The sequence below is a fragment of the Pituophis catenifer genome, unplaced genomic scaffold (assembly GCF_029215685.1).
Source record: "Pituophis catenifer annectens isolate HBS135680 unplaced genomic scaffold, rPitCat1.0.hap2 SCAF_2, whole genome shotgun sequence".
In the NCBI taxonomy this organism is placed as follows: Eukaryota; Metazoa; Chordata; class Lepidosauria; order Squamata; family Colubridae; genus Pituophis; species Pituophis catenifer.
This window is the reverse complement of record NW_027256882.1, coordinates 273,918,561-273,990,649: the sequence shown is the minus strand read 5'-3', so window position 1 is coordinate 273,990,649 and position 72,089 is coordinate 273,918,561. Positions and strand designations below refer to the sequence as shown.

At 40.3% G+C, this 72,089-nt stretch overlaps 2 protein-coding genes across 2 annotated transcripts; one reads left to right on the top strand and one right to left on the bottom strand.

The window, feature by feature from the left end:
* Positions 1-10,023: 10,023 nt before the first annotated feature.
* Positions 10,024-27,125, top strand: PTGER4 (prostaglandin E receptor 4). The gene is made up of 2 exons (XM_070935924.1): positions 10,024-10,977; positions 26,251-27,125. Exons 1-2 carry the CDS (start codon positions 10,024-10,026, stop codon positions 26,833-26,835), a joined length of 1,539 nt encoding a protein of 512 aa, XP_070792025.1. The 3' UTR covers positions 26,836-27,125.
* A 4,127-nt stretch (positions 27,126-31,252) lies between these two features.
* TTC33 (tetratricopeptide repeat domain 33) lies at positions 31,253-70,655 on the bottom strand. Its single transcript, XM_070935923.1, has 5 exons — positions 70,599-70,655; positions 68,843-69,072; positions 47,829-47,910; positions 42,089-42,220; positions 31,253-34,085 (listed from the first exon to the last, which is right to left on the bottom strand). The coding sequence occupies exons 2-5, from the start codon at positions 69,061-69,063 to the stop codon at positions 33,738-33,740; spliced, it is 783 nt and encodes a 260-aa protein (XP_070792024.1). The 5' UTR covers positions 69,064-69,072; positions 70,599-70,655; the 3' UTR covers positions 31,253-33,737.
* Positions 70,656-72,089: the final 1,434 nt, after the last annotated feature.

Below are 72,089 nucleotides of genomic sequence, written 5' to 3'. Positions count from 1 at the left end.
AATCAATAAAACAGTAAAAAAAAAATGGACACCTTGGTGCTCTCTGAGCTTAGTTGTTCACCTGCAGATATTTAATTATCCTAACAAGGTAACATCTTCAGGATACTTCAGTGCAACCTAGAGCGATATTAAAATGTCTGCAAGCAAACAATTAAGCTCTGAGAACACAAATACTCCACAGTTCACCTCAGAGGTGAAATTCAGCAGGTTCTGACAGGTTCTGGAGAACCGGTAGCGGAAATTTTGAGTAGTTCGGAGAACCGGCAAATACCACCTCTGGCTGGTCCCAGAGTGGGGTGGGAATGGAGATTTTGCAATATCCTTCCCCTGGAGTGGGGTGGGAATGGAGATTTTGCAGTATCCTTCCCCTGCCACGTCCACCAAGCCACGCCCACCAAGCCACACCATGCCCACCAAGCCACGCCCACAGAACCTGTGGTAAAAAAAAATCGAATTCCACCACTGGTTCAACCCTGTGCTACATAGTCTCTTATATTTAAAAAAATAAAGATGGAGAGAGTGATGAAGCAACGGATTTCCCTTTCCTTCACTAAAGGCCAGATGAAGAACCATGTTCATGGCTTTTTTGAACAACAGAGTCCCATTGCTTAATTAAAGGAGCCCAAGAGCAAGACTGAATCAGCTAGGAAGGTACTATGAGGGAAAGGTGGTCCCTCAAGTAACCAGGCCCAAATCCAAGATCAACCAGGTTAACAGTATATTTAATATTTACAAACAAATGTTCCTATTGGAAATGACCTGCGAGAGATTTCCAGTTTAGTTTTCGCCCAGCATTCTCTTGTAAGATAGGTAACAGTAACAGAGTTGGAAGGGACTTTGGAGGTCATCTAGTCCAACCCCCTGCTCACAAAGGAGACCTAGGGATTCGAACCGCCGAACTGCCGACCTTTCTGATTGACAAGCTCAGCGCCTTAGCCACTGAGCCATTTAGACTTTAAATCTAGGTCAGAGCAAGCACGCATGGTATTCAATTCAGCTAGTGATATATGTCTTATGTTTATTTCATAAATATCAGCAAACTTCACTGGCTAAGAGATAGACAAAAGCAGGGTGTGTGAGAGAGGAACAGGTATAAGATACAAAAGATTTTTAAAAAGGACAAAGAACTTAAGGATGACAATTTACGCTCCAATTGTTCAAAGAGAATTCTGTGGAAACCTGGAGAGAACTTCACTGGATTCTACAAGGCACAAGGGAAGGGGAAAAAAACAAACCCCAACCCTTAGGCTAATGCAGTTCTTCCTTTATCCATGATAGGACGTCATCAGCATTTGTCATCATCTGTGTTAAGCTGCCTGTCCCTTGAGTCTCCCCACTGGCACAAGGACACAAGCCAAATTTCTGTCCGCCCCCAAATTCTGATCAATAGTTCTCTAGGCATTAAGCAGGCCATGACAGCTGAGGGAGCTAAAAGCTCTTAGGCGGTTAGAAATCTGGTGTGAGTTTCTGACTTGCTTAGTAGCACAAGAGCAATTCCAGGAAGTCCCTCCCTCTTCGTGTTCCAAGTTGCAGACTGGATTTGTGTACATGCATCCTGTGTGTCTTCACGAAGTCTGCTTAATCATCAAGGTGGCATCCAACGCACACCTTACTTAGGCATAAGTCCCACTGAGTTGCATCCCTATTGCCTTTAAAGGCTAAGGAACAGCTGAAGAGATTTCAACTAATTTTCATATTGCAAGTAACATTATCTCCTTTGAGTTTCTGAATAGAGTTTTAAAAGCAATATCTTGAAATTGACAGTCAATACAGGTATTCCTTGATTTATGACCACAACTGAGCCCCCAAATTCCAATGCCAAGTAAGACAGTTGTTAAGCTTTAAATTTTTCCCCCATTTTATGATCTTTCTTTCTTGCCACAGTTATTAAATGAATCGTGTGGTCCTTAAGTGAATCTGGCTTCCCCCATTGACTTTGCTTGTCAAAAACTGGCTGGGAAGGTTACAAAAGATAATCACATGACCCCAGGATGGTGCAACTGTCATAAATACATGCCAGTTGCCAAATGCCCAAATTTTGATCAAGTGACCATGTGGGCAGTGCAATGGTTGTAAGTTTGAAAACCAGTCTTAAGTCCCTTTTTTCGTGTCATCGTAACTATGAATGGTCACTCACTAAATGAACGGTTTTAAATTGAGGACTACCTGTATCTTTTATGCTGTTTGCAACAACCTACCTTTGTAGACAAAACCTCACAGCCATTAAAAAGCAAACATCTACAAGAAAGGTGATCTCTGCTGGACAAGTAGCATCAATTGTTCCAAATATTGAACGATGATCTAAGAAAAAGCAATTACACCCAGTCATTCAATGGTTTGGCTGAAGCATTAACTTCCCAAATAATTGTGAAATTCAAGTCTTGTACATTGGAAGTGTTACTTTTCAGGTGGGCAATAAAAACTTTATTTTTTGTTTTATTGCTAATTTTATTGCTAACATTGCTGATTTGCCACTCTTGATCAAGTGTTCTGAGATTTTTTTTAAAAAAAAGTAAGTTCCATGATTTGAAAAAAATGTCAACTCCTGATCTGCGTTATCTGTATATAAAGGAACTTTCCAGAGCTACTGGAAATAATAATGTGAACAATTAGCATAGACAGTCGAAGGGAAGGGCCTTGGTTAGTTGGTTAGTCCAACTTTAACCCTTTCATGTATACAATGGCAGCAGAATAGAGATGGAAAGTAGGATACTAGCTGATCCAGTAGTGAAATCCAAATTTTTTTACTACTGGTTCTGTGGGTGTGGCTTGGTGGGCATGGTGTTGCTTGGTAGGCGTGGCTTGGTGGGTGTGGCAGGGGAAGGATACTACAAAATCCCCATTCCCTCCCCACTCCAGGGGAAGGATATTGCAAAATCTCCATTCCCACCCCACTCTGGGGCCAGCCAGAGGTGGTATTTGCCGATTCTCCGAACTGCTCAAAATTTCCGCTACCGGTTCTCCAGAACCTGTCAGAACCTGCTGGATTTCACCCCTGAGGTGATCTCCCCTCAGTTCTGCACCATTAAAGAAACACTGTGGTGGAGTTAACTGCCCGCAAGGACTGCTAGAATTGCCTTCAGTAACTGATGCAGCCACATGGTATTATACTTTATGACCTCTATGCATAGTGAGATAAATTCCAGTGCCAATTACTGTTGTTAATACCTGTAGCAAATAGGACATTTGGCCGTTTCTCTGGAGAGGTAATGACACTTAATTAATTAATTACATTTAGAGTTGCCCAAGTCCATAAAATCAGGGACAGTTAATATTTCCCAATGAAGAGCTACTTTGGTGTAGGTGTTAAAATGCAGGATTAGAAACTAGGAAACCATAAATTCTAGGGTGATCTGGGGGCAGTCATTATTTCTCAGCTCACCTCACTTCACCTGGTTGTTGTAGAGAAAATAGGAGGCAGGAGCATTATTTACACTAAATCATTTTGTGCCCAATAAAGGTGGGATATAAATCAAATGATAACATAAATCTCCATGCATAAAGAAAACTAGCATGTCAGGGGGGGAAATCCAGTTTAGTGCTTATATTTGAAATTTCTTCATTAACGAACACTAAATTAAATGCTCTTTCTGTAGCAGCTAGAAACAGAGCAGCTAGATTGTAATATTATCACTTTATCCTCTTGCATCTTCTTTATAATCTGGGTATTGGTTTCATCTAGACACAGACAGGGTAAAGTTGGCTGCAGCCCACAGCTTTCTGTAATCATTGAAATGACTGTATCAAGTTCATATGATAGTGCCTATATTATTACTACAAATTATTTTAATGTTGGTCCCAGGGGAAAAAAAACATTGCATGGGAAAACAGCACACAGGTTAAAATGACATAGGATGATGGACAAAGAATCTCTTCTATTTGGCCATAAAAGAAAGCATGACTTTTAATTAATGAGTAACAAGGGAGAAGTATCTGTAGGCATTCGGTCTATGTTTCTTGGAAGAGTTTAAGGTATGTCCTGACAAGATTTTTTACTGTGCAATTGTCCAGTCTCACTCAAAGAATTTTATGAGAAGGTCAAGTTGTTGTCGTCTCCCATCTGTAATCCTCCTGGGTTTTCCCATCATTCCATTTGCTTTTCTGTTTTCTTACCATAATAAGGAAAGATGGAAAAGCATCTGAGCTGCACTATGTCCTTTGATTGACAGGGATGGGAACTCTCTGTCTGAAACCACTCTAGATCTATTCTCCAGATATCAAAGCACTTATTTAAAAATCACCTTGCTTAACCCATCTCCCTCCTCTACTTCCTTGCTGGCCTCCCTTCCTTTGTCTTCAGTCTCATTCATGTTTCTCTTTAAGAGAGGCTCAATCTGTATCTTCAGTTGACCTCCATGGTATAACCATGGTATAATCAAAGACAAATTCCTTGTGTGTCCAATCACACTTGGCCAATAAAGAATTCTATTCTGTTGTTCTGTTCTGTTCGTGATGGAATAGGTTAGTGGTCCATGTGACAGGCCCCTGGGGGGGGGGGAAAGCAATGTCATCACAGGGGATCCTCAAAGACTTGAAGAAATATTATGATATAAATCTTGAGTTAAGTCTTGGTAGTCCATGGCCACAAAAGGTATTTAAAATGGTGAAAAAAAGATTTGAGAATCGCTGGAATGGGCTATTTCCAAAAAGACACTTTTTAATGTGTTACTTTCTAAAAGGAGTATTTTCTTTCTACTATTTTTTTTAAAATGTTGTAGATGCTTTATTTGGAATGGATGTCTATGGAGATTCTCAGTCATCCAGGTCATGGTTCCCCTAAAGGTGCTTTTTTCAAGAGGCCACTGGACTTTCTGGTTTTTCTTTGAAGACGTTTGGCTTCTCATCCAAGAAGCTGAGAGCTGAAGAAGCTTCTTGGATGAGAAGTGAAACGTCTTCAAAGAAAAACCAGAAAGTCCAGTGGTCTCTTGAAAAAAGCACCTTTGGGATATTTGGAATGGATGTTTTATGTTTGTTTCTTTCTGCATTTCCTACAACAAATGGGGCTTATTCCCCGATTCTTGTCCAGATGTAATCACTCCTCTGAGTTTAAGATCTAAAGTTCTTTAAAGGCTCTACTGGCCTTGGACCTGATCCTCAGCCCCCACCCCATGGTGAACAACTGGATGAAACTGTTTTCTTCACTCACACTATGCTTGGGGTCACGCAACATGTTAAATATTAAATGTAGGTTTAACAACACATTACTACTAAGCAACCATATTATAGCTTAATATGGTAGTTTGATTCACAGAACATACTAAGACAAATCCTAGGTGCTCGCCGTTCGTTGAACTATCAACTGCCCAATCATTTGAAAATGCAAAGAAATTGCAAAATCTAGTAATAAACGTCACGGAGTTCAAAATGAGACTAAGATTAAAGAAGATCTTAACTATTGACAAGAGCAGGCATAACAATAAGTCTTAGAACTGACAATGAAGTAATTTTTTTTGAGAGAGAATTTTTTTTTTTTTTTTAAACCAAACGTACATAAAACCATCTTCAATTGCAAACAGCATGTCGGTTGGTTACAATTCTTTTTCACATCATTCACCAAATTCATAGCTTATAATTTACAGTTTACCTAGATTCTCATATCATCAACCTAATATATATCTATATATTGTTATCCTCATTAATCATTTATTTGAATATGACTATTTCTTCCCTCGTTATCATTCAAAGTATTCTAAAATTTGAGTTAATTTTTATTATAACATTTATTTCAATATCCTGAATCTATCCAATAATCATACATCTATATGTTATATTTCACATAGTTCTTCAATTCTTATATTGTAAAAAATCTCTACCATATTTCATTTCCATATTTTTTTATCTAACCATTGATAAAATAGGTCCCATATCTTATAGTATTGTTTATCTTCTTGTTCTCTAATTTCAAATGTCAATTTGCTCATTTCAGCACATTCCATTATTTTCTTAATAACTTCGTCCTGCGTTGGCATTTTCTCATTTTTCCAATTTTTAGCAAACACAATCCTAGCTGCTGTTAATACATTCACAATTAAATATCTCAATTTAATTATATATTTCAGGTATAATCCCCAATAAAAAAATCTCTGGTTTAAAATCTATGTTTTGTTTTGGGTTTTTTTTGTCATTTTTTCCAACCATGTGTGGATTTTAGTCCAGTATCTTTTGGCTTCTGACAATGAAGTTATTAAAGTGGTGAACAGCTTCACCTTTTGGGATCAATCATGAAAAGAAGGTCAAGCTGTCAAGAAAAATGCCACAGACCAGCATTTGGTAGAGCAACCACAAAAGTCTTAGGAAACATATTCAAACGTGATGAATATATCTCTTACCAACAAATATCAGAATAATGCAAGCCACAATATTCTCTATGACACTTTATGAAAGTGAAATCTAAACTTTAAAAAAGCACAAAAGGAACAGCACTGATACTTTTGAACTTTGGTGTTGGAGAAGACTTCTCTTCTGAGAATACTATGGACATCCAAGAAAACAAATACATAGCTTATTGGGTTTTCATACAGGGTTTTCACACAAGGCACAAATTATTCAACTCCAGACACATTATGCGAAGACCTGGCTCTCTGGAGAAGACCTTAATGTTGGGAAAGGGGGAAGGAAAGAGAAGACAACCAGCAGCAAGATGAATGGACTCAGTTGAAGGGGCAATGGACACATGGTTGGAAGATTTGAAAGGTTAAGGAGAAAATATAGTTGCTAACGGTGGCCACCGACTTGACAGCACATAATCAATCATACATTCTTTATACAGGTGAATCCTCGACTTACACCAGTTCATTTAGTGACCATATAAAGTCACAATGGCCCTGTGTGATCAACGTTTGCGACCCTCCAACAAGCAAAGTCAATGGGGAAGCCAGATTCACTTAGCAACAGTGTCACTAATTTAACAACTGCAGTGGTTCACTTAACAACCGTGGCAAGAAGGGTCTCAAAATGGGGCAAAACTCATTTAAACAAACATCTCACTTAGCAACAGAAGAGTTGGGATCAATTGTGGTCATACGTGGAGGACCACCTGTACTTTTAATGCAGTTTCTCTCAACCTCAACCACTTTTAAGATGTAGTAGACTTCAACTCCATGCTGGCTGGGAGTTGAAGTCTACACATCTTAAAAGTTGCCAAAGTTGAGAAACGCTGCTTTAATGCACACGGCTGCCAGGCATTTTGACACAGAAATGAGTTACATAACTAAATCGAGCAAGAATGATGCAATCTCTCTTACGCACTCCCCCCCCACTCGGCTTGAATTCCCATCCTCCTGGGAAACTACGGACTTCCAGGGTCCCGACCACTCAGGGCTCATCCTAGCCGCGGCTGCAAAACAGGGAGAAAACTCCCTTTGCCCCCAAAGTTAAGCCCCGCATTGCGCCCTTCAAAGCGTTCACTTTTGGGGCAAAGGGGTTTTTCTCCCTGCTTTGCAACCACGGCTGAATCAAACCTAAGTGATCGGGGGACCCTGGAAGTCCGTAGTTTCCCAAGAGGATCCCAAAAGGTGCTTTTTTTTCAAGAAGCAACTGGACTTTTTGGTTTTTCCTTGAAGACGTTTTGCTTCTCATCCAAGAAGCTCAAGAAGATTTGGATGAGAAGCGAAACATCTTCAAAGAAAAACCGGAAAGTCCAGTTGCCTCTTGCAAAAAAAAAAAAAAAAACACCTTTGGGACAATAAAATAGAATAACAGAGTTGGAAGGGACCTTAGAGGTTTTCGAGTCCAACCCCCTGCTTAGGCAGGAATCCCTACACCACTTCAGACAAATGGTTATCCAACATCTCCTTAAAAGCTTCCAGTGTTGGAGCATTCACAACTTCTGGAGGCAAGTTGTTCCACTGATTAATTGTTCTAACTGTCAGGAAATTTCTCCTTGTCCTGCCCTCCGGTGCTTTGGAGAATAGCTTGACTCCCTCTTCTTTGTGGCAACCCCTGAGATATTGGAGCACTGCTACCATGTCTCCCCTAGTCCTTCTTTTCATTAAACTAGACATGCCCAGTTCCGGCAACTGTTCTTCATATGTTTTAGCCCAGGGGTAAAATCCAGCAGGTTCTGACAGGTTCTGGAGAACCGGTAGCGGAAATTTTGAGCAGTTCGGAGAATCGGCAAGTACCACCTCTGGCTGGCCCCAGAGTGGGGTGGGAATGGAGATTTTGCAATATCCTTCCCCCAGGAGTTGAGAGGGAATGGGGATTTTGCTGTATCCTTCCCCTGGAGTGGGGAGGGAATGGGGATTTTGCAGTATCCTTCCCCTGGAATGGGGTGAGAATGGAGATTTTGCAATATCCTTCCCCCAGGAGTGGAGAGGGAATGGGGATTTTGCAGTATCCTTCCCCTGGAGTGGGGTGGGAATGGGGATTTTGCAGTATCCTTCCCCTGGAATGGGGTGAGAATGGAGATTTTGCAATATCCTTCCCACTGAAGTGTGGTGGGAATGGAGATTTTGCAGTATCCTTCCCCTGCCACACCCACCAAGCCACGCCCACAGAACAGGTAGTAAAAAAAAATTGGATTCCCCCACTGTTTTACCCTCCAGTCCCCTGATCATCTTTGTTGCTCAACCAGGAGATGGATGATTGAGACTCTCCATAGACATTCCCAAGAGGATAGGACTTCAAACTTGGGGGTGGTGGGGCGGGCGGAGTGTGCAAATCGCTGGGCCTGGTGGCTCAGCAGACTGATAGCATTGTGATTAACACCAGCTGTCTGCAATTACTGTAAATTCGAATCTCACCAGGCTCAAGGTTGACTCAGCCTTCCATCCTTTCTAAGGTAGGTAAATTGAGGAGCCAGATTGTGGGGGCAATAAACTGACTTTGTATAAAGTATGAAGGCTGTTGCTTAACGCATTGTAAGCCGCCCTGAGTCTCCGGAGAAGGGCGGCATATAAATAAAATAAAAAATAATAATAAAAAAATTCTTGGCTGGATGAAATACCCGCCTAACCATTGCGGACCGGGGTAAACTGCGAAAGCGGCCGCTCGGAGAAGGTTGAGCGAAACGTCACGCGCAGCCAGGACCCCCCCTCCCACTCCCCTCATCCCTCCACACACACCCCACCAGCCGCGCCCCTTCCCGGAGTGACAGCCACGCGCAACTCGCGCGCCCCGCTGGGTTGGAAGAAAGTCCTTTTCCGCGCAAAAGCGCCTTCCTTCCGAACCGCACCTCTCTCCCTTCTCCCCGCTGGACCAATGGGGAGGCGGGTGTGGGAGGAGCCCGGCGAGCCTCCCGGGCGGAGAAATTGGAAGGAGCGAAGTTGCAAACGCTCCGAAGAGAAGAGCGAGTAACGCGCCGCGCGCGGAGGAAGTAAGCGCGCGATTGGAGCGCGAAGACGAAGGGCTGAGTTGGGGGCATCCTCCGCATCCCCTCCCCGCCCCACGAGTGATCTCTGGGTCCCCCTCCGGTTAGTTTCCCAGCTCTTCTCCTATGGGGAGTCTCGAATGAGATGTATCGCTCTGGCTTCTGCTGCCAACGCCACCACCTCGCTGTGATCGGACCGCCGGAGAGGACGGAGGAGAGCGTGGCGGAGTCGCCGTCGCTTTTCGAAAAAGCGGGAAAAGCGCCTTTCGAAAGCCCGCGGGCGATCGGGTCCCACGAAACTTTCGGATCGGGGGTGGCTTTCGCGAAGCCCTGGGAAGAAAGGCATCTCGGTGACTCTGGTCTGCTCGTAAGATAAGAGGTCCTCGCTCCTGAATCTGAAAAACGAAGGGAAAACAAAACAAAAAAAAAGCTAGTTTTTCCACAGAAGACGGGTGGGAAGCCCTCCTGTGACAAAAAAAGAGGTCCGGTTTTTTTTATTTTTTAAACTGAAGAGGAGAAAGTTCAAACGACCCCAAGAATCAGGCAGGAAACCCCACCCGCAAGTCTCTTGACCTCATTCTGACCTGCAGAATTATTTTGGAGGAATTGGGGCTACTGTCTTCTCCCCACCGTCCTGAAATAAGAAGAACTCCCCAACTCTTTTTCCATCTCTTCTCTTCTCCCTCTGAAATGCAGGTTTTTCTCTTTCCCTTATGTTTGCCGCCTTCTTGTTTCCCTTCCTCTCTGAACTGAACTTTAGCACCCTTAGCCCTTGTAGTATATCCACGTCTCCTCCACCCTTTCTTGCTGGGTCTCCTCGGGGTTTTTTTGCCATGGCGTTGAACCCCACCATGCTCCCCGCTGCTACCAACAGCTCTTCCAATGGGACAGGTGGAATGCCGGAGAACAGCAAAGCCCTGACCATCCCCATGGTCATGTTCATTTTCGGAGTGGTGGGGAACCTCATAGCCATCGTGGTTCTTTGCAAGTCCAGGAAGGAGCAGAAGGAGACCACTTTCTACACGCTGGTCTGTGGATTGGCTGTCACCGACCTCTTGGGGACTTGCCTGGTCAGTCCGGTGACTATTGCTACGTATCTGAAACAGGAATGGCCTGGTGGGCAACCCCTGTGTGAATACAGCAGCTTCATCCTCCTCTTCTTTGGCCTGTCCGGACTCAGCATCATTTGCGCCATGTCCATAGAGCGGTACCTGGCCATCAACCATGCCTACTTCTACAACCATTACGTGGATAAGAAACTGGCGGCACTCACTCTTTTTGCAATCTACGTTTCCAATGTCCTCTTCTGTGCCATGCCAAACATGGGTTTGGGGAAGACAACGCTCCAGTACCCGAACACCTGGTGCTTCATAGACTGGCAGACCAACATATCCAGCCATGCTGCTTTCTCGTACATGTATGCCGGTTTCAGCTCCTTCCTCATTATGGTCACGGTGGTGTCCAACATCTTGGTGTGCATGGCCCTGATCCGCATGCACAGGCAATTTATGCGTCGCACTTCCCTGGGGACAGACCACGCCACGAACCGCCTGTCAGACTTTCGCCGGCGCAGGAGCTTCCGGCGCATGGCCGGCGCAGAAATCCAGATGGTCATCTTGCTCATTGCCACTTCCTTGGTCGTAGTGATTTGTTCCATTCCTCTAGTGGTGAGTAATTTGCTTATCCTTTTTCTTTCCAATATTATCATTAATTTCCTTGAGGGGAACATTGTGCTGCAACATGAAGTTCCCTCCTTTGCAGTTGTCACAACAAGTGATCTAAAAAATTTTTTAACCCAGCAAAAGCAAGGAGCCTATTCTACTTTAGTTCTTTTTCTTGACTTGATGCTAATATTTAACACAAAACACTAAGAAAGACTTTTGACCTGCTCTTTAGCTATTTACCCTATTCATAGGGATGAGAAGATCCCCAAAACACCTTCACTATTGCCAATCCCTTAAAGAAATTCCTTGTGGACAATTTTAGCCTCATGCAGGAAAACGGTTTATGCCATATACAAGCAATAGACACACAGAATAATTGTGGCACAGTTGACGTTAAAATCGTATACCTTCACTTTCTTCAAAAGTATCATGGTGCTTTCAGGGAGTTATTTTTCAGATGCATAGCTTTGTAGCTTTATATTCAATTTTTTTCCCCCCTATTTCATTGGGTGGTTGGATAGACTGAACGATTAAACAAACAAATTGCTTTCATGGGATGTTGTAGAATTACAGATTAAGGTGTGGCTTAAAGTAGAGCATATACTGAAATTGCAGAACATTTCAGTCAAAGGTTATGGAATTGCTTGCAGTTCAGTGTTCATAGCATTAGCATAAGGTTCCCAGATACACTTCAGCAAACAAATGTTAAAGTATCTTCAATTATTAGAGATAGGCTAAAAGATTGAACAGTCTGATAAAGACTGGTTCCTAAATTGCTTTTTTCCCTTAACTTTAAAAATAAATAAAGTTAGCAGTATTCTTTGTCAAGTAAAGCAAGGGTTTTTTTCCTGTGGCAATGATAGCACTGTGACAGTTGCATGCAGTTATTTATTGTTGCGTGGACAACTTTGATAACTGTTTTGTGCCTGGCTGTAGGCGTTCTCTTTTTCCCAGTTGACTCCAAGGAAGGGAGAAGGAGTAACAACAGTTGGGGGCTTAGTTAAGACTTGCCCCCTCTTGTAAACTTTCCAATAAAATGCAGCAAGCTCCTTTTCCTTGGCAGGGATATATTAAACAACTGACAAGGCATGCTTGCTATTATCCCCCCCCCCCTTTCATTCTGTAAGCTAAGTGGTCCTTTGGAGAGAAGCATGGAGAATACGGTTGGGTGTTGCAGAGTGGGCTTCTTGTAGGCAACAGACAATCTAAAATTGCTCCCTAACAAGAAGGTAGTAAAAGCAGAGAAACCCATGTCCAAGAGAGACTGGGCAAACCACAAGCTTGAGTTATTCAACTAAATGCTATAATTTTACTAGTTTGGCCAGTTTTGCTACATAACTAAAATAATCCAGGTATGAATACCTGGTCTGTGATACCAGTGCATTTTAAAAGTAGTCCAGGTCATGTTCTTCAGTGTGTAACTGTACACTTTTCCATTGGTGTTCCTTAACTGAGACTACAACATTTTGCTCCATGATCTTTGACTTAGTAGCACAATGAGTCCTGTTTTTAAGTGGTGAAGGTAAACATAAAGGGGTGGTTGGTAATTTCCTCACAAGAGATCTGGTAACAAGTTAAGGATAATTGTTTTCTTGTAGTGCTTGTTATCTTCTCACATGGAAATGGCCCAGATTGGGGGGTGGGGGATATGAAAAACAAGTCCCCTACCATTCAGAATTATCTTGCACAAGGAGAGTTCATATGTAGTAGTCTGGTAACGAAAAGAGGAAATTGTGCTTAATGAAGTGTGTGCTTCTGGAGGGGAAATACTGTAGCTAAAATTGGGCTCACTTCCTCCTTTCACACAAGTGTTGTGTTTTTTTTTTGTACCAATAATGTAATAATAATAACTCAGTCCCTCTGATATTGTTGCAATATGTACAAATATTGAGTTACCTGTTTCTTCCAACTATGCATTCTAAATATCAGTTCCTACTTTGTAAAAGCTAAATGATGGTGAATGGGCAATAGTGGAACCTCCCACACATTTTGACACGGTAGCTATTTTTGGATAAACTGCTTATAAAAGCTTTCTGGATGTAGTAAAATTAGAACTGAGCTAGACTACTTGTTTCTGTTTCAACTGTTTGCTTACTTTAGGAAAGGACTTAAATTTTCAGGACTTTTAAACATGGAGAAACAGTTATATTGTCACATCTATTTGCAGTGTAAAGTGGTCAAGTCTACTTATTCCTCAGAAAGGGTAAACACAAGATATCCCTTGAGTTGTGTTCCAACTTTGGGTGACTATATGGATACATTCATGCAACTTTTGTTCTTTCTCTTTTTCTTTCGTAATTTATATGGCCGCCTAACACACCCTTGCAATTATGGCTTGTGATTTCTTGCATTTGGGAATTTCGTTTTCTAAGCTAGTCTGCAGCCCTGGTGGTCTCTCATCCAATTACTGATTAGATCTTTATCTGCTTTGTTTTTTACAAGTTCAGAGAAGATGCTTGTTGCTACTTCCTGCTGTGACACACTCCTGGGGTGGGATCTTTTCAGATGGTGGCTAAGTAGTCCTTAAAGCATGATCATAAACTCATTTGCTAGTTAGCTTGGGGCAAGTGCCCATGGCTTCTGCTTTCCATAATAGATACCTCTAGAAGACTGGACTCATTCCTCTAAATTCTTCAACCAGGCGAAAAATGACACAAGAGATAGTTTCTGTTTCATGCCTTTCACATATTCTACAAATGAGGAGAGTCATTTCTCACAAACCTGTTCAGGATTTCATAGAATGCTGGATAGACGCTTCGGAGATTACCACAAAGGCAAACCAACATTTGTGAATCCTCTTAACTTTCAAGATATTGTGGTTAAGACACCCAAGGGAAGGAATTGGTGGCTAAGTGCCTCATAACTCTATTCACAGATACAACTAAAGTAGAAATCTCTCTAGCTAAAGAAGATGATAATGGATAAGACGACACTTGTAAGTTAGTGGTGTTTCATAATGCAGGAGATTTAAAAATACTTTAAATTAAATACAGTAAATGCTATGGGAACAGAAAGCTGGACTGGATGGATTTTTTATTTGTTCCAGTGGGGATCTTATTAAATCCATCTGAGGTTCAAACTGAAATAGAACATAAGAAATTATTGTCCAAATTGACTATTGGAAACAATAGCTGGATGCCAAGTTGGGACAAATAGTCTACATACATGCTTGCATCCCATTGAATACAGTTAAGTTTTTTTTTCAACATAAATATTTAGAGATGCTTACGTAATAACATGAGAATCAATTTATTGCTGATTATTTATTTTGAATTAAAAGTGTTGTATTGGGTATAATATTTATGTATCAAATGACATGTATCTACATGCTTTATCTTTACAGTGGCCCTGTGAAGAAGCTTAGAGTAGAAGAAAATGATTTGAACCACTCTGTTTATTACACAAATAAATGGCTATATCAGTGTAACTCTGACTTCAGTAGCGTCTGTGGGTAGTATTTTTTTATATGAAGATACATGTAGGCTGGTTCTGATACTACAGAGCAGTACTTGGAGGTGTATATGAAATTTTGCAGAATTTTGTATTGAAGGAAATATGTTGCCTTCAAATACCTGACAAAATTGTTTCAGTAAACAATATTTTTTTTAAAAAAAATAAAGGAACAGGAGGAGTGGAAAACAATGAATGTTATGTTCAGTGCCTTGCTATTAGAGAGGGTTAATTGACCATGAAAATAGTAAAATGATAAGTAAATTTAATTTGTAAAACCCTCTGGAACTCATCTTGGAAATTGGTATCCGTTCATTTCTTAATAATCTCAGCAATGAAATTAATCATATAGAAACAAACTATGTTGGGGAATTTGGAGAAAGTAAAAGGAGGAGGAAGCACATAGAAAAATAAAATGTGTTATTTCTACTTGTGAATTAAAACTGTCAGAGATTCATTGTCAGGATCCTTGTATGAATCCAACAGATATATTTCAGAGCTATATATAGGTTATTTTCCCCTTGGCTTTATGCTCACAATAACTTTTTGAGGTTGACTCAATGAATTATCTTGTTGAACAGGAATTTGAACCCTGATTTTATCAGTACACACACTTTATTTTGGAATAACACATTGGGGAACTGCAGTGGTGCTCCATGGGACATTAAGTACAGCAGAACCTCATATTAGACCTAACCACCTGCTTCCTACTCATAGACTGGGATCACTCAGTGACCTAAACTAAACTAAAATAAATTGGAGAGTTTGTGATTCAATAGGTCATGCACCCAACCAGTGTCTTGAAATGTTATGAAAACCAGTGTCTTGAAATGTTATGTGAACCAGATAGACATGGTCTAAATAAACAATTTATTTTGTTAATATAAATTTAGTGTTCTGTTCATTGTTAACATTTAGAATTTGCTGTTGGGCTTATTGACTGCCAGCGCATATGTGTCAAATCAAATCAAGTTTATTATAGTCAAAGATCAGAGACCAGAACAAATAAAACACTCAAAGAATATTATTTGATTTGATTTGCATATGTGTCTTTGAAATTCCAGCTGACTTTCTCAAATATAGATGCTTACGGTATTTTCTGTAGTGAGACATGCTGGGAATCGATGCATGTCAGAAATTATGAACTTCACTCTGAAAGACATTTTACCCTTATTTTCAAATAAAAGTCAAATGAAAGATCTGATATTTCATTATAGTGAGGATTATAGAAATTGGAGTCGTAAGTCGAGGAGTACCTGTCCTAAACAGGCACCAAGATCTCCTGGGCAAAGGTTACTTTGTAAATTGTCTTCCTGCTTAATATTAACTAACCACCTATATAAAGCCGTGTATTGGAATGCGATAGAGGAGAATTTTATGAGGGTATGTAAAGATTTTGTGAATAGCTCCTCCTTTGTTTGCTGTAGAAGGCAACTGCTTTTTTTTTTTTTTAAGAGCATTTTATGGTAAGACATGTTTTAGACGTGCACTTAGGAGGGAAAAATACTTTTTCCTGGATATCAGCTCATCCGAGGTTGGAGGTTGACTCATGATATGGCCTGTTTCATAGTGCTATTAGTAAGACTTCAGAATATGTATTGGGACCTAGATATAGAATTTGATCAGTCGTCTTGCAGTTAGCACAAAGTTTTTTTTCTCAGTGTACTTGTGCAGACATATGCAAGACCGCCATCATGTTTGAAAGGAATCTCAGGGCCTGTTTCACACCCAATTCGGGAGCTCAGGCAATTCAGATGGGGGGGGAGAATGATATTTGAGGAAAGGATCATCCTCCCCAGGCTGCATTTCAATAAAAACGGTTCCTGTCTTATTTACTGAGTAATCAGTAATTGACTCCTGAATACAAACATACCCAGGAATCAAGTTCATCCAGCACTGACATTCTTCTCTTTCCTGAAACAGAGAAGAACTGATTTTGCATGAATTCAGAAGCTGGTGGTTAAGCTGTCATGTTAGGGATTAGATCCTGATTGTCAAAAGCAGGCAGCAGATAACTTTAGAATAGAGGATAGTTTTGTCATCCTTGGACTAGATAAAAAAAAAATGGGGAACTTTGGTTGAAATCATCTGAGAACTTTAATAACTGGGGCAAAGCTAATCTGCTAAAGCAGGCTGAGATCTTAATTCCATATTTGGCGGGAAAATCCTTATGGTGGCTCTCTCAGAGATTCTGCTAAATTGCAATGTTATATGAAATATAAGAAGAAAAATATTAAATATGTGGCAGATACGGATTGTACTTAATGTATTTTTATTGAATTAAACTCAAATCTGGGTTCTGATCTAGTCTGCCCATGTCTTCATTCCATCTCACCTATTTGCAGGATTACAGCATTGAAAGGCTCAATCCTTTTGGATTGAATTAGGTGTAGCTTGCAAAACACTTGCATAAATCTTCTATTCAGGCTCCCTCAGGCAAAAGCAGAATCTAGGCCAAAGTTAAACGGGCCCACAATAACTGCAGATGTATATTGTAAAATGATGAAGAAGAAAGAAGTTTTTAAACCCGCTACTATCCAAACTATTATTACTTCAATTTAGGGCTTCTTGCCTAAGGGGGTTGGACTAGAAGACCTCCAAGGTCCCTTCCAACTCTGTTTTCTATTCTATTCTATTCTATTCTATTCTATTCTATTCTATTCTATTCTATTCTATTCTATTCTATTCTATTCTATTCTTGCATCAAATGTGAAGGATTATGAAAGGCCTCAGAGAAGAGAAACCTGGCTAAGAGAGACATAATACAGGTAGTCCCTTCACTTATGACCATAATTGGAACTGAGACAGTTATTAAGTGAGTCACATCTGATTTTACCACCTTTTTCAGGAATCACATGGTTATTAAGTGAATCCTGACTGAATGAATCCTCATTCATCCTGACTGCAGGATGCTTTGACAGTTCTAACTGTAAGAACTGGTCATAAGTCACTTATTTCAGCACCATTTTAACTTCAAGCAGTCGCTAAATGAATGGTCATAAGTTGAGGACTATATGTGGATTTCTTTTTTAAAAAAGGTTCCGCATGAAATAATTGCATTAATATAAGTTACTATAAAGTGTAAGATCCAAAAATCAATGTGAGAAGACTAAGTAACATGTTTTTTTTCTTTAGCAACAGTTTTCTTTAAATTTTAAATTTTGGAGAAATAAACGATAGTTGCTTTTAGGGGCCGAGCTTGTGGCAATTCCAAAATGGATGAAACCCAGAAATATGTTTTAAGAATCTAGCATTCTAATAATACTTTTGAACAGTAGGATCATATGAAAAATGATGCCTGTTTTTAAAACTCATCATAGGAATTATATATATATCCATCCCCCTTCCTACCCAAGGCTGAAACTAGTATTACATTTGATTAAAGACTGTCTCAAATAGAGTTTGACTCCTACTCATCATATTGTTGCCAGGCAGTGGAGAAATAGTGGTATTTTTTTTTCTTTGCTTTGTTTGTTTGACTTCTTATCTTGTCTTGGAATTTCTTGGGTCTCTCCCAATTAAAGTACTAATCAGATCTGATCTCACTTAGCTTTTGGGGGAGCTTTCTGGAAAAAGTCTGACAATTCGTTCCTGTATTATTGCCAAGAAAAATACATGAAGTCACCAAGCATTTAGCTTGGTTTGAAGGAAGCTATACTGCAATCTCTGTTAGATGCTATCGAATTCATATTCTTGCTTCAGGCTGCTATTTATGCAGTTCTTCTAGGTGAGTGGATGGATGTATTGTACTGATTAAGTTGCAATTGGATTAATCAAACTTGATAGAAAAGAAGGAATTGAGTAGAACTTTGCTTTCTGATATGGAGATTTGTTTCCCTGAACCCACTTCCCAAACTGGAATTGGGAAGGATGTTTTGGCTTAATACTGGCTCAGCTTTCTGATAAAAAGAGAAACTTTTGAGTTAGGCATCTTAGTGGTTGGAATTTCTCTCTAGCTGGCTTCTATTGTGATCCATTAAACCAGTGGTTTTTAAACTTGGCAACTTTAAGATGTGTGGACCTCAATCATGCTGACTGGGGAATTCTGGGAATTGAAGTCCACACAGCTTAATGTTGCCAAAATTGAGAAACATTGAGAGAAACCATTACAACGCAAGGGGAATTCAGTCAACAGCTGGATCCACATTGCTAGAAGACCTGTTCATCAGAAGGCTTTTAAATGTAATGTACTCATTGTTTGTGTACAAGTGGGATTTAAACCCACTTTCAGTGGGTTCAATGATTCAATGAAAGCGGGATTTAAACCCACTTTCAGTGGGTTCAATGAATCAATTTCCCTGGAGTGGCCTTATGAAATGAAGCAGAAATTACTACCGTATTTTTTGGAGTATAAGATGCACCAGAGTATAAGATGCACCTTAGTTTTTGGGGAGGAAAATAAGAAAAAAGCTGATTGGTGGGTGGATTGGCCTCCCGGAATACCCCCTATCAGCTGTTCCCAGAGGTGAATTTTAGCAACAGGTTTCTTGGTTGTGAGCTCTGTGCCTTGCTTTTTTTTTTTTTTTTGCTTTTTGTTCTGCCTCTGAAAGCCTCCGAAACAGAGCTTCAGAAAAAAAGCCTCTGAAGCTCTGTTTGGGGGCTTCTTTTCTGAAGCTCTGTTTGGGGGCTTCTTTTCTGAAGCTTCTTTTCTGATGCTTTTTTCAGCCTCCGAAACCTCTGTTTGAGAAGCTGGGCAGGGCTACATTCAGAATATAAGACGATTTTCACCATCTTTTTGGGGGGAAAAAAGTGTGTATTTTACTCTGAAAAATACAGTATATCAGACAATTTCCTTAGTGTAGAAAGGAGAAGAGGAAGCTACCCATAACGTAAGAAATTCAGATCACTTCTTCCGGCCACAGTATCATCTTCAGAAATAGTGACAGTTGCTTAAGCATGGATCTGAAAGAAACCAAGGACACTTTCTTACATTTAGCCCTGTATAAATGTAAAGAAAAGTCCAGAATCCTTTGTTTGGGATCATTTGTGCTGGCAGTCTTGCTTTTCCCCATATTATTTTATCTCGAGACTTGTCTGTTAATTGTTAGACAATACAGTATTCATCACTCATTTAAATACGATTATGAACTGTTATATACCAAGGCATTATTATTTCTCCATTTAACTCAGGGAAATAACAGGGAAATGACTTTTTCACATGTTTTTGCACATTTCCTGTTAATTATCAAATTATTTATCTATTAGAGGCCAGGCAGGTTGATAATCACTCTGAAGAATACAGCTTGTGGGCTTACATAGGACAACTGCAGAAGATTTGATAATTCCCAAATTGGTTTGGTTTCGGCTTCCATGATTCCTACCTAGTATAGCCATAATTTTCAGACAGCTTGAACCATGGCAGTTCCACAACATCCCTCAAGATAGATGGAATCTTCCATAAGGTGAAAAGGGGGCATTTCTACTGGTTCTTCTCACACTACTTTAGCCTTGATCAAATTAGTCTTCCATAGAGAAACATTAGATTTCACCAAATGTTGAAGCCTCATCTTTGATGAAACCCTAAAGAAAAAATAGCCAAGGAACCATATAACTTTAAGATAAAAAATGTTGTCAGGAGGGAAAGAGGAATTTGGTTAATCATCATTTTAATTTCTTTTATTTATCAATGTAGCAACTAGACAGTGCAAATACTCCATTGGATTGGATTGATTTTCAGAATTGGCTCTACCTTCAATTCCTGTTAGTTAGGAATTAAAGGTACTACTGTAGTCTTTGGCAAGCCTCTTCATAGTTCTTCCATTTTCCCCACTGAAGATGTTAATTGCAAAGAAGCGTAGGCGAAGAATTATTACTTCCCCAGGTCATTGTTTTTGAAATGTCTACCTCTACGGAACATTTCTTGTAGCAACTGGTCTACTGAAGAAGAATTGAGCTTTTGCTGTGAAATTTCTGTGAGAGGTTAAAGGGCCATATTCTAAGGTAAAGAGAGGGGCTTTAGGGTACATATTCAGCATTTTTTAAATAATTTAAATGTATTTGACAAATAGTCACAGCAAAAGTTCTGATCTGCTTTAGGGTTGTAATGCAGAGGTTCTCCTTCTGTGGATATGACTTGGCTTAGAAATCTAGATCCTTACAACTTCATTCCATTTGTTTTAATACAGTGGTTTTTAACCTTGGCATCTTTAAGAGAGGTGTACTTCAATTCAGAGGTCGATTTCAGCAGGTTCTGACCAGTTCTGGAGAACCAGTAGTGGAAATTTTGAGTAGTTTGGAGAACTGGTAAATACCACCTCTGACTGGCCCCGCCCACATCTATTCACTGCCTCCCGAGTCCCAGGTGATTGGGAGGAAATGGTGATTTTGCAGTAACCTTCCACTGGATTGGAGAGGGAATGGAGATTTTACAGTATTCTTCCCCTGCCACACCCACCTACCCCTGCGATGCCCACCAAGCCACGTCCACAGAACCGGTAGTAAAAAAATTTGAATCCCATCACTGCTTCGACTCCCAGAATCCCTCAGCCACTGGCAGGGGAATTCTGGGAGTTGAAGTGCACCTCTCTTAAAGTTGCCAACGTTGAGAAACACTAGTTTATTGAAACATTTTTGAATTGCAAGCAAGAAATTTCAAATTCTATTTGGTCTTACATCAGAGGCTATGTTTTACAGTTCTCCTTTTTCTATTCAGTTATCCCAGTTCCCAATATCACACTTGCTGTTCATGAAAAGAAAAAGAAAAAAAACTTGAAGTAGAATTGAATGTATACAATATTATGTTCTCCCCTGCTTTTTAAAATATGTATATTACTGATAATATCAGAAATGATAGAAAATATTTTAAAAATTGTCTCACCATTACTGAGGTAATGGTAACCTCAGTCTCACTGAGGTTTTTCTGGTAAAATTATAAAGAATTTAGATATTCCCAGAACACTATTTTGGATTGTCTAAACTAAGCTATAGTAATATATTTATAAATGAATTAATAAAAGTTAATAAAAGAAATGTAGAAATATATATAGTAATATATTTATAAATGCATTAATAAAAGTTAATTACTACTTCAGTTAAATCCTATTGATATTTTGAATTAGATGAAAAATCTGTACATTTAATTAACACATTTTAATCCGTTGGCTGTTCAACTAAATTAATTTTATTTTTGTCACCACTTTTCTTCTATATAAAACCAAATGTTGGGTTTGCCCCAATGAGTCAGAACAAAATCTGATAATAATCAACTGTCTTTACCTTTTTCATGCTTTCTCAAATTAGAGAGCAGGAAATAGAAGAAACTACTAGAAATGTAGTTAGTATGCCATCTAGTGGTTATAAATCTGACCATTTATATTCCAGCCAATTAAATTTCTGGTCAGTTGGTTAGCCAAAATATAATTGGACTAAATCAACTCATGTACAAAATCTAAGAGTCATATTTAAAGAACAAGAGACCTTTTAGCACATAAAGATTAACAAATGTACATTTCAGGAGGTATCAGTCGGTGGCATAATTCAATTATTGACATTCAAAGTTCTAAAATAGCACTCTAATATTTGCTTATCGTGAAAGGTACAAACATGAAAATGAATGAGAAAAGCTTGTTGGAAGTCTTATTCTTTCAAAGTTGGTCTTGGATAGATAGAGATATATAGATATAGATATATATTCATAATTGCAATGTTTTACAGTTTAATAAACAAAACCATTGATTATTAGAAATTTTCTTTCTCATTTCTTGCTATGATTAGATACTAGTATTAGATACTAGTATCCACATATCCCTATAGGAATATAACTTATAGTTCTTTTGATTAGCATAGGCATCCATGATTTAATATGAAATCTTGCAGCCTTAGTTAAAACAAATATAATGTACAATACTTAAACATTTTCTAATGCTTAAGAAATTCACTAATATTGCCCTGCTTTTGTCCTGTAAGGAGGGTGCAGGACAGGGGTGAAATTCATCAGGTTCTGACAGGTTCTGCAGAACCGGTAGCGGAAATTTTGAGTTTGGAGAACCAGCAAATACCTCCTCTGGGTGGCCCCAGAGTGGGGTGGGAATGGAGATTTTGCAATATCCTTCCCCAGGCATCGGGAGAGAATGGGGATTTTGCAGTATCCTTCCCCTGGAGTGGGGTGGGAATTGAGATTTTTTAGTATCCTTCACCTGGAATGGAGTGGGAATGGAGATTTTTTTAGTATCCTTCTCTTGCCATGCCCACCAAGCCACGCCCAAGCCACACCACGCCCAGACACCTGGTAGTAAAAAAAAAATTGAATTCCACCACTGGTGCAGATGGATAATTGCAATTTGTTCAATGACTGGGAGGGAAGCTTGGAAGCCTAGTCTGTGCAGGATTGCTAGTCTAACTCCTCTGTCACACCGACAGAGTGGAAATTAGGCTTTTATTTTCAAGTCTCATCTCAACTTTCAAGTCTCAATTCAAGAAACTCTTCAGCTCTCAATCTTGAGGGGCAGAATGCATGGTTGCAGGGTCAGGAATATAAATAACCTTTTGCATGCTGTTTTACACCCAATAATATTTGAAGTAAATATAATATTTTAGGAAGTAAGTCTTTGATTTCCAGCATGGTAAAATGCAAAAAGGCAGAGAATGGGAGTAGAAATATCATCGTCATTTTTAACATGTTGTATCTATAGGCAGCTGTGACAGATATTGCTTCTTCGTGCAAGTTCACCCAGCAAGAGTTTAGATTTGAAACGGAGCTTAATCTGCAGTTTACACAGCAGTCGTATTGGATCAGAGGCTGCAGTTTTTGAATACTCCATCATTATTCAATTTTGTGAATTAGAAACTCAAACGGTTCTTGTTTTGAAAAATAAAAAAATAAAAAGAAGGGCATTTATGTAGCCTCTCCCACTTCTGGTATTTTTGATTTTGGGATTTCCCAGTGCCGAAAAAACCAATCTCTGAAACTGGTAGGAAAGAAATGGGGAAATTCCCTACTGGATCATCTCCTCTGCAGTCAGCAATTTTCCTCCAGCCTGGGAGATGGAAAGGGCATATCCTATAGTCCTTACGTGCCCTTCAGAACTAAAGTCCAGCTTATTTCCCAAATGTGCACACTTGGAATATGATGCAGAAGTTCTTTGAACCTTCCACACAGGACCTCTCTGCCATTCATTTAAGTCACCCAACTTTTTAAGGACTTCTGCAAAAGCATCGCTAAATGTCTATGGAAATTCTCAGTCATCCAGATCATGGTTGTCCCAAAGGTGTTTTTTTTCAAGAGGCAACTGGACTTTCTGGTTTTTTAGAATAGAATAGAATAGAATAGAATAGAATAGAATAGAATAGAATAGAATAGAATAGAATAGAATAGAATAACAGAGTTGGAAGGGACCTTGGAGGTCTTCTAGTCCAACCCCCTGCTTAGGCAGGAAACTCTACACCACTTCAGACAAATGGTTATTCAATCTCTTCTTAAAAACTTCCAGTGTTGGAGCATTCACAACCTCTGGAGGCAAGTTGTTCCACTGATTAATTGTTCTAACTGTCAGGAAATTTCTCCTTAGTTCTAAGTTGCTTCTTTCCTTGATTAGTTTTCACCCATCGCTTCTTGTCCTACCTTCAGGTGCTTTGGAGAATAGCTTGACTCCCTCTTCTTTGTGGCAGCCCCTGTGATATTGGAACACTTTTTTCTTTGAAGATTTTTCTCATCCAAGAAGCTTCTTTGGGATGAAGCACCTTTGGGGTGACTTCTGCAAGAGTTTTGGGCTTGTGTGAAATCCAAAATTTCAAACATTTTTCGAAGTGTGCAGACCCCACTTCATATGCAGTTCAGTGATCAATACTTACAAGTTGTGTCGTGGTAACAAGCACATGCTACTTTTTAAAAAAATATAGAGGTGTCTGGAAATCTATTTCAGTTAGCAGGCTTGCAAATTAGGGCTGGGCAAAGGATTTGAAAGAGCTGCTTTGCAAAACACAAGCACGTATACTAATCCGCTTTTCTTCTAATCATTAAAGCAGCTGTGTCTTTTGCAAGGCTCAGGTATCGACTTCTAGGTCTGCTTCTAGCTGACTCCACATAGCTGTCTGTCAAAGCACACAGGAGAAATGCAACATATCAATGCCACGACAAATGGGCTTTGATGTTTTTCAGGATGTTTCTTTTGTCATTTTTAATTTAAGTTGTGGGTAGTATCTGATTTCTTTCTTCATGCAACTAAATTCAGCAGGAAATAGTGTTTCTGATATTTGGCAAATTGCTGTTAAATTTGAGTGGAAAGCATTGAGGATAACAAGAAAGAGTTTGGAGCTATTTTCAGCCTCCAGGTTGAAAGGTTAGCCTCTACATAAAAGCATCTAATATTTAAAAGATGCTTCCCCCCACCCCCAAGAAGTTTCTTCAGAACTGAAGAAGCTTTTTGGATGAAAAGCAAAATGTCTTCAAGCAAAAAACAAAGTCCAGTTGTCTTTTTTAAAAAAGCATCTTTGCAACAACCATTACCTGGATGACTGAGAATCTTCACAGACATCTAAAATTTAACATTTTTGCTGAAACAAGAACCAGTTTGGTCCAGTGGCTAAGGCACAGGCTAGAAATAGAAAGACTGTTAGTTCAAGTCCTGCCTTAGGCATGGATGAGTCATTCTCTCACAGGCCAACTCATCTCACAGAGTAGTTGTTGTGAGGGAAATACCCTGTTTCCCTCAAAATAAGACATCCCTGATAATAAGTCCAATCGGGCTTTTGAGCACATGGCAATAAGGCCAAGTGCTTATTTCAGGGTTCAAAAAAATATAAGACAGGCTCTTATTTTGGGGAAAACACGGGAGAAGAAGGAAACAGTATTAGATCTTAGCTGCTGTTGTTTATAAAAAATAATAAAGGCAGAATATAAATAAAATAAATAAACCAATCAACAAAGCCACCTATGGAAACCGTTACATGGGTGTCACTTCCTATGGACTGTTATCCCATGCATTTGTTGAAACTGTTCGTGGGATTACAGCCAACATTTCTGTAATGTATTTTAGCAAAACTTGCCAAAGTGGCAGCAGAGACTGTCAAGGGCATAATTGAGTACTATGCATCATCATGTTCTTTCTTTATTTGGAAAAAAGAAGTTCATTCCAGGGAAGCTGCCTGTCAAGAAAATAACTTTTAACAAGCTACCACAGGCAAACTTTGGAAGGTATTAAAAAAGAAACAACTTTTTCTTGAACATTCAAGTCTTCCAGCAAAAGCTGTGTTCTAAACCTCAAAGAATCCACCGTTCTAGGCCTGTGCTTGAAAGCGAATTTGCCTGTGAGGTAGAAAAATGGCTCTAATTTTGTTTCCAAAGAAGTATTTACGGAGGCGGGGTGACAAGCGGGGTGGTGGGATTAGAGCTTTTAATATTGGCTGGATCTCTCAGAATGGCTCACAGGCACATTTTGGCATTCCTTACACACCCAACAACACTTAAAAGTAGATTTGGTTATCGAAGGAATTAAGAGTTCGTTATTAAATGAAAAATGAAAACTCCAAAAAAAAAAGTCAGAGCTTTAAATTCAGGATTCAGAATACTGTAGGGACAGCAAGTTTTTCAAAAAATAATTCACAAAAGGTTAATTGACCCTTGAGTTTTCTGGTAACTTAGATAAACTGGAAAAGGGGAAAGGTCTTTTATCTCTATTTGAAATCAAGTGGCTGGAAATTTTTTCCCATTCTGAAAATAGCTCCCATCTGACATTGCAGAATGCCATGTACTTCACCCATTCTCCCATCTCTCTTCCTGTTATAACAGTCAGATGCTAAGCCAATTCTTGGCCTTGAAAAGTCAGCCTGGCCTTCAGTCATCAAATTATGAATGGAGTTTATTTACACATGTATTCCTTTCTTCTCTAGGTCCGGGTCTTTGTGAATCAACTGTACCGTCCAGATATAGTAAGGGACATCCAACAGAACCCAGATTTGCAAGCTATTCGTATAGCTTCGGTAAATCCCATCTTGGATCCTTGGGTCTACATTCTGCTGCGCAAGACAGTCTTGAGCAAAGCTATTGAGAAGGTCAAGTGTCTTTTCTGTCGCATTGGTGGAGCCCGGCGGCAGCACTCAGGTAACAACTGCAACTGGGCCGATGGTCACCGGACCTCCGTCACAGCAAGCCATTCACCCTCCTTCATCTCCCGAGAGTTGAGGGAGATTAGTAGCACTTCACAGACTCTGCTATACCCGCTGGAGCCAAGTGAAAGGACGGTCGGAGACCGAATGCTGTTACCAGGAACCAGCAGCTGTCTGGCTCAGTCAGACACTACATCTATAAGGACCTTAAGGAGTTCAAACACCTCAGAGTCCTCTCAGGGGCAAGAGTGTGAGAATACCTTTTTGGTGAGTGAACTAAAGCCTAGCGGTAGTAGCACTCCTAAAGGCAACTCCCTTCAAGTCACTTTTCCCAGCGAAACTCTGGACTTGTCAGAGAAGTGTATCTAAGCAGTAGAAAGAAGTTAAGAGACAATTTGGTCCTTAAGTCAAGCGGGTAGGAACTGACACAACAAACATATCAAATGCCCATCTTTGCCATCCATTCTGTTGACCTAAGGCGTACACCTGAAGCTTATCTGGATTTCCTTGTCCTAAGCTTGAGGGTAAAATAGCCATTTAGGGCAAGTTGGACTTGGAAATTTATTTGTTTTAATTTGTATACTGCCCTTCTCCAGCAGAAATGTGCACCAGGCAGGAATCCACGAGAGACGTTGAACTAGCCGCCATCTTGATTTGCACCTCCCTCAACATGGGTTCCAAGATGCAGCTGTTGGATCTTTCCTGTTATGTGATAAGCACAGGTTTCAGCAGGGCTTTATTACCGCTAGAGACTCATCCTCTGCCATCAAACCCTGCCAAAGCAACAAAGGAATGTAATGGTGTCTGAAGTACAGGCTGCTGCTTGTTGCCTTACCTTGCCCTGGGAGATAGGACTGTTTTCACAAAGTTTGTGTTGGAAAAAGTCACCAATCTTCTCCATCTGTACATGACTGAAGCATACTTATTTCGCTCCAACCTCCCCTCTTGGCTTCATAGTTCAGAGAGATTCATTACAAGATAGTTGCCAATGGAGGAACAAACTGGTCCAGTTGTTAAGGAACTGATAAATCTCTCTATTGTGTGAAAAAAAAATGTGAATTTTTCTGGCTGAAATGTTGTGACTGACTGTATTTAAGGAATGTATATTCTTCTCTGTGAGAAGGTTAATTATTAATACAAAGTATAGAAAAAATAATATGGTCAGATCCTCCTTTCTTCTTAATGTATGTGGGTTAGATAAATTTTGCATTAGATTTTTCAAATTTGCAGACTCAAGAGGCCAGACTAGAGCTGATTGATAAGACAAGAGCTGAGGAATCTGGAATTACACAGGAAGACGTTTTGATGCCACTATAGGAATAATAAAAGCTTTTTGTTTTTAAAATGCTTCTCATATTTTCTTAAGTCTCTTTTTGAGTCGAGCTTGACTCTTTGTGACTTCATGGACAGAGCTATGGAACTGCACATCCTTAAAAAGAAATAAAAATTATGTGCGGTGAATTTCCTTTCAAAATATAAGTAGTTCCTAGCTAAGCTAATAATGCAGTTCTGTTAACATCTGGTATGTATGGATGCCACACTGAGGCTTTACTCAGAAGTACATTCCACAATTACGGTAACAATTCTTGCTGATTTAGGCACTTCCTTCACATGTGCAAAATCGAAGTCCAAAACATGCATCCATAGTCAACATTCTCTTTGCCTTATTCTAAATGTGTTTGCTCAGAGATATTTCAGAATTTAGTGCAAGAAAGCATCTTAAAAGACCATAATCTAAGGGCTGCCTTACGTAGCCAACTGTACGGCCTCTGCTGTTTTTTGTACTTATGGCAATCCCGTTCTATTACAAATGTTAACACATATTCAAATGAGCATCACATCACGCTTTGCATTATCAGTGTCCATATAGGAATTGGCAGCTGTACAATACATGCCATTACCATTCTTGTAAACATCCTGTTAAAAGATTTTTCTTATCTGCTATACAGTCCACTCTATTTATATGACGATATTGTTGCCAAATGCTTACGTGAGCAATATTTTTCCATTTATCCTTGTTACGGTTGCAATCAGTCTTCCCCAGCCTGTATGGAACTGATAAAAGATTTGCAAACAACCAAGCTTCATTGGCTGAGAATTCTGGGGGTCGTATATCCGAGGCATCTGGAGGTGGGCTTGCTATAGAAGAAATGGAGAAATGCAGGAAACTCCAAACGTGTTTATTGTGCACACCAGTGTGTAAGTTATTCTAGAGTTGGTTGTTGGTCTTTTGTGATTCGGAATGCATGTTGCAATTATCCATTTTCAGTTGTAATGAATTTGGAGCATGAAAAATTACCACACCATTGTTTTTGTGGCCTTTCAGTTATTTCTGACATTTGTTACAGCAAATGTTGTAGTTTGCACTAATGCTTTTGGAATAAAGAAAGACTATGCTTCAAAAACCAATTTAATTGATTTGAGCACTAGAACTGAAAGAAAAAGCAACTATGGTGTGGTCTATTTATTAAAAACAATGACAGGTAAGATTAGGAAAAACATTAGCCTTAAAAGTTTCTCTCCATTAAAAAAAAATCTCTAAAGCCACTGGAAATTTATGTTTTCGAATGCTATGTTCAAAGGATTAGATTGTTGTGTTCCAGTATTATTATCCTGTATTGATGTTCAAGGTCTGGTTTTTGTTAAGGAAAAAGCACGTTGTGTTGCTTATTGTGGTTTTCATGTAAATTGCTTTCCATTGGAAACAGAATTTTGAGCCTGACTTTCAGAGACGGCTTATGAAACTGGCTATCTTGGCACAAACCCTTTTTTTTGGAAATCTTTATTAAATGCAGACATACCCACTGGGTAACGAAGTCGGTGTGAGTCTGTGCCTGCTTACTCATCCTTAACATAACTTCATGGGAAGACCCTCACATATTCATAAACCCAATATACACAATTTCTAAACATTAATTTAGAGGCAGTAAATATAAAATGCCCAGCCCTAAAGATGAGGTAGAAATCAATTACTTAAAGACTTCTGTGTTTCACCCCATAATAAATCCTTATGTCCAGAATTATGTGCTCAGCTGATAACCCAATAGGAATGGGGATTCTTCTTGAGTTATATTAATCAAGCTCATTGAATACAATCATTCTAGACTTTATATATTTACACCAGTGGTGGATTGCTCCCGGTCCGGTCCGGTTCTATAGAACCGGTAGTAAAACTGGCGGGAGGCTCCACCCTCCTGCCACAATGTCATCATGGGTGATCTGCGCATGCGATCCTGCTGCACGCCAGTAGTAAAGGTAAGTGGAACCCACCCCTGATTTACAAATTTTGTTCACACAGGAAAAACACAAGAATAGTCACCAACAGTTTAGGCATGCCGAACATAACCCAACATTAGAAATTAAGAGTAAGATTGATAAAAGACATAACAAACAAACAAACAAAAAAAAACCCCAACACCCAAAAACCCCCAGTATGTTTGTGTTCTTCATGAAATTATTCAGTAAAGCTACATATTGGGAAAGAATATGATGTGATGTTTCATCCTACTAAACAAATTTTATTACTGGATAGTACAGAACTCAAGATCAACAGAAAAAAGCCTTCATATGCTCAGAAGAGCTTATTCCATGATGTTTACATTCAACCTGGATCCAATTCCACAAAGTGCTTCAGACCATGCCAGTGTGCAAAGGTAGCCCCAGTCTGCTATTAAAAAGAAGCATCCTTCTCCAGAATATTGATCAGCAGATACACAATCCTGGAGAAAGATACAGCCCATTTAAAGAAAAGTCCTAGGACTGCACACCCACTTGCCGGAATGGGCCAACTCGCCACAGCCAACGCACTGTGGGACAATTTAACAATTCTATTCATTTAAAATAAATTTAAATATATATTTTAATTTTTCCCATTCACCTTTAATTCTGTCTTGCATCTTTTCAATTATTCTATTTCTTTCATATTACTGTAACTCTTGTCCTGCAGCAAATTATCCTGCAGAGAGTTGGCTGCGGCAAGTTAGCCATGACGAGTTAGCCATGGCAAGTTGGCCATGGTGAATTATCAGACTCTCCCACCTGCACACCTATCTGTTCTACCACCTGCTCCAAAAATGCCTTTCTTGGATCAAGTCAGAGCTACTGCTGTCTTCTGTAAATGCTGTGGCAGCAATTTCATTTTCTAGGTTTCTTATATAGGATGCAGTACAGGTACTCCTCGACTTACGACCACAATTGAGCTCAAAATTTCTGTTGGTGAGACAATTGTTAAGTGAATTTTGCCCCATTTTACCACCTTTTTTGCCACAGCTGTTAAGTGAATCACTTAAATTAGTAAGTTGCCAAGACTTTGAATTTTGATCATGTGACGATGGGGATACTACAACAGTCAAAAGTGTGAAAACAGTCATAAATCACTTTTTTCACTGGCATTGTAACGTTGAATGGTCACTAAATGAACTGTTGCAAGTCGAGGACTACCTGTACTATATACAGTTAAGATACCATTATTTAAAGTAAATGGAAATTCTGAAATTATATATATACATACATACATATATATATATATGTTTTCTCAGGTTTTCGTGGGTGTTTGTATGTAGGTCTTTGGTTATTCGGGTCTTCTCCCACGTAGAATTGGAAGTGTCTTGGCGACGTTTCGACGAAGTCTCATTCGTCATCTTCAGGCTGGTGTTCTCGGCTTCGTGCTCCTGGAAGCACGAAGCCGAGAACACCAGCCTGAAGATGACGAATGAGACTTCGTCGAAACGTCGCCAAGACACTTCCAATTCTACGTGGGAGAAGACCCGAATAACCAAAGACATATATATATATATTATATATATATAGGCAGTTAAAACAGTCGAATAAATGGGAGACAAATTTCTTCCATGACAAAGGCTTAAACGATTTATGTCCAACTTTTGATTTGTGTGGAAATTTTATGAAAATTACATTTATACAATCTAAACCTGGATGAGGATAAAAGTAAGATAGAAAAACTCACTATCTTCAAACAGTGCTTCAAATGATTATAATAAACTCTGTACAATGTACCAATTGTTCCTGCTGGCCTAATGCTTTAAGAAGTTTATTGAGGCCACCAACAAAGCTTCTGGATTAAACCTAGAAAATGCTATGCATAGAATTTATCTTTAAGAACTAGACAGGAATTGCCAGATTTACCCTAAGAAGTATAATTATACACATACTTTTCTCTCCACTGAATATTCCAGAAAGGCATCAAACATGGATTAAACAAAACTCTAAAGAAGGAGAACAAACTGTCCCTAAAAAGAATGTTTTTGTGGGTTTTTTTTTTAAACCCCTTTGCATTTCTCTCATCTCGAGTGATGGCTTAGACATATTAATTTATCTACAGCATTTTCATACTGCCCATCCACAGGATTTTAGGTTGAATATCCATCACAAGGGCAAAATGCTAAAAAATCTGTGACTGTTTCTTTACAGCATGTTATGTTTTATTTTAGGACTGAAATAATCCTTTAAAGAGAGTTTCTAAAATCTGATTGCAACGTTATCCTGCAATAGATGTGTTTAAATAGACACAATTTCAATTATATTATTTTAAATTGCTGTTAGAAATTGCTTCCACTGAAGTTCATCTTTATTTCTTTGATTAAAGATTAATCAGTCTGGGCTTTTTTTTTAAAAAAAAATTGTTTTGAAGCAGTGGGATTAAGCCCTCGAAATGCAATTGCCCACAGATTTTCTCAACAATATACAGATATACTTCATTTAATATCTACTTGTCCAGTGACTGCGATTATGACAGTGCTGAATTTGCGGGGGGGGGGGGGGGCTTACAAGGGGTTCTAGTAATTGTGGCTGTTGCAGCGCCCCCCTCCCTCCCTCCCCAGTCATATAATTGCAATTCAGGCACCTGGTGACCAGTTTGCAATTATGTCACAACATCCCTAGGTCACATGATCACCATTTATGAACTTAACTGGTGATTTCCACCAACGAAGTCTATGCAGAAGCTGGCAGAAGGTCGCAAATTCTGATCACATGACACCTTACGCTACAACTGCACCTGACAGCAGCAATTGGACAGCGGAAACGGCCATCATAAATCGGTGTGGTCACATACCACCACACTCTATGGATTGTGTAGCTTAGCGATGGAGTTACTGATCCCAATTATCCTCACAAACAAGGAATACCTGAACCTTAAACGTTGTGAAAATAATCCCTTTTCAAAAATCCGTCGATAGTGGGAAGCATAAAGGCCATCTCATGTATTTTGTTCCGAATGCATGAATACCCAGTATTTTAAAACTGGATTTGGAAAAAAAAAAACAAGGAGAGTATCTTGCATTCAAAGCAGCATCTGAGAACTACCATCTGAGAGCCACTATATTAAGATAACAGAATGACCTTGACTCAAAAAGACTACGGACTGAAACATGTTCAGCACATTCCGTACCACAACTGTACAAGCATGTGAAGATTTTGCCTCATCCCTTGCTTTGCTTTATCACAGCAAGAACAGATGTTAGTGAATTGCTAGCAAGCTTACAAAGCCATTCCTGTTTTCTAATTTTTGGCAGTATAAACATATACAGACCCAACACTTCCAGTTCCTATTTCAAAGCCACTATTGGCAGACACACACACTGTTCTGTTTTCTTTCTATATTGAACACCAAGTTTCTACAATCATCATCCTCTCTTAACGACCCCATAATCCCTTGCAGGGTGGAGTCTGGGTAACTGAATGAAGCTGAGTGTTTACTGGCCGGATGCCCTTCCTGTCGCCAATGTGGAGTTTTATTCAGCAGATATATTCTCAGTGTGCCCAGAGAGAGAAATATCTGCCTCTACCTAGGATCGAATTCACGGCCTCCTGATTGTGAGGCGAGAGCTCCACCTCTAGGCCACCGCACCCCTCGCCAGGTTTCTACAATGGCGATGCCTTTTGGGAGGATTGTACATCATCTTCCATGAACCTCAGCTACCATCCCCATGAACCATGCTAACTGTGGATTGTGGGATTTGTAGGCTGTTGCATTAGGAAGGCACCACATTTGCAAAGGTGTTTGTTGTTCAAAGTAGCATTCAATCTGGGAACAGGTAACAGCAATGACATTACTGATGTTCGGTTTTCCAAATTCTGCCTCTTCTGGTCCTACAGTACACTTCGCCCCTGGGCTTCCGGAAGTTTAATTTGATGGAATGGGGATCTCCACTGCTCAGATAGGGCTCCAACAGAAGGGAAAGCAAGTAAAACAACAACTAGCAACAGCCACTCCTCAAATTTATGGCTGTTACAGGAAGGGACTGTGTGGATTATCGTGCTTTGATAAACACAGCACCATCGGGGACTGTTGCACACTCCTCTTGTTCAGTTACAGTCTCAACGGTCCCCGAAGCTGATACAATCACTACACTTTTAGAGGTCGAATTGCTTTTTTCTTTTTCAGCAATGGCAGCACACACGGCCAAGATCTCATCGCTTTCAAAATCATAATCTGGGATTGGCTCCTCCAAAGTTTTTGCCTCAGCCCCCTGTGTTCCTGTCTCCGTTTTGGTTGCTTTTTTCTGTTGCTGTAATTTTTTTGCCCAGGAAAGATCTTCGTTCCACAATTCAGTGTTGAGTGGATAGATGTGCAAGGCAATCTGGAAACTTCGAATAGCCTGAAAAAAACAAGCAGGAAAATACAGCCATTAGCATCTGCCAACCCATCAATACTATCATGCCTTGAAAGAGTTAAGAGACGTATTAAGGGACTGTATTAAGATCTAATGGGATTATATGGATTCTACTTATACCATGTTTCCCTGAAAATAAGACCCTGTCTTATATATATTTTTTTACCACTAAAAAAGGCACCAGGTCTTATTTTTGGGTGGTGGGAGTTGTCCACTGATTAACCTCACTTGTGTCATCGTTCCCAGCCTCCTTTTTGCTGTCAGAGGCCTTCAGGAACTTCTTCTGCAGCCGGCAAGTTTTTCCTGAAGGCCTCTGCACCCAATAACTGAGCTATGGAATTGATCCTGCAGAGGCCTTCAGGAAAGCCTTGCAAGCTGCAGAAGAAATGAGCCAGCAAAGCAGGTGTCAGGGTGTGCGAGCACAAAAAGTTGTACAAGATGGCCAAGTTTTGTTTCTCTCAACAAAATATTGCCAGAGATATGTTTCAAAGTTGCTGGAACCTCAGAATCATACTGTAGAAGGCTGCGGTATGGGGTCAAACAAATGCCTGTATCTCCGCAAGTATTGCATCGGCATATGTAACACTTTACCAATGTTCATTGATATGTGTGCACGTTCACACAAAATTTCATCGAAATCCGTGATGGTCAAGCGGGGCACTTTTCTGAAATCAGACCACTTGACATGGAATGACCCAGCTGAATATATTATATTCTGAATATACTATATCTGACTCTCATATACACTAACAACAATGGGCCAAAAAGTGCTATCAGCTTCGTCTCTATGTTTGTGGGTTTTCATGAGCAAAACTATAGTTTATGAGAAAGTACACTTATGAAATATACTCAATTAACTGAGGCTCTCCCATAGCACAATGGGAAAAATGGTTTTCGTGAGCTCAGCTTGGTTTGTGTATTGGACTCATGGATTACCAAAGTCCTTTTTTTTTCTAATTTAGTGTGTTGTAAGCACTTGGCACGACATTTTCTTTTTTTATAAATACAATTCTTATTGAGATTTTCTTTACAATGTGGAAAGAAAAGGAAGTATTTTGAACATTTCTCCTTCCACAATAAAATGTAACAAATATTTTCAGATATATAACATTATGTCCTCTTTACCATCTAGGTAGTTATCAAAAATAGCCTCTCAGTTATTTGCTGAAACCAGGGTGTTTATGAAAAATCTTTATCTTAGTCTCACTCGTTATTCATTTTTGGAATTTTAAGTATGCTTGACTTCATATTATTCATCAAAAAGTTGGAGAAATCTTTTAGCCTTTCACAATCTGATAGAACTATGAAAACATTAATATCAGCAAGAGTTTCTTGTTCAGTATCATTAAAAAAACACAGAATTGTAGAATACGTTTTTGGCTAAACATTGGCTGAACATTATCATCAGTTACTTCTTAAACCATTTCAACTGAAAATGGAGCAGCAATCACAAGGTAGCTTTTAATCCAGGCATTGGAAGTAGAATTGCGTTTTGCCTATTCCTGCTACCTTGCGTTTTCATCATTATGTTTTTATTGATTTTTCTTTCTGTCAGCAATTTGGCAATTCTCATAATTCCCTAATATCAGGGTTATCTGATCACCAGATTCCCACGGCTCAGATACCATCAGTTGTTAAAACTTATTTAGTACCTTGCAATTTAAGTCTGGCTAACAAAGTCTGACTGCAAGGGATATGTTATTTATCAAAAACTTTCTGCCCAACAAAATCCCCCACTCTTCCTGAACAGATCACATTTTGCATAGGAATTAACATCTGCCTAATATGATGCAATAAATGTGATTTAGCTGATGCTGGTAAATTAGCAATGGACCCATGAACATAGACAGTCTAAACAACACGTTCTATTCAAAATCATAACAGAAGTTGCTTAACTAGGTGCTTATGAACTTAAGACGGTGTAACTCAGGTTTCAGGACATGTTGCTAAACCTTTGTGAACTCACTGCTAACTGCAATGTTGATTTTGCTGATCTTTCTATATTTATTAGAGTATAATGCTAACACAGCACAGCATAGCAAGCCTGTAGTTCTTCAAATATTACTAGAACTTTGGACTCCTTGTTGTGATCTATCTCTCTGACCTAAATGGATGGTTGAGAGAGAAAAGAGGACATTCTAGCCTTGAGGTAGGCCTGATTGGGCTAGTGAAGCCCAGGTAGAAGCTCAGGGGTGAAGAAGATTAAAGAAACAGCAGCTGAGCCTAAAGATTGCTACTAACTAGACCAGGGGTCAGCAACCTGCGGCTCTGGAGCCACATGTGGCTCTTTCATCCCTCTGCTGCGGCTCCTTGTTGCTGGTCGGCTTCACAATTGATAGGGCTTTCGGTTAGGACAGGTAGAGGAAAAAGGATGCCGTGCGAGGAGGCGTCTCTATGGTGGGGAAACCGACTTCCGGTCAACAGAGGAAAAAGGACGCCATGCTAGGAGGAGACTATGATGTGGGAACTGGACTTCCGGTCGGCTCCAGAATTGAACGGGGGCTTCCGGTTAGGACCTTTGTGGCTCTTTTAAGGTTGCCGACCCTTGAACTAGACAAACAGATTCTATGAAAAATACCCCGGATATATATATATAAAAAGAGAGCCTGACATGGTTCTGATTCTTGTAGGCCTTCTGCTGAAAGGATCATAAATCCTCCTGTCTGGATTACTGTTGAAGAGCATTCAGAAGCTTCAGCTGGTGCAGAATGCAACTGCAAGGTTGGAAATGGTATTGGTTAATACCACAGCTTCATGAGTTGCATTCATGGCCAGATGCAATTCAAGGTACTGGCAGTCATCTTTAAAGACCTTCCTAGCTTGGGTTCAGATACCTTCTCCCAGTCATTTATAACCCTTTGCAATCCAATCTGGCAGGATGGGCATGTTCCAGGTCCCATCAGCCAAGGAATATCACCTGGTGGGGACTAGGAGCTGTGCCTTTCCTGCGATAGTGCCTGCTCTCTGGAACATTCTCCTTTTAGATATTTGGATGGCCAAACTCTACAGCAGGGGTGTCAAACTCAATTTCATTGAGGGCTGCATCAGGGTTGTGTTTGACCTTGGGGGTGAGGGTGGCCAGGTTGACGTCACTCGTGTCGGGGGTGACGTCACGTCACTATGGTGGCCTGAGTGCTCTGCCAGTGAAACTGGCTCCCGAGCTCCATTTTTGGGTGTGACAACCTCCTGCAACCTTCTGCCAGCAAAAACAGAGCTCAGGGGGGCACACACAGCCCACACAAGCTCTGTTTTCAGCTGGGATACCCTCCTGCAACCCTCTGCCAGCAAAAACGCGGCCCTCCCAACTACGTTTTTGCTGGCAGAGGCACCCCGGGCCAGTCCTTCGCTGTTTGCAGGGCAGCCCCACGGGCCAGATCTAAGCACATCGTGGGCTACAGGCTTTTTGGAAGGTCTTGAAAAACCTGATTATGTGCCGGGTCTGGGGTCTCGAGTGAACCCTGGTTCCTGGTTAACATCTATGAATTATAGTATTTGTTCATACACACACACACACACACACACACACACACATTCTTTATTGTTATTGTAAATTGGTTTTTAATTCATTTTGTGATTGCTTGCTGCCCAGAGTCACTTGTTTGAGATGGGCAGCCATACAAATTAAATGAATGAGTGCATGAATAAATGAATGCAAATCTAGGCTGTAGTATTTCATACACATTTCTCTTGTGGCGGAGATGCCTCATTGAGTAGATCGTGAAACCTTTGGGCCAGGCTTTTAAACTGTAGCTTTTAAACTATAGTTGCTAAACACATTTCCTCAATTCATCACCATTATCAAAAATCCTGTCTTCAAAGGTCACATCGATACCTAAAGATCCTTACGAAATATAAATACACTGTAGATTTACTAATGCAGCAATACTAGTTACAGGCAATAAGGCAGCAATTTTCATAAATGAAAACAAATACCCTCAATCTCTCACTTCATATTGGAACACAAATACACTATTTACATTCAAATAACTTCAAATAATTTTCAAAAATTAACATTCAAAAATTCAAATAATTTTTTTATAAAACCACTAAAAGATTCAACTCACACTGGATTTCATACCCAAGATTATATGTCTGACTATATATGAAGACCCCAGTATTCCTACTTGAAAGCATGGGAGTGACTGAAATACTCCACTGCTTCATTTCATACAAAGAAAATCTCCTATTTTAAGGCTGCAGCAGAAAAAGGCATGGTGTTTTCCATGTGAAGTCAAAACGAAAGTTTTACAAAAGTTGCAATGGAAACTTTTCTAGAGCAAGAGAAATGAGGATACCAGAAGAAAATATTCAGAGGAAAATAGTGTAGAGAAATTACGGGGGAAAAAATAAAACCACTAGAAATACCATGTGAAGGATACTAGCAAAGTAATTCAATATATGGTCATTAAACTGTCAGGGTGACTCAGAGGTGACTCAGAATATAAGTAATTAGGAATAGATGCAAGAAGCCTCTTTTTATAATGAAATTAAATTTTTGTACTGAAAAAAGCTTAACCAAAACTTTGTTTAAAACTTCCTCTCTGTTCTGGTCAAAATGAACATTTAAATGTACAAATGCAGAAAGCAGAAAGCATTGGTAACTTGGGGATATATTTGTGAACACTTGATCATTTCTCCACATTAGGTAGTCAAATAGAAAAACTTTCATGAAAATTTCATTTCATAAAAGAATATGAAAAGAACATGTAACAAATGAACGTGAGCAACGTTGAGAAATCTGCCTTTCCATTTCTCACATGAATGTTTGCCAGATTAACCATGAGTGAGAGGGTGCATACTTGTATGGTCAGTGAAAAATCATGTCTTATGTGTTTCCTTGTATAACTGAACTATGAAGCAGAATCCTTTGCAACATTCAGATCTTCCAGAATGGATGCTTTGGGTGGTCCAGAAATTAAGTGGGTATAGGAGCAATTTCCGGAAGGCAGGAAGTTTGAAAACCGTAATGTTAAATTAAGAGCAAATTAGCAACCATTTGGGATGAATTCAAAGTTAATAAATTCTAGGATTACAACCAAATTCCTAATATAATTGGGTTGCAGTCCAGCTGGAATTCTGCATGCACAGTCTCTTTCACAATCAAGCTAGATTAAGAAAAAGTTCCAGGAAATCTTACAAGACTTGAAAACTAAAGTGAGATAACTTTAACTAATGGTGTTTTAGCTATTGGGGGCCAATATGTTGACTCTGTAAACTGCTTAGAAAGGGCTGTAAAACGGTATATAAGACTAAGTGCTATTGCTATCACAACATTTATCTAGTCCCTTGCACACGCATTATAGATGCAAGAAGGAACAACTAACTGTAGCTTCCATAGGTTTTTGTGTTTGATAAAAATATGGAGGCAGTCCTCGACGTATGACCACAACTGAGCCCAAAATTTGCTAAGTGAGACAGATGTTGAGTGAGTTTTGCCCGACTTTATGACCTTTCTTGCCATAGTTGTTAAGCGAATCACTGCAATTGTTAAGTTAGTAACCCGGTTAGTAAGTAAATCTGGCTTCTCCATTGACTTTGCTTATCAGAAGGTCGCAAAAGGTGATCGCATGACCCCAGGACACTGAGACTGTCATAAACATGAGTCAGTTGCCAAGTGTTTGAATTTTGATTACATGATTGCATGCAATGCTGCAACAGTCGTAAGTGTGAAAAACAGACATAAATCATTTTTTTCAGTGCCATTGTAACTTCAAACTAGGAGTTCACTAAATGAACTATTATTAAGTTGACGACGATCTGTATATAAAATAACTTTTCAGAAGTTGGAAACTACAGGTAGATCTTGCTCAACAAATGCTTGATTTGGAACTTAGGAAGGTTCTAGAACAGTGGTCACCAACTGGTGGTCCGTGAGAAAATTCTGGTGGTTCGCGGCGCACCCGGGTGGAGGTGTTGCTCTGGGATGACCAATGGGCAGTCCCGTGACTAGAACTCTGGAATATAGGACTGGTCAGGCAGCTCATGGTGGGCCTGTAAATCTCCACTGTAAATGGAGGTTCGTGCAACTTGTAACTTTGCAGCACAGCCCTCGCCAGCCAGAATGATGTAATGGTGCAAGGGGAGGTGGCGGTGCAGGCGGGCCGAAGCAACAGGTGGCGGGAATCCCGGGCTGTTTCTTCCCCCTGCTGTAGCTTCCTGTCGGCTGAATCCACCAGTGGCTGTCCCCACCTCTCGCCCTCCCTTCCCAGGCACTCCTCGCCTGGCCTGAAAAGGGAAGGGCGGGAGATGGAGATTCGCTCCATATTCTAGACGTGGAGCGAAGCTTCATCTCTTGCTGGATCTTGCAGCCGTTTCTTCTGCCCCTTGTTGGTGCTCCGTGCACCTCGGTCTCTCGGGGAGATGCTTGACTTCTTCTCAGCCCCAAGATACTGGCTGGCCCATGAGATGAGAGGGAGAAAGAGAATGAGAGAGAGAATGAAAGAGAGAGACAGCGAGAGAGAATGAGAATCAGAATGAAAGAGAATGAGAGAGAAAGAGACAGAGAATGAAAGAGAGAGAGAGACAGAATGAAAGAGAGAACCAGAAAGAGAGAGAATCAGAATGAGAGAGAGAGAGACTGGGGAAAGAGAGATGAGAGAAAGGATTATAGAGTGGGAGAGAGTGAGAAAGAGAGAGGGGGAGAGAGAGAGAGAGAGAGAGAAGAATGAGAGAGAAAGAGTGGGAGAAGGGGGGGAGAGAGAGAGAGAGAGAAAGAGAGAGGAGGGACCCTTTAGGTCCTGCCTAAAGGACCCCATCCTATCACTGGGAGTTCAGGTGCTTCAGCAAGCGGCGTGCTGGATTCATATTAGTATTCCGTGGGATTTAAAATTATGAACTTGGTGGTCCCTGAGGTCCAAAAGGTTGGGGATCCTTGCTCTAGAATTCAGTATTAGACCTGTCCACTTCCTGAAGGTCAACAAATAGAGATCCCAAATAACATTGCAAGATTTCATCTCAGCACCTCTGTCCAACTAGGTTCCAGTTCTGACAGAATATCAGTGGTTTTATTCTACAATTAACTTTTCAAATTTCTCTGAAATGAAAAAGGTTCTCTTGCTTGAGCAGGAGGCTGGACTAGAAGACCTCCAAGGTTCTGTACTGTTCTGTTCTGTTCTGTTCTAGTCTAGTCTAGTCATCACATCACATCACAGTGGCCAACCAACGTTCTTCCAGGATTAGAAACCCATTTCCTATAACCAGGATTAGAAACTTTAAACCACACTGGAGCAGGACGCTATTCAGGAGAAATCTTTTCACATGCTCTTTTTGGTCCTACATTCCAGAATTTGACCAGGTACTCAACCAAACTACTTGCTAGTCCATTGGGAAAATCATAAATGCCCTATGAAAACGAGCTAGTCACATCAGGTACCTGGGGAGGACCAAGTATGAGTCTTTCCTCTCTGCAGTGGCACAGAAAGCTCCAGATACTAGACTGGTCTGACTACAATAGGACAGCTGGCAATATACTCCACTTCCAGGTCCCAATTCTCCTGGTTTTAAGATAAAAACCAAATCTATTCCACCCTATGTATAACAGGTCCACGAAGATCTAGAACAAGCCCATGGTTATCATTGTGTCTAGGAAATAATTAATTACCTCTGACCAGGGGTAAAATCCAGCAGGTTCTGACAGGTTCTGGAGAACCGATAGTGGAAATTTTGAGCAGTTCGGAGAACCGGCAGTTCGGAGAACTGGCATCCCACTCTGGCTGGCCCCAGAGTGGGGTGGGAATGGAGATTTTGCAATAACCTTCCCCCAGGAGTGGGGAGGGAATGGGGATTTTGCATTATCCTTCCCCTTCCACGCCCAAGCCATGCCCATCAAGCCACGCCCATAGAACCAGTAGTAAAAAAATTTGGATTTCACCACTACCTCTAACTCTCTCCTCTTTACAGCAATTTGTGTAACTTCCTGAAGCAATGGTTGTTGAACAGGTGTATAAATGGCTGTCAAAAGTACTACCAAATTCTGTGTTTATACGTACCAACGTGATTTCTCCTAATCCAAGTTGGGCCCGCCCCAGCGTTTGCCATGCTTCCCAAGAATGGGGATCTCTCTGGACAGCCATTTCTGCTGCCTGCACTGCAGGAAACATTTCATGCAGAGACATCAAAACCTAAATAGAAAGAGGGAGTGGGGGGGAGAGAAAGACTTAAACTAGGTTCAGACATTGTTTTTCTTCTTTTATTTATTCAAATTTCAAAGCTTCCCAACAATTTTGGATGAGTTACAATTTTTTTTAAAAAATGAAAAAGAAAATGGTCAACCAGAAGAATATATCTTGTATAACACTGGAGAGATTAATAACAGAATGACCTACACTTCTAGGTGAAAACATAGCGAGAAAAATTACAGGGAACCCTGAGAGTATTTTTAAGATTCATAAAATCAAAAACTGTCAATTTAAATCTGAATTTTAAAATCTATGTAATAGCAGTAACACTTAAGACATATATAGTGCTCCATAGTGCTTTATAGCACCTTCAGAACAGTTTAAAATGTCACATATTGCCCCCAACAATCTGGGTTCTCATTTTACCGACCCTGGAAGGATGGAAGGCTGAGTCAACTTTGAGCCAGTCAGGATCAAACTCCAGGCTGTGGGCAGAGTCAGCCTGCAATACTATGTTCTAACCACTGTACACCACGGCTCCTTGATGCTTCACCTTTTTAAAAGTGAGCTCAATTAAGAGTGAAATATCATCATCATTTTAGCCATTGTCTATCGACTGCTGGATAAAGGCCTTTTCCGCATGTTCCCAACCAATACGGTTCTGAGCATTTTTTTCTTTTTTTTCCAATTGGAGCCGCAATACACAATCCATCTTGTTTCATGGACCCTTTTTATTAAGTGGATCCATTCTATGACTGCCTTGGTCCACCTGCCATCAGTACTTCTTGCTATGTGACCAGCCCATTTCCATTTTGTTTACTCTTGATGTTATTGTATACTTTCACTTGTTCTGTTAATTCATGTGCAGGTCTTTCTATCTTGTCTTGTGATGCCAAGCATGTATCCTACTATGGCTCTTTGCGCCGTGTGTGTGTGTGTGTGTGTGTGTGTGTGTGTGTGTGTGTGAGAGAGAGAGAGAGAGAGAGAGAGAGAGAGAGAGAGAGAGAGAGAGAGAGAGAGAGAGAGGGAGAGAGGGAGAGAGAGAGAGAAAAACCAGCAGGGAAGGTCACAAGTCACTCTGATAAATTGCATTCACTCTCAGAGCTTTTTACACATAAACAATGGAATGGAATGGAATGGAATGGAATGGAATGGAATGGAATGGAAGGGAAGGGAAGGGAAGGGAAGGGAAGGGAAGGGAAGGGAAGGGAAGGGAAAAGGAAAGGGAAGGGAAAAGGGAAGGGAAGGGAAGGGAAGGGAAGGGAAGGGAAGGGAAGGGAAGGGAAGGGAAGGGAAGGGAAGGGAAGGGAAGGGAAGAGAAGAGAAGAGAAGAGAAGAGAAGAGAAGAGAAGAGAAGAGAAGAGAAGAGAAGAGAAGAGAAGAGAAGAGAAGAGAAGAGAAGAGAAGAGAAGAGAAGAGAATTCTTTATTAGCCAAGTGTGATTGGACACACAAGGAATTTGTCTTTGGTGCATATCTAAAAATATTTAAAGCACGTCTATCTGCAAACCCAGAAGCCACCCCTGCTAGGCTCAAGTTGTGCCATGCATTCACATACCCTCTTCCCACTCTGCAACAGCTACTTTTATCTGCCCATTGATTTGCTTGTGAGCCCTTGTGCTGCCTTCCCCGTGGATTTTGCTTACTGCAAGCTGGCAGGAAGTTGTAAGGAAGTCCTTGCTTAAGTCCCATGATCCTTGGTTAACAATGACAATAGCGAGTGCCAGGATTGCTGTCATTAAGAAATGAAGTCATGTGACATCATACTTTATGACTGCATTGCTTACGATGGAAATTCTGGTCCCGATTGCCGTCATAATCCGAGAACTGCCTGCCCTCTAGTGTCAATGCTGACAAACCCATGCAACTAGAAGATGCCTAGGTTGGAAAGTGCAATTCTACTTAACCCTGTCTTAAAATTTATGAAGCAAAACTATAGCAATTCCTTTCTATCTAAATTCTGAATTTGCACATTTTTTCATCAAGAAATGTATCAGTATTGTGCAGTCACTTGTTACAGTATTACAGACAATACAACAATTCTAGAACCGGAAGGTTGTTCTAGGCATTTCATGCCTGGCTCTAGAAACATCATTTTTTGGTTTCATGGAAATAGCCAACAAAGCTAAGCTAAATGATTCCAAATGTGTATCAATTTTGAATTGTATAATATGCTCAGCTTTCAAATTATGAGTGTTAGCACCTGGCTTGATCCATTTTCAACTGGCGCAAAAGTATATCGATCCATCAGAAATCAGCATCTTTTATTTCTATTTTTTTTAAAAGGACCAAAAAAAGAGAGAAAAGAATCAGATGCAAATTCTGTTTGTTCTCATCTCATCCAACAATCAAGTAGAAAAATCTGGACATATGCTTGGAATGCTTGAGGCTTGCAAAGCATGTGCCTTGGCAGATCTAATCTCTCCTGAGTCATTAATGTGTATTAATTCTTCTCATGTGATGTTGGGAAATGGGAACAAATGGGAACAATTACAGGATGCTGCTAGTTGTAAAAATGCGATGTGGGAAGCTCCTTCAGGTCCTTTGTTTGTATATCCTCCAAATCAGAACAATAAATCCGAATTGCCCTCCTGTGCATTGTACCCACGATGGAAATTACGGACAGCATCTGTAATAATAAACCCTCCTCTGGTCCTTCACCTTTCGTTGCAGGTTGTTTGCTCCATGACACAGATGCTACTGTTGACACAGAGCGTTTCGTTTTAATCTTTCACACAACAGCTGGTGGATTTAAGGTTGCCCACTAATGAGAGACAACTCGCTTAGTTCACTATTTGACTTTTAAAGTACTACTATATTAACATTGGAGCCCGCCCTCGGATGAAGAAAAAAGCCATCGCAGAATTCTTCTCAGAGATATGCAAATATATACATGCATTATTAAAAACTCCCTAAGATTATGGACAACTTAAAAGTTTTTCTATGAGTCATTTATAGAGCACTTATCAAAGCAGGGAGAATCCAAGAGCCTTTTTTTTTTTTAAATTTTTACACACAAGTCAGGCATGGTGTGGTTAGAAAGACAGAACAGTCACGTAGAACGTGCGATGTGCCTCTTTGGATTGCAGCCATAAGCATCATAATTTAAACGCAGACTGGCTTTTGATGTTCCAAAGCAACAACGTGGAACAAACACAAATCGCCTTTCTTCTGCTACAGCATTCCGAAGGCTATAAATGGATATATAAATACAGGTAGTCCTTGACTTACAACAGTTCGTTTAGTTGAACAGTTGTTCAAAGTTACAATAGCACTGAAAAATGTGACTTAATGACAGTTTTTTTTCCACAGTTACGGCCTTTGCAGCATCCCCATGATCAAAATTCAGATGCCTGCCAACTGGTTCATGTTTATGATCGTTGCTGGGTCCCAAGGTCATGGGATCTCCCCTTTTGCAACCTTCTCACAAGCAAAGTCAATGCGAAAGCCAAGTTCACTTAACAACCAGGTCACTAACTGCAGTGATTCACTTAACAACTGTGGCAAGAAAGACCCTAAAATGGGGCAAAACTCACTTAACACGTGTCTCGCTTAACAACAGAAATCTGGGACTCAAATGCGGTTGTAAATCAAGGACTACCTGTATTTCCTTTTTGTTCTTGAAAGTTCTTCTACAAATTGTATGGGTTGCACATCTCTTACAGTTAAGTCCTCAACTTACAAACGCAACTGAACCCAATGTTTCCATTGCTAAGCAGTTCAGTGAGTCACACCCCATTTTACGACCACTTTTTGTCACAACTTTTAAGTGAATCGTGGGCCCTTTAAATAAATCTGGTGTCCCTTATTGTCTTTGCTCATCAAAAGCCAGCTAGGAAGGTTGCAAATTGCATGACCCCCTCCTGGGACAATGCAACTGTCATGAATACATGCCAGCTGGCAAGCACCTGAATTTTGACCATATGACGATGGGGATGCTGCAATGGTTGTATGAGAACTGGTCATAAGTCCTAAATCGAGGACTATCTATATGGCAGAAAAAGAACATTTTCCATTTTCTGAGGTTGAGCTGCAGCAGTGATTCAGTATAGTGCTGGTTTCACCCTCCTACATCTACTCTTTTGAAGGGTCCCATCAAGAACTTTTTCGTGAAGTACAGGGAAGAGATGCCTCAAAGTGTCTATGGAGAATCTCAGTCATCCAGGTCATGGTTGTCCCAAAGGTGCTTTTTCAGGACTTTCTTTCTTTTTCCTTGAAGATGTTTCGCTTCTCATCTCATTCTCCAGTTCTTCAGAAGCTTCTTGGATGAGAAGCGAAACGTCTTCAAGGAAACACGAAGAAAGTCCAGTTGCCTCTTGAAAAAGCACCTTTGGAAGATGCCTCAAAGCAAATCATCTTCCCACTGTTTTCCTTTAGAAACAGTGCACAGCTCATTCATACCTGGATCCAATGCTATGGATAAGAAGAAAAGGCTGAACTGAGCTAAGACCAGATGTTTTGGCAATAGTTTCTCCCAACTTGGTACTGTCAGGTTTCGATGCTATCTCAAAATAAATGAACTTCCAGACTGCCAATCCTTAAGGAAATTTTCTCTTTATTTGAGCACAGCAACCTGATCCTGACTCTTCGCGGTCAATACTGACCTTTGCCCCCCAATCCCTCCCTTTCTGATCCCCAATTCTCTGCTTCTCATTGGCTATCTTCCAAGTCACTCTCTTTTTCGTCAGTTCACAGGAATGTTTCCCCCCTCCTCATCTCCGAGGAGACCGAATCTTCAAAGGGATTTAGCAGGCAAAAGTTCAGGCTTCATCCTCCCTTTTCTATGTCAGTGCTGAGACGCTGACAGGTACTTTCTATAGGTTATAGGTACTATAGGTACTTTCTATAGGTTCTATAGGTTATACTATGCTTCTTTTCTAGGACTTTGCCTTTACTCATTTGAAGCCATGAAGGATACTCATGTTCCCCCTTGTTTTCTTGTTTCTTCATTGGTTGGGAAGCAATTCTTTCCATACTTGGGAGTCTTATGCTAGTTTATACACATGCCTGTAGGGTCTCTGATTAATATTTCAAATAAAATAAATTTAACCTTGTGGCTCTTGCTCTTGGCTCATTTGAATACAAATGGGTGGTGACTTGTTGTAACCTGCTGGCTTGGAACTAATAAATGATTATTTGGATCTTCTGCAGTTGGTACTTTCTGGGTGAGTTTCCCACTGTAGCAACAATACTTGAATTTCCCATTCGTTGTGAGCAATTACATGGGCAGATAGCTATATTAGATGAAATTCAATACATTTAAAAGACAGTAGGTTGGGATTTAATGATCCAACAGCTAGGCTTTTCCTTACAAAGCTGTAAGATAACACCTTCTAAGTCTGTATCTATATGTTTTGAGTGAACTATCCATAGCTGTAAATAGTTTCAGCTTGCCTTTTTAAGCACACAGTTAGCAGAAAATCTAAATTTGTCTCTGCTGAATATCTTTAGGACATTCACTTGGAAGATGGGGGAGAAGAAACACAAGAGTGGAAAGCTTTAGAACAATATAAAATAGTAAGGATATATTTTTGTTTCAGACTGGGATTATTACTGATTTTAGGGGAAAAGATAAATTGCATTCTATTGCAAAGAAACGATCCAAGTATTACCTGTGATTTCATCTCATACAGAGTGGCATCTTCAGGGGTTAACTGAAGTGCTTCGTCCCATTTGTGAAGAGCTTCCTGGTACCTGCAAGTTGTTAAGAAGTAATTTATTCTTAATAAATGTATGAATATTTTAAAGGTTGGCACCTTGATCATTGTGCCAAATATGTTTTTAACAGTGATGTATTTGCGGAGATATCTCCTAAAGCAATGCTTCTCAACCTTGGCAATTTTAATATGCCTGGACTTCAACTCCTAGTCAGAGTATTCTGGGAATTGAAGTCCAGACATCTTAAAAGTTACTAACATTGAGGAACACTGTCCTAAACAGTACACATTTCTTGCATAAATTCATTAATAGGTGCTTTTTTTCTGCATTCCCATTCTTATCACAGAAATCTAAACCAACGCTTGCTCTAGTACTGAAATATAATCAGATATTTTTGCAGCATGCTCTGAGGATCTAAAGCCTTAGATGCATATTAGATGTACAGTCTATATCACGTATATGTACAGCCATTATATGAGCTGTACTTTTGCTTATCCCAAAGGTTTAGTTTTTCCTAACTTGGAAAAAAAAATTAACAAAGAAATATTCATTTTTAACATGCAGTTAATCTGAAGCTAAACATTACATGTTCAGATCTATAAGTGTGCACCTGTATAATATCTGTCATAAAGAGAAGAATCCTGTGAGATGAATAGCTTTACTATAGACTGTGAATTCTCTACCCAAAAGGTACAAGAGCTAGTAGGATCTGCACGTGGGAAAATATGTTGTCCGGGAAAATAATAATTCAACTAAATTCCCTAGCTTCAAGCTGTAACATTAAACAGAAGACTGATGACTTAGCATTCTTTAAAACTTGGCAACAAACTTATGCTTCTGTAATACTGCAATATCTTTAAAATTTTGAAAGCATTCCTCACAACTTTCTGCTGCAGTAGTGTAAATCAAATCAATTTATAGTACCATCTTAACATTCTGAGAACATCATTTTAAAAGAAACATCTAAAATGAGTAATGACACACTTCAATAATAATCAGTATCTTTTGAAATGGGTTTCCTGTTTTTTTTTAAGTTTATTTTTAATAAGCAATATAACTTTTTTAGTTTTAACTATCTGCTTATCTTACATGAGCTGTGTTAAATGTCTAAATGTGATCTCAGTAATTTTTTAAAAATACAAATGCATAGGACCCAGGGGAAATACCATACAGTCATTAAGTCTTTTTAAAAAATATAAATAAATGTAGATGATGTTTCATGTTTCACTCAAAGTATCTGAGGGACAAAAAAAGAAGTAATAAAAGTATTAAGCTCGATGGCCGAAAAAAACCCAGGACTAAAGTAACAGTTAAGCCTTCTGGAGTTTATACTGTCAGCAAAACAAAGAAAGGAGGACAATCTTCCCTGGAGAGAAAAACATATTTCTCCATGTGCAAAATATGAACTGTTCAATGAGCCATTTTTTAAAAAATTATCAGTGGAAAAACATTAGTGCAAGAATTTATTTTGCATGTTGATCTGAGGACAGCACTAACCGACTAGAACAGTGATGGCTAACCTTTTACGGACTGAGTGCCCAAAGCGCAAGGTCGAATGCGTGTGGACGCTTGAACCCCCAAAATGCAATGCGCGTGTGGCCCCGTCCATATGTCCCGCCCCCCACACATGCATAGCCCCTGCATGTGCCCCACCTATGCATGCACAAGTGCCCCCCCCATGTGCCCCTCCCCCCCCACACCCACCGCACCCCACGCATGCGCAGCAGAGACCTGACCAGCTGGCCGGTGGGAGGCGTACACCATGTGCTGAACTGGGGCGACGGCTCGTGTGCCCACAGAGAGGGCACTGCGTGCCACCTGTGGCATGTGTGCCATAGGTTCACCATCACGGGACTAGAAACTCATCGGCTTTCCCCAGTTGTCATCCAAAACTGAGTTGGACTTGGAAATTGCCAGAATTCTTATCCAGCATGGGTGCTGCCCTCCCACAAATATGGAAGGTGCCAAACGAAGGTAAACTGATCTAGATCCTTAAAATCCAGAAGCAAAGACCTCAATGCATTGTAAGACGCCCTGAGTCTCCGGAGAAGGACAGCATATAAATCGAACTAATAAATAAATAAATAAATAAACAAACAAATAAATAAATAAATCAGTGCAAAGAGAAAACTTTATAAAATACTTCCCACTTTTTGCAACCTCTTCAATTTCCTTTCTTGGCTCTCCTTACTGAGCCAGCCCAGCCCAGCCCAGCCCAGCCCAGCCCAGCCCAGCCCAGCCCAGCCCAAGCTGTGAACACACAGACATGGTGTTCAGGCTGCCAGAACATGTAGGAGGAGTTCTGGTTCATACTGTATTGCTGCATGAAATGCTGACAAATCATAAATTTGTTCTCAGTCCTCCTGTACATTTTTCATCTGGGTATTTTGTATGCGCTCCAGCAAAGCACCCAGATGGGGGGGGGGGAAGGATCTGTGATGTACATTAAGGTAGGGCATTTAGTTTAAAACAGATGCTAGGCACTTGGATTATCTGATGTCATTTGAGGCAAGTGTTAGTCACGATTAATATAAAACAAATAGTCCTCGACTCTATTACTCATCAAGCTGAGCAGCCGGTCCTTTAAATGGAAAGCAACCATTTATGGAACCTGAAGGAAGCAGATTGGAACAAGTCTTCCTACAGAAAGTCTATCTATGTGGTTAGGAGTTTGACACTATGATGCTATATAATCATCACCCTTATGGAAATACACTGCTTGTCTTACATATGGACTGGACTGACATTGCCGCTTTGCTGGTAACATCAAGGGAAGCGAGGCTTAAACCCTTGAACCTGTTTTGTAAGAAAGCAGCATGAGTACACAGTTGTGAAATCCAAATTTTTTTTACTACCGGTTCTGTGGGTGTGGCTTGGTGGGCGTGGCAGAGGAAGGATACTGCAAAATCTCCATTCCCATTCCACTCCTGGGGGAAGGGTACTGCAAAATCTCCATTCCCACCCCACTCCAGGGGAAGGATACTGCAAAAACTCCATTCCCACCCCACTCCTGGGGGAAGGATACTGCAAAATCTTCATTTCCACCCCACTCCAGGGGAAGGTAGTACAGTGGTTTAATGCACCCTGTTATTAACACAGCTGCCTGCAATTTCTGCAGGTTCGAATCTTACCAGGCTCACGGTTGACTCAGCCTTCCATCCTTTCTAAGGTAGGTTAAATGAGGACCCAGTTTGTGGGGGCAATAAGCTGACTTTGTATAAATATACAAAAGTATGAAGGCTATTGCTTAATGCATTGTAAGCCGCCCTGAGTCTCCGGAGAAGGGCGGCATATAAATCAAATTAAAAAAAAAAAAGGATATTGCAAAAACTCCATTCCCACCCCACTCCTGGGGGAAGGATACTGCAAAATCTCCATTCCCACCCCACTCCAGAGGAAGGATACTGCAAAATCCCCATTCCCTCCCAACTCCTGGGGAAAGATTATTGCAAAATCTCCATTCCCACCCCACTCTTGGGCCGGCCAGAAGGCCAGCCAGAGGGTGGTATTTGCCGGTTCTCCGAACTGCTCAAAATTTCCGCTACCGGTTCTCCAGAACCTGTCAGAACCTGCTGGATTTCACCCCTGTGAGCACGGTATAGAAAGAATACAAATTGCTCTTTTTCCTTACATTAAAAAGAACAGGAAAACAAGATTTCTTTGTGAATAAGATACAATTATCACTTTTACTAGCAAACAGGTCTAGAAAATTAGATGTCTAAAAAAGGTTGTAATAGCCAGGTTAATTTTTAAACTTTAAATGTGAACAACTTGTTCATTAAAACTTCTGGATGGATAAAGAAGTACTGGGTGTGAACAAAGGTCAGAATTGCTAGGAAGAGAGTTATGCTACTTCCACCAAAAAGAAAAAGCCTGCTGTTTCTATATTATCTGCTCTTTGACAATTAAGAGTAATGGTTTAATTTGTTCTTGTTGTTCTGGTCTGGTTGTCTTTCATGTTAATGTGTCCGTCTGCCTTCTTGCAACCTGTATCTACTGTTAAGATTCATACTGGATATGTGCCCTGTGCTTTGTTCTTGATTTGAGTCTTTCCATGCACACATCCACACCCATATAAAAACTCCAGTTGCACTCACCATTTCAAAGACTGCAAATGGCCATTTTCTAAGCCATGTAATTTTACACAGAAATTGTCCATTTCTACTGTATCTAAAAAATTTTCTGTAAAATTATATGGCTTAGGAAAATGGCCATTTGCAGTCTTTTGAATTTTACATGTCTATGTAAAATTAATTTTCTACGTAAAATTACATGAAAGTCTAGCTGAGCTGGGTGTTGGCGAAGCCACAGAAGATCTCCTTTCTGGCGGTGACAATGTCAAACAGCTTATAGCAATAGCAATAGCACTTAGACTTATATACTGCTTAATAGTGCTTTACAGCCCTCTCTAAGTGGTTTACAGAGTCAGCATATTGCCCCCAGCAATTTGGGTCCTCATTTTACTCACCTCGGAAGGATGGAAGGCTGAGTCAACCTTGAGCCTGGTGAGATTTGAACTGCCAAAATGCATTCAGCCAGCAGTCAGCAGAAGTAGCCTGCAGTACTGCATTCTAACCACTGCGCCACCTCGGCTCTTATTGTAAGCTTCTCCTTCAGCATCTCAGGAGTGTGATTTAATTCTCACCAGTCTTCAATGTCTGGAGGGCCGATGTATTTGAGTTTTGCTATCAAGCCCCACTGGGAGTCTAAGCTGGCTGGTGGTGGTCCTGTGGGAGAACCAACCATCAACCTGCAGCCTAGACAAGACGCTCAGAGGAGCGTAGCCATCTTGTCTTTGTTTGGGCCTGATGTCTGGCAGGGGAAAGCAGTAGCCATCTTACCTTCCTTAAGTCACCATGGAACTTGTGGATCCCAAAACAGCCGCAACAGGCACTTGGCTTGCCATCTTGCCCTGGCAGTGGGGTTTTTGATCTGGCTTCCTGACCCTTAAGGCCATTTGCAATGGATTTCCAGACTGCAATCTTCTGTTCAGTTTGGGCTGGAGTTGATTTTAGTATGGTTTATGACAGGGGTTCTCAAATCTTTTAAACAGGGGGCCAATTCATGGGACCTGGACCGGCTGGGTGGATGTGGCTAGGCTGTCATGTGACTGGCGTGGCGTGGCCAATATAGCCGTCCATTAAACAATACACACAAATTAAACTTTAATTTGTTATGCTCCTGGGGGTGGAAAACAGGTTAGTGAAGGGATGTGGCTGCCTTGTGTGTGTGTGTGTGTGTGTGTGTGTGTGTGTGTGTGTGTGTGTGCGCGCATGTGAGGGACTTCTGTTGTTGTGTGTGTTGTGTGTGTGTCTTTCTCTCTCTCTCTCTCTCTTCTTCCCTCTCGCTCTATGGAGGCCAGAGAGACCAAACGTGTCCCATTTTTGGCCTCCCGAGGCCTCCACCAATCCATTTTTGGCCTCCTCGGCCTCCAGTATAATTCTGCCATCCAAAAACGGGCCAGTTTTTGGCTTCTTCAGCCTCCAGAAGGCAGGTGGGAGCTGGCGGGTAGGTGAAGTGATATGGGCAGGGCAGCCTCGTGGTCCCACGCGAGCCAGATTAATGGCTATGGCGGGCTGTATCCGGCCCGCAGGCCGTAGTTTGAGTACCTTCTTCCTTCCCCACATCCCAGTTGGGAGATGGAAAAGGGAGTGCGGCTGATGCTTATGCGCTGTTTTAGATCTGTCTAACCTGGTGTAAGTGGGGAGACTGTTTGAACCACTGTAATGCACTCTACATAGGGCTGCCCCTGAAGAGTATAGGTAGTCCTCTACTTACCACAGCTCATTTAGTAACCGTTCAAAGTTACAACGGCACTGAAAAAAGTGATTTATGATCGTTTTGCACAGTTGCAGCATCCCCATGGTCATGTGATCAAAATTCAGACGCTTGGCAACTGGTTCATATTTATGACAATCACAGTGTCCTGGGGTCATCTGGTCCCGTTTTGCAACCTTCTGACCAGCAAAGTCAGTGGGGAAGACACATTACTAACTAATCAACTGCACTGCTTCACTTAACAGCTGTGGCACGGTGGTAAAATGGGGCAAAGCTCACTTAACAAGTTTCTCATGTAACGACCGAAATGTTGGACTCAATTGTGGCCATAAATCGAGGACTACCTGCATTTCAACAGGTGCAAAATGCAGCTGCACAGGTAGTAAAGGGTGCCACTTATTCAACACATGCAACAACACTACTCTGTGAGCTGCATTTATACTTCTGGGCGCAATTCAAGCCGGTTGTCACCTTTAAAGTCCTTCATGGCTTGAGATCAACTATCCAAAGAACTGATTTTTCCCGGTTATCTGGTTTGGAAGGAAGGACATGTTCTATGCCAGGGGTCCTCAAATTTGGCAGCTTTAAGACTTGTGGACTTCAATTCCCAGAATTCTCCAGCCAGCATAGGATAGATGGCTGGAGAATTCTGGGAATTGAAGTCCACAAGTCCACAAGTCTTAAAGCTGCCAAGTTTGAAGACCTCTGGCTCTATGCTATGAAACCTTCTCTATCTGGAGACGAGCTGTAAGGCCCTGAAAACCTGATTGTGTGGCTCAGCCTGGAGCCCAGACTGTGTGAAAGGTGCCACCACCTGGTTGTGCTAGCAAATATTGATTGTGATTATCTTCCTCAGCTGCTGGGTGTCTTCATTTTTAGATTTGTAATGGGAACTGTTTTTAATTCAGGTTAAGATTGTCACTGTCCAGACTCGCTTGTTGAGACAGGCAGCGTACAAATTGAACAAATGAATAAATAGGTCAGATTACCAATTACGTTACTACTGATATTTAAACTTTTCAAAAGTGAAACATTTCCATAACAAATCTTGAAGCAGTCTCTCAGCTGCCATAAATTATCTTCCTGAATTACAAAGAAACTTCCTTGCAGGAAGTTACTTGCAGAAACTTCCATGAAATGTACGATACGGTATATATTTGGGTGTCCTTTTATTACTCCAAGGCAACTGAGGGCTTTTTCCTCCTCAGATAAACAGTTTGCAGAATAGAGAAACCCTATCACAAATGTTTCACATGGTTCTTTCTTCCTTGCAGACAGCTTCATGCCCATCTGACTCAAAAAACACCGTATTGCCAAGAGATAACGAGTGCAAAACAACAAGGAGGCAACATTTTCCCTTAGGTTAAAAATGTGCATTCTCAATCTTTCTTTTTTACATGTTTGTGTAAATTGAAGGAAAAAAAATGTCTTTGGAGATTGCATTTAGGATTTCAAACACTTTAGAAGAAACCACACAGACACACTATTTCACAAAGCAGCACAGTAAAAATGCCACGAACACAACAAAATAAAAACAATATGTATATGTATATATGTGTGTGCAAGTCTTGGTGTATTCGGGTCTTTTCCCATGTAAGATTGAGAGTATCTTGGCATTTTACACGGGATCTTACACGGGAATCTTACACGGGAAAAGACCCGAATACGCCAAGACTTGGATACCTCTACCCGTGAAAATCTACAAAAACGTATGTGTGTGTGTGTGTGTGTGTGTGTGTGTGTGTGTGTGTGTGTGTGTGTGTGTAAAGAAAGAAGCAGACATACTGCGAACTCAGGAACTTAAAATTTTAAATTTTAAAAGAATTAAAATTTTATTTTACTAAGCTTTCGTCAGCCATCTGCTGACATCGTCAGAGTATTAAACTACCAGTATAGAGATCTCTGCCTTTATATGCCATTAATCAATTTGGCCCTTGCACATGTAATAGGCCCTTCCAGCCGTCTTTATATATATCTATCTATCTATCTATCTATCTATCTATCTATCTATCTATCTATCTATCCATCCATCCATCCATCTATCCATCCATCCATGTGAAGCCTTCTAAAAAAAGCTTTCCAAGATACTTATAAAAATAAAACCAGACAGACAACATTTAACATTTAAATGGCATGCAGGCCACCCCCAACCTCCTGTTTAGAGGCTTCTGAAATCTCCTTCCCTCAAAACTCCACCAGTAATAGACTAGATATTCCAGAAACAACAGGCTGCTTCCTTTCTCCATTTTCATTTCCAGAAAAAAAAAAAAACACCATACAATTGTTTCCTTTCAGGAAAAGAGCTTTTCATTAAAGCCATTTTAGTGGAAAATGAAAAATAAATAAAACCACTCATGAAATCTCACAATGCATCTAAACCTGTTGAGAATGCACCACCAAATACTCCGTATGGCATAGTGATGCTGGTATGAATGGATTAGCAGTCCAACGTATCGGGAGACCCAGGATTTCAGAAAACAACTTCAAAAGATTTCTACTGTGTCCATACATCTCACAGTTGCCAAGTTTGAAAAGATACTGACGTAGAGTTTCAAACCCAGCTGCACTCTGTGGAAATGTCTTTCCTTGGCCCTAATTCCTCCCACACAACGATGGAAGAACAAGGTGGGCCCTGTGGAGACCTGACTGGAATTCCCTCCAGAAAGGCAGTTTCTTGAACTCTACTGCACCATGGTGCAGTGGTTAGAGTGCAGTATTGCAGGCTATTCCGGCTGACTGCAGTTCGGCAGTTCGAATCACACTGGCTCAAGGTTGTCTCAGTTTTCTATCCTTCCAAGGTAAAATGAGAACTCAGGTTGTTGGGGGCAATAGGCTGATTCTGTAAACCGCTTAGAGAGGGCTGCAAAGTGCTGTATATAAGTCTAAGTGCTATTGCTGTAATTCCCATCATCCCCATCTTGCAGAAATGCTTGCTAGGAATGACTGAAGCTTATCTAGGGGAAATTGATGGGGAAGGTATACTATAGTTTGAGCACACAATGTAGCCTGCCAGGGTAGGTGACCATAACAAGTTCAAATAAAATAACCAACCAATAAGGGAAGCCTATAGAAGGCTGAACATCTTTATTTGCAATATTGGCAGATACACCGACAATGAGTTTGTCTGCAGCATAGAAAATCCTCCGGTTGCCGTAAGCATCAACATCCATTTCTTTCAATTTTATCCCAAACAAGTTCTTATGTATCTCATTTCCTGCAGGCTGAATCTTTGGGATATCTTTTTGCTAATCAGGTCAATGTGCAGCTACTATGCAATAAGATGTGCTCATTTTAATTTTGTCTGAAAAGAGAGCTCGGTCCGATTTTCAAGAGCTTTAAAAAGTGCGTAGGGGGATACTTTTCAAAGATCAGTAATACAAAACTGTCATATCCGGCTATGTGCTTTATAAATATTTTATACTTCAATCCTGAAAAGATTTGTCTTCTTGCCTCACTATGTGCATTTCTCACTATGTAAACCAGTAACTTTGCAAAATAATTCTGTTGCTTCTTTGACACAAGAGTTGCATTTATGCTTTTTTATTATTCTGGGACTGGAGAAATGGTTTGGGGATCTCCCACATGATGAGTTCATTACAACTTCAGTTTTGAACAATTAGAACTGAATCAACCAAGGCCTGTTCACTTATGGCTGATTTACTTAACAATCAAATTTTCAGAGAGATAAATGTTCTTAATTACAAAAACTTTTAGGCAAATTTGGTGTAGTGGTAGAGTAAAAATCTGAAAACCATGAATTCTAGTACGGCCTTATGCATGAAAGCCAGCTCGGTGCCTTTAAGGCCAGTCACACAGCCCAACCCGTTTCATAAAATTGTTGTGGCTGGGAAAATAGAAGGCAACAGCATGATATTTTTTGTCTTGAGTTGTACAAAATAAAGTCAGGATGTAAATAAATCCCAAAACCAGGCTGGATAAAAATCAATGATTTTTTTAAAAAAATCAAAAAAATCAGATTTTTTTTATTTAAATCGGATTTTTTTATTTAAATCGGATTTTTTTGATTTTTATCGAATTTATTTTAATAAAAAACTTGGGGTAAAACTCTATCGTAAAATAGTTTTCTATTTAAGATACATAAATAATTTAGTTTATTCAGCATGAAATGGAGCTTAGTTATGTAGCATGAGGCTGTATATTCTGCAACACTGGGACTATCGGTGAGTCAACAGTGGGTCAAAAGAGTAGCAGAGATGACAGTTGCTCTTTAAAACTTATGATTTAAATCGAGTTGATTTAAATCAAGCCTTTTTACTAGTGATTTAAATCACAATTTAAATCAACTCGATTTAAATCAAATCCACCCTGCCCAAAACAATTGGAGCACCACTTGAACACCATCGGAATTGACAAGTTCACCATCAGTCAATTGCAAAAGGCAGCTTTATTTGGAAGAGCTCACATGCTGCGATGATATCTGTAACTCCATCAATCATCCACACCTGTCTATTCCGGGTTTTGGGGAAGGACTCGATAGGCAAACAAAAATGCCAAATCCAGTCTGAATATCTGGCTAACTGTGTGATGAACTGTAATAATAATGATGACTTTTCAATACATAAAATCAAAATCCTGATTTTCCTAAGAAATATATCGCAGCCACTGCCAATCTAATGCCAATGTTTTAACAGAGACTTCCTACTAACGAGTGTATAACTTGCATTATGTGCAAGTTATACAGCAATCTAACAGATGTTATACGTTTCCTGCTTCTGCTTTGTCACATTGCTTTGTTCACTGTCAGAAGTGCAAGATTCAGAAACAGTGTAGATATTACTCTTGCCTTCCAAAGACCATACGCAGGTAGTCCTCGACCTACGGCTACAACTGAGCCCTTCTGTTGCTAAGTGAGACATTTGTTGAGTGAGTTTTGCCCCATTTTATGACCTTTCCTGCCACTGTTGTTAAGTGAATCCCTGCAGACATTAAGTTAGGGACACGGTTATTAAGTGAATCTGGCTTCCCCACTGACTTTGCTTGACAGAAGGTCGCAAAAGGTGATCACATGACCCCGGGACAATGCAACCGTCACAAATGTGAGTCAGTTGCCAAGCATCTGAATTTTGATCGTGTGACCATGGAAATGCTGCAACGGTCCTAAGTGTGAAAAATGGTCGTTAAGTCATTTTTTTCCCAGTGCCGTTGTAACTTTGAAAGCGCACTAAATAAACTGTTGAAAGTCGAGCACTACCTGTAGTAGGTTTCCCTGGGGTTTTCAATCAATCCAAAAGAGAAAGGAGACAGTTAACCATGAGAAAGTGTGGCTAGACACTTCGTTTTTAAATAGCAATCTGTGTTTCTTGTAAAGTAAAATGTGGCTAGACCAAATGAAGGACTTGATCTGAGTTTGGATTGACCCAGACAAATCTCAGTCTCTGCAATGCCGTCACGAGCAAATATTTATCCTTAAGGATGCATGTCATGTCTTCATTTCTGATGTTGATGCACAGCAACATTACATGTTATAAAACAGCTATTTTATGTCCCCTGACATTAGGCTCATTAAAACTACCACTTCCTCACATTGTATTGATGCAGCAAGTGCCAACGTCCTTGACTGATTAAGCAACCTTTAGCAACTTTCTCCTCTGTCAACATTTACCACATTTCAAAGAGAAGAATCCTGGAAACAATACTGTGTTAATCAACGCTATCAAGTTCATTCAGAGATTAAAAATGCATTATATTTTGTTAGTGACATAAAGCTTTAGAGAAGAAAGTGTACTTCGGCATTTGCATAATTTTATGGCCCTAACAGCAAAAAGTGAGATTATTTCCTTTATATTGTCTAGACATCAGCTGATTTAAGCAATCCTGGGAGCTTTCTCTCGCATCATAACTTCCTCTTAAATCTGAAAAGCAGGAAGCAAAGTAATCAATGGCTTTTAAAGCTATCAATATTCTAGAATTCAAACTCTGCTTAAGTGCCAACAAGTGACAAAAATGAGGGGGGGGGGGGAGAGATGATTTTTAAAAGAATGAGAGAAAAGAAAGAAAAATACCCAATAAGCCTGCAAAAGTTTTCCTCTTTTATTGCAAAAGGAAAATGTCCAATGGGCTTATAAAGCTATTTGGCAGTTCGAGTCTCACCAGGCTCAAGGTTGACTCAGCCTTCCATCCTTCCAAGATCAGGAAAATGAGGACCCAGATTGTTGGGGACAAGATGCTGACTTTGTAAACTACTTAGAGAAGGGCTGTAAAGCACTGTGAGCAGTATATAAGTCTAAGTGCTATTTATCTAAAGTATATACAGGTAATTCTTGACTTACAACAGTTCATTTAATGACTGTTCGAAGTTAAAAACAGCACTGAAAAAAGTGACTTATGACCATTTTTTCACATGACTGTTGTAGCCTCCCCATGGTGATGTGATTTACATTCAGACGCTTGACAGCTGACTCATATTTATGACGGTTGCAATGTCCCTAGGTCAGTGATGGCTAACCTTTTTGCCGTCGTGTGCCAAAGGTGGGGGTAGTGCAGGGGGGTCGCGCACATGCGTGCCCCCACACAGAATTCAATGTGTCCCGCCCCCCGTGCATGCACGTGCGACACTCCCCGTGTTCTCTCCACTTTTGGCACGCGATGGTATGGTGGGCCCTGTAGGCCTGTTTTTTTGCCCTCCCTAGGCTCCAGAGCCTTCTAGGAGCCTGGGGAGGGCAAAAATGGCCTCCCCCAGAAGCCCTCCGGAGGCCGGAAATGGCCCGTTTCCTGACTTCCGATGGGCTCAGAAGGCTTGAAAATCAGCTGGTCAGTGCACACATGCGCGCTGGAGCTGAGCTAGGGCAACACACGCTTGCCCACAGATATGGCTCGATGTGCCACCTCTGACACGCATGCCATAGGTTCACCATCACGGCCCTAGGTCTTGTGACCATCTTGCAACCTTCTGACAAGCAAAGTCAATGTGGGAATCCACATTCAGTTAACAACCGTGTTACTAAACTTAACAACCGGAGTGATTCACTTAACAAAAAAATCGTAAAATGGAACAAAACTCACTTAACAAATTTCTCACTTAGCAACATACATTCTGGGCTCAATTGTGGTCATAAATCAAGGATTACCTGTATTAACAAAAAACCCTGACTTTACCTTCACTTATACTTTCAAACATCATTTACATTTGCTTTGCTACATGAATGTTGCATGTTTCCTCCAGGATATATCTTATAGTATATAAGATCACTTCATTTTTACCCCACCATACAACACTGACTGAGATGTCATGAAACAAGCCTACAAGAAAAACAGGCAAACTCAGAGAGCACCAAGGCCCCCTCATTTCAACCCTGAGCTCCATATACTCTCAGTTATTTGTACTGACTGAGACATAATGGCTGAGCAAGCTCATCTATTGAGTTTCACGGCAGAATGTGAACTTTAGTTGCTCCACTCCCAACTCAACATTAGCAGGTAATTCATAGGTTCAGTTTCATTGCTCTGCCTAAACATAGTTCAAACATTTCATTCACCTTGAACAAGTCCGATTTTTGACAATGTTGGCCCATTGCTCAGCAACAGTGAGCCTGCACTTGCTAAGATAAGATTCACCCATCCTTTTCTTTTTTTCTTCCAGTAAAAGTAACAGAACTAGGTAGAAACTAATGGAAGGGAGAAAAGAAAAACCTCCTGCTATGTCTGAATCCAGATCCTAGCCTATTGTTCTTCTAACAAATTGGACTAAACCAGCTTCAAACTCAATTCAACTCAATTCATTGCAGTGAAAGACTACTTACTACAGCTTCAAACTCAAATTCAAGCCAAATGATACATTTCGTAAGTATGTTTTCTCATGAGTAAGCCAGAAACTCTTCAATGTTGGTTTATTACAGGTAATCCCTGGGTTACAAGCATTTCCTTAGCGAACATTTGAAGTTACACGATAAACGCCCCCCTAGCCCCGAAACTACAAATCTTGCAGCACCATGGCAGTTGTTTGCCCTTACGAACAACTGCAGAGGCTCGAATGTTCATTCGTCTTGAACAATTCTGGCCAAAATGAAGCTTCTGAGGGGTGGATCCGCACCTCCGATGCTCTATTCGGGCCTCCAGAGGCCTCGCCTGGCACGTTGCAGGCTGAATTGGAGCTTCTGAGGGGTGGATCCACCCCTCAGAAGTCCCGTTCGGGCCTCATGCTCCCCACAATTGTTTCCCCCCCACAACCTGCCGCGCTGGGTCACTTACCTTGTGAAGATCTAGAAAGGAGTCTCTTTTCCAGCCTCTCAGCCGCGTGCGCCCCTCTGCAAGTCTGTTCCGGCCTCTGCAGACCTCGCCTGGCAAATTGCCAGCCAAAATGAAGCTTCTGAGGGGCAGATCCGCCCCTCCATTCAGCCCTCCCTCAGCCCGTTGCAGGCAGAATTGGAGCTTCCGGGGAACAGATCTGCCCCTCCGTTCGCCCTCCCCCGGGCCATTGCAGGCCGAGATGGAGCTTCCACGGGATGAATCCAGCCTCTGGAAGCTCCATTTCAGCCTGCAACGGGCCGGGGAAGGCCTGCAGAGGGGCGCACGCAGATGAGAGGCTGGAGAGGAGACTGCTTGCTAGATCTTCACAAGGTAAGTGACCCGGCACGGCAGGTTGGGCGGGGGAAGATACTTTGGGGAGCATGAGGTATTTCAGTGAGTTGGGGAGGCCTTGGGTGGTCTTAAGACAGATGGCCTGTTCCATCAGTAGCCCCCCCCCCCCATGGCCTTCCCCACCCTGAAATACCTCATGTGCACTTAACGACCCTCGCATTCGATTAGCGAATGTGTGGGCAAAAGGAGGGAGTGATCCTGTTCAAGGTACGAGATTCACTCCCTCGAATCCTTGGGTTATGAATGGAATGGGCAGGCTCCATTCCATTCGTAACTCGAGGACAACCGGTAGTATTTTCTACTAAATATGGAGGAGCATTCAAAAATGGTATTCTTCCAGCTACTATATTAGATGGTATAATACATTCAACCCTTTCAAAATTCTATCCCATAATTCTCACCTCATTTTGCTACAGGGGAAGACAGTCTTATTCTTGAATGTCCAGCTTTCATCCACAACACCACAAAACTGAAATGGAAGTTGCTCTATCTGACAGAGGTTGCATAATCAAACTCCTGCAGGAAACATTTCCAAAGTTTGATAAGATGGGCTTTGAAAAGCTCTCACTTTATTAGAATAAGAACATATTTATACACTGTTATAAAAAGCATTTAACCAAATAGAAAACTACAAAAATCCTACCAAAAAAACCAAACTAGGCTTAGATACCTTCCTAAATGAGGATTGTGTCATCAGAAAATTATGCTTCCAAAGATATACAGGTAGAACTGAATACATTTCATGGGGCAAGCAAAGTATGAAGTGAACTTTAAAAAGTACTGTTTTCTTTTTCTTTTTAGCATTTCACAACCACAGTGATGACTGGTCTAAATACAGGTAGTCCTCGGCTGACAACAGTTCATTTAGTGACCCTTCAAAGTTACAACAGCACTGAAAAATGTGACTTATGACCGTTTTTCCCAGTGACAACGTTTCAAGCATCCTCATGATCATGTGATCAAAATTGAGATGCTTGGTAACTGGTACATACTTATGACCATTGCTGTGCCTCAGGGTCATGAGATCCTCTTTTATGTCCTTCTGTCAAGCAAATCTGGGGAAGCCAGATTCACATAACAATCGGGTTACTAACTTATCAACTGCAGAGATTCACTTAACAACTGAGGCAAGAAAGGTTGTAAAATGGGGCAAAATTCACTTAACAAATGTCCCACTTAACAACAGAAATCTTGGGCTCAATTGTGGTCGTAAATCGAGGACTACCTGTATTGGGACAATTCTTGGATGCAGCACAGTTTAGAACTGGAGTGAGAAACCATGGTGCCCTTAGCTGGTTCAAATTACAACTCCCAGAATCTGTGCGCTTGGTCATGATGCTGGGGATAAGAAGGGTTATTGAAACATTTGGAATCCACTAGACCAGGGGTGGGCAAATGTGGCTCTTTGACAACCTGTGGACTTCAACTCCCAGAATTCCTGAGACAGCGAAGCTTCGCTGTCTCAGGAATTCTGGGAGTTGAAGTCCACAGGTTGTCAAAGAGCCACATTTGCCCACCCCTGCACTAGACTGACCCTCCTCTTAGTTAGAGGGTGCCCTTTTAGGAAGCTCCTTCCAATTGGCTCTCCTGATCCAAAACATCCTTTGAAAAGCCAGGAATTAGAATGGTTAATTCAGTTCTTAAGACCTGAGGAGAAGCCAATTACCCTCGACACAGCATAATGGTTTACTTTTTTTGCTAAAAAATGAACCCAGACTCTGATGTAATGTTTGAATCAAGAAGTGCTTAGTCACAAAGCACAGAATAAATAGAATTTTGTGGTAGAGAATGTAGAAGAACCTTTATATCAATCTTCTGAAGGCAGGAGTAATATGATGAATACAAATAGTTTCACACTTAAGATGCTTGCTCCAAATCAAACTGACAGAAGCGTGTGTACACATATACACATACATATACACACCAGGGTGGATAAAAATCAATGATTTTTTTAAAAAAAATAAAAAAAATCAGATTTTTTTTTATTTAAATCGGATTTTTTTTATTTAAATTGGATTTTTTTGATTTTTATCAAATTTATTTTAATAAAAAACTTTTGGGGTAAAAATCTATCGTAAGATAGTTTTCTATTTAAGATACATAAATAATTTAGTTTATTCAGCATGAAATGGAGCTTAGTTATGTAGCATGAGGCTGTATATTCTGCAACACTGGGACTATCGGTGAGTCAACAGTGGGTCAAAGGAGTAGCAGAGATGATAGCTGCTCTTTAAAAATTATGATTTAAATCAAGTTGATTTAAATCAAGCCTTTTTACTAGTGATTTAAATCATGATTTAAATTGTTTTTAAATCAACTCGATTTAAATCAAATCCACCCTGATACACACACACACTTTTATGTCAGTTTGATTTGGAGCAAGCATCTTAAGCGTGAAACTATTTGTATTCATTATATTACTCCTGCCTTCAGAAGATCGATATAAAGGATCTTCTGCATTTTCTACCACGAAATTCTATTTATTCTGTGCTTTGTGACTAAATATTATATATAATATTTCATTTCTTACTATTAAGGAATGTATGTGCCTACTCAAGCACTTGACAACTTCACAAAATAAAAAGGAACCTATTTCTTAAAAATACTCCATGAAAGTAGGTGCTACTGCCATCTTGTGGCTAGTTACATTACAATCTTTGGAGGGTTCCAAATTCAAGGATAGTATTCCGTATTTGCACATTAAAATTCATCTTGGGTAGGAGACCACCAAGACAATCAAGTGCTGAAGGATAGATTGGAAAATTTAAAAATAAAAAAAATCCCAGAAAAAGCCAATGGAAAACCATTCCTATTTTGTTGACAAAGAAATTACACAGACATATATAATTATCAGATCAAGACAAATTTAAGAGACTATTTACCTTTTTATTTTATATTAGGCCCACCAAATAAATACACTTACACAGAGATTAGATTTGAACAGTCCATTTTTGATAGAAGGCCATTTAATTTAAATCCTAGGAGATGCTTCCAATGTATATATTTAATATTAATGTATGGAGTATTAAGTGGATCACGAACAGGCAATTATTAGAGAAGTTGTGACTCACTGTGGCTCTTTTCAGGTAGAAGGAAAGTCAAATGTGTCTCATGTAGTATGTAAAACGATGTTGACTTTTATTTTTCATATGGTAACTAAACCTGTTCAGTTAATTATGTTTTCATCTATTTGTTTAAATATAACCGGTATAGCAAATCAGAACATAAGTTTATAAAGCCACTGATTATACTAGAAGAAAGGACCATCTATAGCAAGGGTGTCAAACTGGTGGCCCATGGGCCGGATGCATCACATGCAGGCCACGCCCACCCCAGCTCCGCGAAGGGGGAAAATGTCACGTGATGGCAAAGTGACGCCACGAGTTTGACACCTGTGATATATAGTATGGGTGTTCAAAACTTTTTGCTTGCCTGGACAACATTGAGTGAACAGAAATTACTAACTTGAGCTGCATATAAATTATATACCATATTTTTCACACTATAAGACATACTTTTTCCTCCCCAAAAGTGGGTGGAAATGTCTGTGTGTCTTATAGAGCAAATATTGAGTCGGGGGGGAGGGTGTTAGTCCCCCGCTGCCGGGGAATGCTGGAGCCTTCGCTGCCAAGCAGCTGATTGGCGGCTGGATCGGCCTCCTAGAATTCTGCCGAACAGCTGTTCTAGGCAGCAGGGATTCCCGCTGCCTATCGCCACCAATCCCTGCTGCCATTCACTGATTGCCGCCTCTGCCGATCGCCACTGTCAATCGTCGCCGATACCTGCTGCCAAATGACAATTGCTGCTGCCGAATTGCAATCGGCAGCAAATGGCGGCGGCGGCGGCGATCAGTGATTCCTGCCTAGAACAGCTGATCAGCAGCATTCCAGGAGGCTGATCGAACCGCCAATCAGCTGCTCGGCAGCAAAGATTCCAATGTTTCCCGGCAATGGCAGCAGCGCAAGCACGCTAGCCAGATGATTACCAGATGGATGCTGGGAGGCAGAGGCAGATATTTTTTTTCTTGTTTTCCTCCTCTAAAGCTAATGTGCATCTTATAGTCCGGAGCGTCTTATAGTGCGAAAAATATGGTAATAAATCTATACAAACCATGTTAAACTTTTACAAATGTGGTGCCTCATTACTAGCTGTCTAGGGCCACATGCAGGTTGGATACACCTATTTAGAGTCCTTAATAGGTAGTGAAACAAATTCCAGCACTTGAACAAGGCCAGTGGTGTGTGGCAAGCCAGTAGTAAAGAAACAATATCTGGAATATCTGAGCTTTTCCAGTTCTATAACAGGCCATCATTAAAAGGATACATCAATACAGGTAGTCTGCGACTTACAACAGTTCATTTAGTGACCATTCAAAGTTACAATGGCATTGAAAAAAGGGACTTGCAACCACTGCGACATCCCCATGGTCACTTGATCCAAGTTTGGCAACTGGTTCATATTTATGATATTTGCAGTATCCTGGGATCATGTGATCAGCTTTTGTGACCTTCTGACAAGCAAAGTCAGTGGAGAATCAAGTGTCAACTCTGAAGCGAACCTGGCTGAAGCCATTTTATGCTGCCTCATAATTGCCATGAAGCCAGAAAGGGGGAAGGGAAGGGGGAAGTAGATAGCCAGGGTCCAGTCAAAACAAAATGCTTTCTTGTGGGAACTAAGGTCATTGAAACAGGTGGCCAATCAAAGTGGAGAAGAGCCTGTCTTCCATCATCAGAGAGCCAAGGTGGCGCAGTGGGTAGAGTGCAGGACTGCAGGCTACTTTAGCTGACTGCTAGCTGCAGTTCAGCAGTTCAAATCTCACCGGCTCAAGGTTGACTCAGCCTTCCATCCTTCCGAGGTCAGTAAAATGAGGACCCAGATTGTTGGGGGCAATAGGCTGACTCTGTAAACAGCTTAGAGAGGGCTCTAAAAGCACTGTGAAGCGGTATATAAGTCTAAGTGCTATTGCTATCATTGGACAATGTGACTGGTGACACTTGGGAGGGGGGAGTTTGATTCTTTTAATTATCCAATAAGATATCGTTTGAGGAATCTACCTGCCTCGGAGTTATGCTTTCAATGGGTGCATTGCTTGGAACACTGACATCCAGATTCACTTAACAACCTTGTTACTACCTTAACAAATGCAAGGATTCACTTAACAACGGTGGCAAGAAAAGTCATAAAATGAGGAAAATTCATTTCACAAATGTGCCACTTAGCAACATAAATTTTGGGCTCAATTGTTGTTGTAACTCGAGGACTACCTGTATAAGCAATATTGATTTCTAATGTTATATGCAGCATTTAAATGCCACAATCTTTTGCAAAGCTACATGAGACCATATAATATGACCCAGGAATCCAATGTGCCATAATTATTTATTTGGCAGAAAAATCAGGGACGGGAGTTTAGCTTAATACTAGTTGCTATTGATTGGTTAGTAATCAAAATTTTATTAAAAAGTTACAGATAATTTCCAAAAGTTCTCAGAACTGGAACCTACCACTCAGAATCTACCAATACCATAATTTTGTTTTACAATAAAAGCTCTCATTACCATGTCTTAAAAATCCTTGGAAAGGTGCAGAAGTCATTGGGGTCCAGAATATTTTCCTTTGTTATACAGTTACAATGGACTATTGATTGATTGATTGTATTGCTATGCTGTTATGTTTGTAAAACACCAAAGCTAGGGAGAAGGACAAATCATAAAGTAATGTACAATGCAAAGGAGGAGAATATGGATTTTTTTTTTCTCTGCTAGAACACTAGATATCACCCAAGGAATTTAAGAAGCGTAAAATTTAGAACAGACAGAACGAAAGGTTTCTTCCTACAGAGCATAGTTGAAGAACAGAATTGCGGAAACCAAATGGCCACCTGATATATGTCACAGGTAACTCCCTATCTGGAATCTCACAGAAAGCGTTAGACCTGCCCCCAACTAGTTCTTGACAAACTAGAACCACAGTCAATTACTGCCGACAATTTAGGACTGGAAAAGCCAGGACTATAGTCAACTTATTTCCCCTTTTACTTTTAGAGCTGTGAATCAATCTACTTTTATTCTGACTTGATCACCAATTATATTTAGTAGCATAACCTGGTACAAAATATGGCTAATATTCAGATTTGGTGAAGACATCATGCTCACCAAAGTTACTACTGAAACTGCGTAGTGTTAGTAATGGAGAAAGAAGAAAAGAGATGAATGTTTCCTAACTATGGTTAGGTGATTAGAAGAGTAAAGCTATACTTAGGGTTAGAAAGTTGACACTTCAAAACCCATATGAGATACTCCATAGAAGACATTGACTAACTTCACACTTGCACTAAACGGTAACAGAATTTCTCTTGTTTTGAGTAAGTTGTATGGATCCTGAACCCTATTACAGTGATATATAAACCGTGTTTTATAGTGAAACTATTATATATGAATCCAACCACTGTAGATTATTTAATCAATACTTAGATCTTTACAACATCAATATAACATTAATATCCACACTGTTTTAAATAAAACAAAGGGTAACATGAGCAACTATCTAATATGCAACAGGACATACACATCTAGACAGAAAAAGTCCATACCTTCCATTTTCGGCTAAAATTGCACCTTCGTCCTTCAGATGTTTACTTTGGGCTCCACAGTCTTCCAAAAGAAGCCCCTTTTTCCTTTTGGCCTCATGAAGCCAATCAACTTCACTATTATCAACCAGGACCTGCTCATCAGCAGCTTGAGCTTCAAATTGCTGGGATGTTACCTTAGATACCTTCTCACCAATCTTTCTCTTCCATACAAAGGAAGCCATTCCAGAAAACTGAGAAGAATGCACATTTAATTATTAGTATAATTTTCATCTATACGTAAATACATCTATTATCACATCAATTTACATAGGTAATCGATATAATGTAAGCAATCTAGCTTAAGTAACAAATCCATTTGCTCAAAAAAGCCTTAATTTCTGCTAACAAAATCAGCTTACAATTTATCATTTTGCTATCTACAGGTGTTCAAATGAATTAAAAGCAACATCACAGATGCTGGCTGGGGAATTCTAGGAGTTGGGAGTCCCTAGATCTTAAAGTTCCAGAAGTTGGCTTAAATCATAAAATGCTAGCCTTTAAATTCATATTATTATTTTCAAAGTACCTTTCAGCCAAAGACAAAGCTTAGGCGTACAGTAGCAGCCAAAATTGTGGAAACCTTTTGGGAAAAGTGTATTTTTGAGGTTTGATGGCTAATAACACCACTTTTTTTTTTGGAGTTTCAAGATAATCATATTCCACTGCTGGAATGGCCTGGGAATATTGAAAATTGAAAATCTATGGAGCCGACTAAAGAAACTTGTTAGTCAGAAGTGACCCAGCAATAAAACCCAGTTAATAGAAGCAATCATTCAATCTTGGTTTCACATTGTAACAACTGCAGAACTAAAAGACTTAGTTCACTCCATGGAAAGACACTGTAAGGCCGTAATTTATGCTAAAGGTTACCCAACTAAGTATTAACTGATGTGATAATTTTTGTATATCTCATTTTTTCTATGGTGATAATTTTTGTATATCTCGTTTTTTCTACGTGTTTCACTTTTCTTCTTTATACTGCAACTGCTGTTCTAATAGCAAATCCTTCATAAAAGTTATTGCATTACATTCTTGATTAAATTATCTTTCTATTGATATATAATTATATGGTACTACTCAAAAAAAAAAGTGGTGTTATTAGCTAGTTTTACAAAAATACACTTTTCCCAAAAAGTTTCCACAATTTTGGCCACTACTGTATGTCAGCTGCTTATTTATACCCAAGAGGATTCAGTCAGTCAAGGCTCAAGGGCCAATTTCAGCATTCCCACCCTTTGGGTTTCCTAAATTTCCAAACACCTGAAGAACTATTAATCTGAAATAATATCTTCCAGTACAGGTTTGACAAGAGGCAGAAACTCTGCCATTGCTGGAACCATGATAGGCATTTTGCCATTCTTGAACTATAAGTCCGAGAAGGTCTCTAGGTGGGACTTAAGGGAGTTATAGTTCCTAAAGCAGAGGTCTTCAAACTTGGCAGCTTTAAGACTTGTGGACTTCAACTCCCAGAATTCTCCAGGCAGCTATGCTGGCTGGAGAATTCTGGGAGTTGAAGTCCACAAGTCTTAATGCTGCCAAGTTTGAAGACCTCCGTCCTAAAGTCTTGGGAATACAAAGCAGCCATCAAGGGCTAGGGGCTGTTTTTCAAATACCCCAATCCACCTTTTACATAACGAAAATGCAAAAAGGTTTTTTATTTGAAAAACGTAGGAGAGAAAAGGACAGAATCCAGTGGAAAGAAGGGTAGCATAATTACCTGGAAGCTCCCGTCTCCAGGGGTGTCTTCCTAACCCCGTCGTTTGTAGGATAAGCACCAACCGGAAGTGGAAAACCGGAAATAGCGGCGCTCTGCGCAATATGACATACTCTATGCTCAATTTCCGGTTTGTTTGTTTTGTTTTTCTTCTTTTTTTTTTTAAAGTCTGCTCTAGCATCCAGGGAGAAAAGGAGCCGGGATTGGGGAGTACCATTAAAGGAAAAATACGTTCTGTGTACCGGCCATTCGTTATGTTTATAAAATGAACAGTAGAGGAACTTCAGAGTTCCACGGCGAGCCGTGTCCTGGGATTGCACCGCAGAGCCTACTGGGTATTGTAGTGTTGTTATGTGATCACGTGACCGGCACGGATTGCTACTATTGGCTAGCATCAGAACTTTAACCGGCCCACTTGCTGCGTAGCACGTGTTGTGATTCCTTTGCAGACTTGGGGAACGACGGGTCCCTTTATAACTTGTGGACTTCAATTCCCAGAATTCAATTCCCTTTGGCAATGGTGGCTCAGCAATTCTGGGAGTTGAAGTCCACAAGTCATAAAAGGGCCATCATTCCCTACCATCATTGCCTTTACTGGGTTAATATCCTCTCCACACAATCTTCATTCAGGTTGGAAGAGACAATGTGAAATGCAAATAGCCCCTTGGCCAATCCACATTCTTCCTCTATTTTTCGTTATCTCAGACAGTGACGCCGCCGTCCTGATTATGTGCAAGTTAAACAAATGGTGAATTCTTCTGGCTTTGCTGCCCTCCCTCTTCATGTCACTTGCGGGTGGGGGAAGCGTATCTGTCAAAGGGTTGTAGCAATTCCTCAAACATGGACCTTGAAATTCAGAGGTGAATAGCTTGTTTATACTTTAGTAAGCTATAAACACCTGAACGTCTAAAGAATAGTAAAAAATAAAGTCTTTAAAGGTGTGTCCAACCTTGGCAACTTTTAAGACTTGTGGGCTTCAGCTCCCATAATAATGGGAGTTAAAGTCCACAGATCTTAAAATTACCAAGGTTGTACACCCGTCTTAAAACAAGCTTGATTCCAGGTAATTTCATGGTAAATTTGGGTAATTTTCTTGACAGCAGTAAGGAGATTGTTTTTGTCTTCCTCTAGTATGTTGGATTTTTTAAAACTATCAATCAAAACCATAGTTGTAGGATTTGGGGATGATCTCCCATCCAATAATTAAATCCTACCCTGGATCAGCCAATACAGATCACCACCCCCAAAAAACAACCCAAATGTTGAAACTATTATTTGAGTTGTTTTCCCTCTCATCATTTCTCACCAGATCAGAACTGTGGTGGCAACATAGTTTTGTAGACATCCACTTTGGAGGAGGATACAGTAGATCAGTATACTCCATATAAAAAGAAGCTGGGTTCATACTTAAGTTATGGTTTGTTTTAATAATTTTGCTGACTTAAACCATATCAGGCTATATTCATGACTTCAGCTTCTCTGTCTACAGAGAAC

Bases quoted from the DNA above. Each gene is read 5' to 3' on its own strand.
- PTGER4 (XM_070935924.1), top strand. From the start codon at position 10,024: ATGTTTGCCGCCTTCTTGTTTCCCTTCCTCTCTGAACTGAACTTTAGC. The intron at 10,978-26,250 runs GTGAGTAATTTG...TTTCTTCTCTAG, and splicing joins TTTGTTCCATTCCTCTAGTG to GTCCGGGTCTTTGTGAATCA.
- TTC33 (XM_070935923.1), bottom strand. From the start codon at position 69,063: ATGGCTTCCTTTGTATGGAAGAGAAAGATTGGTGAGAAGGTATCTAAG. The intron at 47,911-68,842 runs GTATGGACTTTT...AACAACTTGCAG, and splicing joins ATTTTAGCCGAAAATGGAAG to GTACCAGGAAGCTCTTCACA. The intron at 42,221-47,828 runs GTAATACTTGGA...CTTTCTATTTAG, and splicing joins TGTATGAGATGAAATCACAG to GTTTTGATGTCTCTGCATGA.